This window comes from Carya illinoinensis, chromosome 13 (genome assembly GCF_018687715.1).
Source record: "Carya illinoinensis cultivar Pawnee chromosome 13, C.illinoinensisPawnee_v1, whole genome shotgun sequence".
Lineage (NCBI taxonomy): Eukaryota > Viridiplantae > Streptophyta > Magnoliopsida > Fagales > Juglandaceae > Carya > Carya illinoinensis.
This window is the reverse complement of record NC_056764.1, coordinates 10,391,357-10,447,498: the sequence shown is the minus strand read 5'-3', so window position 1 is coordinate 10,447,498 and position 56,142 is coordinate 10,391,357. Positions and strand designations below refer to the sequence as shown.

Sequence of the window (56,142 nt, the reverse complement as noted above, 5' to 3'; positions counted from 1 at the left end):
GCTTCCCAGTCTCAAGCTCTCAAACTATCCTTTGGGCACAAGACAACTTAGACGGCTATTGAATATTTTATGCACATTAAGAAGCTCACCGATGACCTTGCCTTTGCTGGTCAAACCTTACCATGTGATGATATCATCACATACCTTCTTGCGAGGTTGGGGTCCGAATATGATTCCTTGGTCACCACTATTGGTGCTCGTGATGCTTCCCTCACTCTCGAGGAGGTCTTTTTTATGTTGCTTACATGTGAGGCTTGGATTTAGCATCACTCTCTATCCATTTCTTTTGTTTCTCCTTCGGCTAATGTTGCCACAAAGCATCAAGGTTTTTCTGGTCATCGTGGACGTGGCAATCCATGAGGCAGGGGCTTGGCACTGCTCCTCTCCGAGGATTTGGACGTGGAATTCCTTCTTCCTGCAATCCTAATAATCTCTGGTGCCAATTGTGTGAGAAGCCGAACATACTGCCTTGAAATGCTTCAAGTGGTTTGATCCGAACTTTTTAACATCACCATGTGTAAATATATAATTACATGAAATTTGAAATCTTTGGTTCAACACATGCGTACTTTTGGATGTGCTTGTTGGCCTAATTTGTGACCTTTTAACAAACATAAAATTGATTTCCGCCTAAAACTTGTATTTTTATTGGCTATAGCCTCTCACATCAGAGCTACCGATGTCTGGAATCATCCATTGGAAAAATTTGTGTCATGCCATGTTATATTCGATGAATATTCTTTTCCTTATCAAGCATGTGACACATCATCCTCTTTTGCTTCACACACCACCTCATGACTTTACAGTGCACACAACCATGTACACTTCCTTTGCATGCAGGTGAACTAATATGTGATTGTGACACCGCATCACAAGATTCTAATCATCATTCACATACTCCTCTTGTCACGAACCGAGACCAATCAAGTGATGTCGCTCTAGCTCCGCATACTACTTCAGAATCAACAGATGTCCATGCTGCTCTCCAGTAGGTTCCTATTGGGCCACCCACACATACTGCACCTTCCTCTTCACCACGGTGCATGCTAACCCTATCACAAACTAATTCCTTAAAACCGAACTCCTTTCATGGGTATGATAAAGTATCCTCTCTTGAGGGTGCTTCTTGCGAAGTTTGGCTCTATCACTGAGCCCTCTTGCTTCACGGAGGCTTCAAAGGATGCTGTATGGAAGGAGGTAATGAATATGGAGTTCAATACCTTAATCTCAAACGATACGTGGGATCTTGTTCTTGCTCACAGCTCCTATAATCTTGTTGGCAATAAATGGGTATACTGAATTACACGTCGTGTGGATGGAAGCATAGAATGCTATAAAAGCCTGGCTAGTTGCCAAGGGCTATCATCAGCAAGAAGGTATCAATTTGATAGATACATTCAACCTCGTCATCAAGCTAAGTATAGTTCAACTTGTGCTGTAACTCATAAGTGGCACATTCGTTAGTTGGACATTCAAAATGCATTTCTCTATGACATTCTAAAGAAGGAAGTGTATATGCACCAATCTCAGGGTTTCATTCATTTGAATTTTCCATATCATGTGTGGCAACTCAAAAATAGCTTATATGGTCTTCGTCTAGCTCCCAAAGCTTGGTTTTCTCGCCTCTCTAAAAAATTACAATCTTATGGTTTTCAGGGATCAAAGGCAGATGCTTTTCTATATACTGTTTGTGATGGTGAGCTGCATTTGCTTGTCTCGATATATGTTGACGATATTACTGGTTCAGATTCTAGTGCTATTACTAGACTTATTAGTCGGTTGTCCCTTGATTTTCTTGTTAAGGATCTGGGCGCCTTATCTTTTTTTCTTGGAGTGGAAAGTATTCAGGATGGCAATGATCTTATTCTTATGCAAAGAAAATATATAGCTAATCTTTTCAGATTATTGATGAAAATTAATTGAAGTTCCTCTATGGGGATTAGCTCAAGTCTAAGGGTTTTGGTCTTAAGAGGCTCATCCCATATTTAAGGTTTAAGTTTTTTGTATAAACCATTTCTTAACGCAGAGTCATGTCTCATAAAATAAAAAAAATAAAAGTCGACAATTTATTTAGGTGCGGTTTGAATAGTTAATTGAGATGAAAATTAAAAGTTGAAAAAAATTTTGTTAGAATATTATTTTAAGATTTGAAAAAATTGAATTGTTTATTATATTTTGTATGAAAATTTGATAAAGTTGTAATAATAAAATGAGATGAAATATTTCTACTATCTAAATCAGGCATTAAAATATATAAAATAGATTGAGATAAATTTAAATTTTTATACGAAGTTAAAAAATTAGTGAATCTTATCAATGATTAGTTTGAAATGAATTGAGTTTGGTTCGATAACTAAACAAAACTTAAATATATAATTCTATGGAATTATGAATTAGAGTTTTGTTACTCATTTCACACTATATTTATTTTAATTTTTTATTATTCTTCAACTAATTAAATTTTATTATTTATTTATATACTATATATTTGATAAGAAAAAGAATAAAAAAAATAAAAAATTATATGTAGTGTGTTGAGATAATGAGTATAATTTTTTTTTTTTATAAATTTATGGTACAAAAGAAATTTTACATAATGATGTATAATGCATTTTATGTATTTGTTTTCCCTCAAATTATAAGAATTCGCTCCTCAAGCTGCTCAGTGCATTGTGTTGATTCCTGAAACCGATCATTGGCCATTTCGCCCCTCAAGCTTCTCGGTGCGTTGTGTTGATTCCTGAAGCTGATCATTGGCCATCGAGCTTCAGACAATCTTAAGAGTAATCTTATTCTTCGTATCAATCGAGCTTGTCCGGGCAACGTAATCAAGTATCTCAATAAATATAACTCGGAAGCGTCCCAGTTCAAACCGTTGCTGATTGATTTCACTTTCCGCCCAAACCCACTTGCTGCATACTCCTCCCGCTCTGATGTCCACCTGGTGTCAGGATCCGAGCCCCAACCCGAAGTCTCCCAAACGAGACCCGACTAGACCCGGGAAATCCCTAGCCCCCGAGCTGCCGTCCGATCCGCTGCTCAGACCCGGTTCTTACATCGACGCAACTGTCACCGGGCGTGACGGGACTGCTTCGATGCCTGGTATACGCCGCTCGTCCGATAGCTCGTCGCCTTCTTTAGCCTCGAAGACTTCTAACGGTGTGGACACGCCGTTTCCGGAGAGCACGGAATCTCCGGCGGGAGCTCAGCAGCGTCGGGGGACGGCGGCGGCACTGCCGGACTGGTTGCCGCCTGGTTGGTCAATCGAAGACAGAGTTCGGATCTCTGGTGCCTCAGCTGGAACGATAGATAGGGTAAAGTACATTTCAGTGCTCAAGTTATTATTCTAAAACTACCGAAATAAATATTTCTCATATTAATGTTTAATGTCTGCTAATACTTGTTTGGCTGCTGAGAAAACTAAAGAAGAAGAAAAAATGTTAAAAGATGTCCATTTTTAGCTTTGGTATCCGATAGACGAAGGTTTTTGGTCAATAAGACGGATAGTCGTATGAGCTAAAGTAGCATTATTTGCTTCTTTTTGCGACTTATAAGTTATTGAATGGGACAGGTTTCACGAATTAAGCTTATTTTGTCTTATCATTTTTGCCTTGTCTTTATAAGAGCCTAGACTTACTGTATTTCTCAACTCACCTCGACAAAGCATAAAATCCCGTCTGTTGGATTGTATAGTGCATGCTGTGCTAAAACATTCCATCTGTTATTATCTTTGTGCTTGGCTTGAGCATTCAAGTTATATGTTTGTTGAATTGGATTATATGATTTACATCAATCATCTACTTGTCATACTCAATTTGCCCAATTTTGGAGGTTTTTTATGTTAAAGAAGAGACACCAAACATTGGACACGAGTAGATTTAATAATTTACAGTTGTACTTAGAAGATCTCCTTCATATTTATGTTCAATGATGGAACTCTCCTCAACTCTTGAAAGAAAGTGATGGAAACAATTAAGAGCATACATGAGCTAGAGCAAGCCTTGTAGTTTTACTGCAATATACGTAGATGACTCTAAAATGGACAAAGATGAAGCTTGTAGATGCATAATCTTCTTTCTTAGAGACCAAGTCAGGTCTTGTTTTTTTCTAAAGAAGAAATCACCATTGCTTGATTTCACAACTCACGTTGGGCTTGAGCTAAGCTACAGTACCCTACAGGAGGAAGTAAGTATTAAACTACACCACTGTAATAGACTATACAAAACCTCCCTCTATACCAAAGAATAGAGGGTTATTTACACCTGACATTCAACAAACCGAATCTGTCCACCACCAAGCCACCCCTAGCCACTTGAGGAGCATCTTGAACATCCTGAAACGCCTGAAATATACCCCTTGCCCCATTTAGCCTAGTGATTAGCAATATAATTCACTTCCCTGTAGATATGCTTCCATTGAACCACTCAATCCTGACAACTTAAATGTATTTCCTTCAAAATATCAATCGTAGACCAATGAGCACACTCCTTCCACACACACAATCAACCACCAATTTGAGTCAGATTCATTCTCCGCCATATGAAAAATGCAGCTTCCACTTCTCAAGGCATCCGGAATGTGGTTCTTTGTTCAACTAACCTTATAAGAGAGTTTGGGAGTTAGAGGGGTGTAAATAATTCTGCTTCATTATGTCACACCTACGACATCCAAAAAAAAGGTTGCTTTGAAGTGAGTTTCTTATGTTTTGCATCGCATCTTGAATGAATTGTTTGCTGCAAGTGTAGGGTCTATTCCTAGTTTTGGTATGATTTCAGAAAATTCTGCTTAATTAATGACTATCAAATACTATAGGTAAAAAAGTACATTAATATCCTTTTTATGTGGACTCCTTAGAGTAGTCTTTTCCACTTGCTCTGTTTCCTCCATATATATGGCCTAAATTGTCTCTGTATTGTGTAGTGCTTTATAATATCCTTTTTATAGTGGACTCTCAAATAAGGCCTAAATCGCCTCTGTAATGTGCAGTACTTTCTTGATCCAGTTTCAGGCCATCGATTCCGATCAAAGAAAGAGGTTTTTTTCTTCTTAGAAACCGGAACCAAACGGAAAAGGGCGAAAGTAACGGAGAACTCTGATGCTGATACATTGGTGAGTCAAAAGCAGAACTGAACTTCATTGAAAGTTTTTGGAAATTATTCCCACTTACTCTACTAATGTATCCTGCATTTTCAAATATATTTTTCCATCTATGAAGGGTTCTGAGGGCCAGAAACCAAAGAAGTCTGGCACGAAGTCGAAGAGTTTTGCTTCAAAATTTGATTTTTTTAACGTGCCTGAGAAGGTCGAATGGGTTCTCATAGATACCTCCCAAGGATCCTGGGCTCCTTTTATTGGTGATGAAAAGGTGTCAGAATCTACTATGCAAGAGTGGTCCACTGCATTTACAGCCGTCGCCTCCAGAGACAATGATCAGAGAAAGTTTTAAGAGGCATTTCCAAACTCCCCATAGTTTCTTTGGGAGTGTGCTCTCTACTGACCCTTACAGGTCTTATTTTTTGCCCCCACATCTTTTCCTTACTTTAAGCTCTTTTAGGTGTTAATTTTAACGTCATTTTGATTTGGCAGCCTTCAATTGAATTGCCATTTGACATTTCTTGTTTTAGGTTGTTGAATGTTCTAATTATTTTTTGGTTGCTATTTTGGTTCTTGCTTCCGTTAGAATGTAACCTCATAAAGGAAAATGCTAAACCTATGGACGAAAAATGTAGACTCCTCTACGTGCTGATGTGACAGTGTTGTCAGCCCTTTATTTTTATTTAAAAAGAAATAAAATAAAAACAAGAACAGACTCATCAGAGACACCGAGGGGCAAAAATGGGATTACAAGTGTTCTTCCTTGAGTCTTCGCCCATCTCTCAGTATCCTAATCTCTTGCATTTTCTCTTCGATCACAGATAGAGTTCTTACTTTTTCGCCTCGTGCAACAAAGATGAGGGAAAAAATTGCAATTTTATTGCTGAAACATAATTACAAATCTGAATATTTCAATCTCTTGTTAACACTCCCCACCTTCTTGGACCCTGTAACTGTTCTAGATTCTTTTCCTTTCTGGAAAATCCCCCTCGACAACCCATGTAGAAAGCGGGTAACTCAAGGGATACAGGGATCTAGTCATTTTGTTAGGACTGAAAACCCTTCTCCTCCTATCCGCATTTTTGTAATATCGTTTTATCTAGTCAATTTGTTAGGACTGAGTTAATTTCCTTTCACCCAGAGGGCCAAATGTGTTCGTTCATGCTTTTGTAATCATTGTCTCCTGAATGGATTGCCATGGTCGGTCTTGTTAAAATAAACTGAAAAATTGGCCTGCATGAAAGCTCTAGCTGAAATGTTGAGACTTGGAACTTAAATGGGAGAAGAAAACGTACGCTGGTCACTTTGTGAAGCTCAAGCCAACATTTTGGGAATTAAAATGGGAGGTGGAAATGTCGGGAAGAGAAGAAATGTCACTTTGTGAAGCTCACTGGAAAGAAGCTCAAACTGGAGGCTAACTATTACTGCCACGTCAGCGTGTAACCCAGATTACGTTTTTCATGCATACGGATAGTAGGACTCCTTCAGAAATGATCTGACAGATCTGTGCACCGAAGGAATTCACAGACTTCACACAGAATTTTGCCCTTTTTTTATTTTATTTTATTTTTTATTTATTTTTTATTATTTTATTATTTCCCCCTTACTTTTCCGTAATTCACGTGCAGCGATGAATGTTTGGCATGGAGTCATAATCCATAATGCAAATTGTCCCATGCTTGGATGTGGCGAATGCATCTGTCAACCCCATGAGTCTTGTTTGGCTTTTTTCTTTCTTTTTTTAATCAATTAAAGTACATATCATGCTTTTACAAACAACGCGAGAGCCTAATTAAATGGTAGATTTATGTTTTTTAATAGATTGGTGATCTTTACACTTTGGGCTTAGGTTAACGTATTGTTCATTGTGCGGCCTTTTTTATTGCAGATGAGCAAACATGCCCCCATGCATCAGTTTGCAACGCTGCTGCAGATGTTGCCCTAGTTCTCAGTTGTATGGAACAAGCATATATATATGTATGTATGTATGTATGAGAAACATGTAACGTTAAGAAAATGGTTGATTTATCATTTGTTTAACCGTCATCTTTTTATTATCCTTGACATAATATCAAATGATTGGCAAATGAGTAAAGATAACAAATATTTTTCTAATCAACATCGAGACATAATAATCAAAGATGATACTTGAAGGAACATAAATGACACTTTCCCATAACATTAACGTATTCATCTTACTATAAGAGGGAGTGGCTTGAACTAACTGGAAAGTGGGATACAACAATCGGATCTTCAGATGGTTTTAATTTATTTTTGGATTTGCCTGACAGACGTTGGTCCACGCAGCCAGAAGCTCCGATGGGATGATCATCGGAGACTTGGTAGGACGAGAAACACATGAAGAAACTGAATAAGGCAGAGAAAAGAGCCATTGCGTTTCTCTTTTTATATGTTGTTGACTTGGAAGTTATTGATTTAGAGAACTACACCCTTGTGGGTATCTTTCGGAGAGAAGAAAGTTGGAATGGATGAAAAATAAATGGAAGAAACTCAATTTATGGACTTTTTAGAGTGATGGTAGAGATGGCAAACAGACAAAATGGCTTGACGACCAAGGAAAAATGCATGCGTGAGGGATCAAACTGCTTGGTGAGCAAGGATAGAAAGACCAATCAAACTACTTGCATGGTGATCGGTTCTCGCCACATTCACGGCTCTGTGGCTGTCTCCCTTGACTGCAGTCTGCAGCCCCGGAATAGGATATGTTTTATGTTATAATCAACAGCTTAATTGGGACTTATTACTTATGGATATTCGTTGAAATCATTATAAATGGCATAAACTTCTCCCATATTGTGAAATTCTAGTCACCACATTTCTATAATCAATCCATTTAATATATAAGAATTTTAAAGAATTTAAATAAGAGAACTACATTACAACTTTATAGAATTTAACTTCTATATAAAAGTTATATGAATTTATGAGTTTTTTTTTTTAAATAAATTAGATATTATAGTTAACATCATTGAAAAAGAAAGGAAAATTCTACACTCTTGTCCCACTTTCATCTCACTATAATGAGGTAGTATTGTCCATCAACTTTTGAATTTATTTACTTTTTAAAAAATAATTTAAGACTGATCAAAGGATAATAAAAGCCGACATTTTATACAGTGAGATAAAAAATGTAATTTGTAGCATTACTCAAAAACGAATCGGCATAAGTGATTTTGTTATAATATGTTTCAATTTATGACCAAGATCTTGTATACAGTTTGTGATGGTTACAATAATCAAATCTTTCTTTCATTTTTCCCTCTCTTTTTTGCAAGGCGATGTAATGAAAAATCAATTGCATATCAAGGCAATGTTGGTAAGATCTCATTTTAATCGGCACACACAAGACACCTGCTGTTTCTCACATTTAATTAAAGAGAAATGATATTTACGGTCTCAGAACATATAAGTCACGCGCACTTTTTTTGAAAAAATTGAGTAAATATGAAACATACGTTAAAAAATCAAAATTTTAATAATAAATCTCACTCTTTTTAAAAATAAACGTGCAATACTTACACACTTAAATATGTTACTCTTAATTAAATATATGGCATATGACTTCTCCTCTGACTTTTGAGTAAACTAAAAGAACTTCCTCGATATCTATTTTCATTGCAGTTTACACCTAGAATCAGACCTCATCGTTAGATTTAGGGCCATCATATACTTGTTCAAATATCATAGGCACGGGTTTTGCTATATAACCTTCCAACACTCCAACACTCCACTTTTTTTTTAATTTTTATTATTTTATTTTTTATTAAATATTTAATATATAAATAATGAATAAAATAATTAAATTAATTTAAAAAGAATAAATTCAAAAAAAAATATTAAAAAATTAAAAAAGAGTAGGATGTTTGGGTGTTGAGAAGTTGTGTAGATTTCTTCTATAGGCACACCATATATTTGGAAGTCAATACTGCCCATTTAAAACCATCGCCACCATTATTTTTAATTTTTTTGGACGGTTGGTTGGTCATTTGGACCCCAATATTGTTGACTTTACTGAATAATTAGAAGGGAATAAAAGAAGGTACGAATCATGCCCATGCCCAATGCAGTTAATAATTGAATATTTATGCAATTAATAAATAACTTATTCCACTCAAATTATTTATAACTTTCATGAGAAAAGTTTTAGGACAGAATTCAAGAAATCTAATTTCATATTCTTTTAAGAAGTACTAGATATATAAAGAGATTTTATAAAATTAAACTCATAAATTGACGTAATTTTATGTGATATATTATATTTATTTTATAATAAAAATAATTTTTTAATATATCATATTAAATCATATTAATTTATGAATTTATTATTATAAAATTTCTTTGTTAGTAAAGTCTTTCTCATACTTTTATTGTTAGCAAAGTTGGCATAAAAAAACACAAATTTTGAAAAAAAAAAAAGAAAAAAAAATTCAAATAGGTGCCATTTGCTTCGTCACTGATAATTTTGCAGAAATTAAGAGATTATTAATTCTGATGTATTAAAAAAAAACTATCTCATTTCATGTTATCTCATCTAATTATTATATAAAAATTATACTTATCATTCCCACAAATCATACATTATACATAATTTTTAATTTTTAATATTTTTTCTTAGCAAATAAGTGGTGTATGGATAATGAATAGAAAAATTCAATTAATTTAAAAAGAATGAAACAAAAAATTTAAAAAAAAAAAATAAGTATGGTGTGTATTTTTGGAATGATAAATAACAAAACTCATTATTATAACTTTCTGAAATTTTTTAAAAAAATAAAAAATATAATTTAAACTTTTACCAATTCTAAAATAAAAATAATATTAAAAGATAATATTTTTAAAAATATTTATTTAAATTTTAACTCATAATCAATCCCCACTCAATAATTCTAGAAATTCTAGAACGGGGATCGATGGGGTATTACATAATGTAACGGGATCGATGGGGGTATTACAGTAATGTTACATAGACAAGGAAGTAGATGGTAGTGGATGCCCTTCTATTACCCTTCACAAAACACAGTCGCCAAAACGCATCCATTTTAGTTGTTGGCTGTGGACTCTGGTTTTCTTCTGGTTCTCTCGTCTAGCTCTTCATCGCAAGAATGGTCAGGAAATTCTTCGTCGGAGGCAACTGGAAATGCGTACGTCTCTCCCCTTTTACCATTCATTATCCTTGTGCAATCTTTTTTGTTCGTTTTCTTTTTTATGAAAAGTGAGCGATCAGACCGTATTTCCGACCTCTCATATCGATCCATATGCAGTGCGTTTGGTTTTGGACCGTTTAATTGGTTTTCCTGATTTTGGATTTTAACCACTTCGATGAGATCTAAAGTTTATTAGACTCATACATCTATGTATCATAATCACCTTTGGGTTTGATTTTGGTGCAGAATGGGACAGGTGAGGAGGTGAAAAAGATTGTTACTACACTGAATGAAGCTGAAGTCCCTTCTGAAGATGTTGTGGGTGAGTTTTGTTTTGAGCTTCTCGATACCAGTTCTGAATTTCGATGTGTTTCTTATTGTGGTTCTTTCTTTTTCTTGCAGAGGTGGTTGTAAGCCCTCCGTTTGTGTTTCTTCCTTTGGTGAAAAGCTTATTGCGCTCTGATTTCCATGTCTCGGCACAGAACTGTTGGGTTCGCAAAGGTGGTGCTTTTACCGGAGAGGTTAGGTATGTGTAGATCTCATTTATCATCTCTGTTTTGACGCACTGATTGGCAGATTGCTATGTATAACTTTTTCATTTTGAATATCCATGTATGGCAAATGTTATGAGTGCAGTATTTTTTTTTGATAAAAACGAATATTGCATTCATTGAAATTGGGCGTTACAATCTGGACTTGCAATTCACATTACAAGCCAACTACAACTTTAAACGATCCCCAGTACACACAAGTGACTGGCATGGCCTAGCCCTTGCTGCAGTCTCTCCAGACTATTGTTTGACAGACAACACCACTCTGTCCAAAACAGAGTGTAAGCAGCCTCCTACCCGTTCAAAGAACGAGGTAGTATACACCCTACATACTAAAAGTCCTAGGGAGCAACTCTTTAGACCTAATGTCTAAGAGACTTGTAATTTTATCATACTAAAAGCATAAACCAAACAAAGATTAAGCTAAGAAACCAAAACAAAGAAATATAAAGCACCGGCAGAGGGCTGTATAGGAGTGTGGAATCCATGCAACGGTGGTCAACTCTGGAGAAAACAAATGCCCTGGTCCTAGAGAAGCCACGTGTGGCGGCAGAAACGTATCCCTGGCGGTGGCATTTGAACTTCATTAATCCTGCTTCAGACCGCGTGTGTGATCCACTCGTCACTGTGTTCGGCAAACTTCTTCTCCCTTCTGACAGATCAGCGCATTGGGAGGTCCTGTTAGACCCTCTAGAAAAGTTGCCCCGGGACAAGTCTCGACACACTCACTGACATGCCTAGTCGGCCCCCAGGGTGAGCCATCAGCATGCCATGGCCCATGCCATGGCAAGCCCACGGACCAGCCAGCGCCCATGGCCCATGCCATGGGCCATTTTTAGCACTGGCCAGCACCAGTCAAGCCGTGGGTCCCACATGGGCCCCACGGCCAGAATTTTACCAGCATTTTATTATTTTAATAAAATCATCTAGTGTTTATATATTTCATTATTTCCTTATTTTAGTACAACTAGGAATTAATTCATTTCTAGGATTTATTTCCTTGTTCAAGCACCATTAGGACTCTCCCCTTGTAAGCCTATATAAAGGTCACCCCAATCCCATTTTTCATTATCTTTTGACAAATTCCCTTTGTGGTTGGCTTATTTGTTCTTGAGATCTCCTTCGGTGCTTGGCACTTGGGCTATTTGGGTGCAACCCGTGTGAATCCCAAATAGAGATTCAACACCTTGACGTTTGTGGACGGGTGTTGCTTCATCTATCAATCTATGAGCAAGTTTGTTTCTCTTTTCCATTATTGAGTTTCAATCTTGTTATTTACTTGTTATTTGCATTACTCTTTTTGCACTTAACATTATATCACACGCCCCATATCATCCCAACACACTAGATCTACTTTGCCAAGTAGATCTAGCCTTGTTGGATTATTCCCTTCATATTTCCTTCACTTCCATATCATTCCATCACCATATTATCATCCATATACCTTTCATAATCCTAGATCTAAACCCCTTTCATCATAAAGCCCTAGATCTACAATAGATCTAGTGCCTCCATATTCCCTACCATAAACCCTAGCCTCCATAAGGATTTCCTATATTTTAGGAAACCTTAAACCCTAGCCTCACTTCCATAATTACCATAATACCACCCAAGAGGCGCCTACCATAGTCTAACCACACCATACCATACCATCATCATACCATACCATACCATACCATCATCATACCATACCATACCATCATCATCCAATACACCATACCATCCCACCAAGATCCGATTCACATATCACAAACACCCATCATCCATATTCACCAAATCTCATCACTCAAGTCTAGACTCAAGTAAGAAGGCGAGCAAGAAGGATAGGCTCATCGGTCATAGTTGGGTGAAGCGGATCTAGAGAACCATAGTGTTTAGGGACTAGACCGAGGTCCCTAACAGGTCCGCTGTGGTGCATGTGGATGCCGTCGAACTCCGGAAGCCAACAGATCGAAACATCTCCACCAAAATCGCTGGAACCAACCAGATGAAAACCACCGGAAAACCAATCAAAAAAAGGGAATAGGATGAGGAGAAAGAGGGGAAGGGGAAGGGGAAGGGGGAAGGGAAGGGAGGAGCTTTGGCTCCTTCCCCCTAGTTTGGCCACACTAGGGTTTGAGAGCTCTTTCTAGAGAGAAGGTAGAGAAATACTGAATCACTGTTTGAGTGTAGTGATTAATCGTTGTTGTTGTTTGTGTTATTGAATGAGCTAAATATAAATGAATTTCCCCTATTGGAGTTTAGTTTCCACGTTTCATTAATAAAGCTTGACTATAGATTATAGGTTTCTGTTTCATGCACCTGTCCAAAAGAGGAAAAAGAAAAATTATAGAAAGATGAAAAGATATAAGGGGGTGTCTTTTGTAAATGCGAGACTATTTTATTTAATGAGATTTCAGATTGGTTGATGAGTTTCTTGTATACTGCTTCTTCTTCCTTTTTTTTTTTTTTTTTTTTTTTTTTTTTTTTTTTTATGCCTTATGAAGTCAAATGTTTTCCTTTCAATCTTTTTGAGTGTTTACAATCAGCAGCTCTTCAGGTATGGTGCAATGCGACTGTTTTATTATGCAACTAATATGAAGTTGATGTCTCTTTTTACAGTGCAGAGATGCTTGTCAATTTGGGCATCCCCTGGGTCATCCTTGGTCATTCTGAAAGAAGAGCTCTTCTAAACGAGTCAAATGAGGTGAGCATTGCTGCATTTCCTTAGATGATGTTTTCTCATCTGTTAATTATATGGTATTTTGCTTGAGCAATTTTTCTCTGGTGTATCTCTTCTTAAATATTAAGCCAACATTGGTTAATTGTATCTGTTTACAATCTCTAATCCCTATGCTTGTCTTTGCAGTTTGTTGGAGATAAAGTTGCGTATGCACTCTCTCAAGGGTTAAAAGTGATTGCTTGTGTTGGGGAGACTCTTGAGCAGCGAGAGTCGGGATCCACAGTGGCTGTTGTTGCTGCACAAACAAAGGCAATTGCAGGTACCTGCTTGCTTTACTTGAACTTGAAAAGGGAAAAAGTTGCCTTTATTTTTTCTATTCTTTTTTTGGTTACTTTAAATTCTATTTACTTTGGTATAATAGACACTTCTTTAAAATGGTGCTACAGAAGTTCCTGCTGTACTAATTCACTCTTTTGAAATGTTGCTTGGGAACTTGCTGCTGAATTAGTTTTGTTTAAAGATGGTTATTTTTAAATGGTGTCTAGTATTTTATAGTTAAGAGGATATTCTCATTTACAGTTGCACAATATTCTACTCCTCTCTGTTCTCTATTCGTGATCTTATAGATGCATTACCTCGTTATTCTTCTCTTGCAGATAAGGTATCCAATTGGGAAAATGTTGTTTTGGCTTATGAGCCAGTTTGGGCAATTGGAACTGGGAAGGTTGCAACCCCTGTTCAGGCGCAGGAAGTAAGTATGGGTTTAAGAATGCTTCTTTTTAGGTATTCTTTAAATGTGAATTTTTACTTTACTGATTTGCACATGGGGTTTCTAACTGATGAACCTAGAACTCATTCATGTGCCATTCCTCCATGTTAGTTTATCTTAATGCTTGCGGGCAATTGATGCATGACTCGTAAGGCACTTTAATAGGTCCCCCCTTTTATTTAATCTAATGGTATGAGAAACTCTTTTTCTGACTATCTGATTGCCTTTATATATGATACACTTATGCTCTTATTCAAAAACATATTTTATAGAAAGAATAATGTCTATTATTCTGCTACATGAACCCTGAAATTGCACAAACAGAGATGGTAAATCATCTCAGAGAGCTGCTGTCTCTATAAGACTATATGTATCTAGCCAAGTGGTGTTCCCCTGCCCATCATTTTTTGCCCATTTTAAATTCAGTAGCACATTTTAGTGAATAAAGGCTATTTTTATGCACTCAAAAAGATGTTGCTTTCAATTTAATACACTTGCGGAAAACTCCTTGCCGAGGGCCTGTGCACCCCTGGGATTAGTCGGGACATTGTTTCTGGACACCCGGTACCAATAAAATAAAAATAAAAAATAAAAATAAAAATAAAAATAAAACATATGATGTTTACTTTTCATGGATTTTTTCTTCCAGGTTCACGTAGAATTGAGGAAATGGCTTCATAACAATGTGGGAGCTGATGTCGCTGCATCAACCAGGATCATCTACGGAGGTATTCTCACCTTGATAATATCAATATGCAACATGCAATCACTGTCTATAATATATATATTTCTTATAGGATATGCAAATTTATAAGCTGGCTTCATATAAATGAAAGTTACTGGCAGACCTCATTGGAGTATCAACCATGTTTAAGAAGCATATACATCCGTCTTTATTAGAGTGTCTGTGTAGAGAAGAAAGAGACAGCACTTTGAGTAATCTGGTTAAAGTGTTGGTCGTGTTCATATGTTTGTTGGCCGAAGTTTTTTGTTTGTTTCTACCTATCAAAAAAAAAAAAAAAAAGTTTTTTGTTTGTTTCTTGTAATCTTTTATGCTCTCCTAGTTTCACAGTAAAATTTCTGTGGGTGAATACATTGCTTCCCACACAACATACTATAATTAAGGATTGAATATACCTATAGTGACCAAGTAAGCCTTGAGCAAGTGGAATCAAGCCTCAGAGACTGAAGTACCTAAAATACCAGCACCTCTGGCCTGTTGCATCCTATATCGTATAATTCCATTTCCCTCTGTGTACTATTGATGTTAGTTCTAGCATCGAGCATGTTTTGCTAACTGGAGCAACCATATCAGTTCTTTTAGCTCGATATATCTGATCAGATATCAGACTGAGAACCACCCCTAGCTTGTGGGTTTAGTTCAATATAGGGTTGGCAATAAAATCAAGTTGAACGCAATTATGGTGTGGATGTTTTCCCTGTTTTTTACATGGTCTATATCATATAAGACGGCTGTTCTTTTTATTATTGTGAATCTACTGTATCACTGTAGCTAAAAGAAGGTGTTTCACTTGTTTTTCTTTTCTTTTTCTTTTTCTTTTTTTTGGTCGGTAAGGAAAGTAAAATACTGTGTACTCTGGACATCTTTTTTACCTTTCTAGCAATAACTCTCTGGATGTCTTGCATTCTTACGAAAACATTTGTACTGTAGGTTCTGTAAATGGAGCAAATTGCAAAGAATTGGCAACAAAGCCAGATGTGGATGGATTTTTGGTTGGTGGAGCTTCCCTTAAGGTGGTTATTTGTCTGTCATTCTTTAACTTCTTTTAATTTCTTGTCTAGAACTGGGTGAGCTGATTCTCCTTCACGGTTCTTTTTAACAGCCGGAGTTCATTGACATCATCAAGTCAGCCACAGTGAAGAAGAATCATTAGAATTCAGTACCACATGTTGGAATGGCTGCTCTTCTTGATTCCTCCTTCTTGTAGTAGTTGTGGTCTGTGTTTGGAGATTTTAACCAGCATGGTATAAAGAATAATGAGTCAAGAACTATCTTTTTTCCCCGTGAGTTGAGGCATGGATCTCACTTCTTATTTATTGTATGTTTTGAGTACTGGTTGAGATGAAACCTGATGGTGATGTTTGATTTTAGAAATAACAAGCATGCAGTCAATGTGGAAGACACTTGTACTATTTTCTGGGATTCACCTTTTGCAATAAATCTTCGAAAGTACAAAAAGACATGAAAGTCGCTAAAAAAAAAAAAAAAAAAAAAAAAAGAAAGAACGAAAAACAAAGAAGAAGAACCGATGGCTCACCCTAGTTTCATCGTACCCACTGACTACCAAATCATGTAAATGGGACAGGAGGATGTTCAAGGAGAATTTGCATCCCCAAACCATGCGTCTGACTAGTTTGCAAAAACATAAATGTGGCATACCTAAACTATTCGAGTGGTTGGGCGAAGGTTAGTTGCAATTCAATGAATTGCTAAAGGAATGACACCAATTGCCTGTAAAATACCGTTGGCATTATTGATAATTAATACTCTCTCTGGTGTGTGCTTTCCTTCATAATTAAGCAGCTCAATTAGTACTCTTTTCAAACTTTTTATGCTTCCTGACTTGAATGACAATGGCTGCTGCTTCTTTTCCCCACCCTTAAATGAGCCAGCCCTCCAGTATTAGATCAGATTCAAACTCTCGGAGTGATGCATTTCTTCCCATTAATATGCAATCTTTGTTTTGCTTTTGGATGTTTCAATTGAGGACTTTTTAATTGTTTTATCTAATTTAAAGAGAACTAAACACAATATTGAATGTTCAACGGCTCATGTAGTATTTACGTTATTAAAAAGTTGCATACTAAACGTTATAAGACTCGCATATATGTTTGTGGCAAAGCACGGCTTATCAGAATCCTTTAAAATTCATTATTTACCATATTTTATTTTATATTTTTTCATCTTTTAGTATATTTGTTGCAATATTTGAACAGATATTTCTAGGTGATTGGTTCTATTCTTTCTTAATCTATAGTCCCACTACCTGTTTGTCCTATATACATAAAGTAATACTATCTATATACACATTCACATCTCAATTTTATCCTACTGGTATACTTATTATCATTAGATAATAAAGAATTATCTAATAAATGATCATTCAATGAAAGTAAATGTGTTACATCTTATACAGTGTGTTGATGTCTTGTTTTGCGGCCCGAGCACCTCTATGGAGGCCCAAGAGTTTGGCACCTGCAAGGAGGGAGAATAGTAGGCTTCGGTGGAGTCTGAAAACTCTCTGATGCTAAAGTTAGTTAAGAGCTCTTTGAACTAAGGAGTATGTAGAAGGAAATAGAAAATTAGACTTTTTCCCGTAGGTGAGATTGAGATATTTATACCCGTCTTGGGCTCTGCTGTCGAGGGAGATCATGGAATGTCAGGTTGTGCCTGGGTCAGACCTGCCACCTCCCTGCCACTACAGCTTAGTGTTAGGCCAAGGTTGTGTCATCCCAGGGGTACGCCGTCGGGTGTCCGTGTCTCCTAACACACATTATATGTGGCGTGTCTTTGGCTGGATGCACCCCCAATTGAGCATGTTTAATCGCCAGTACTCTATATAGTTCCTGTTTGTGTACTCTTTTATTAGGCCTTGGTTTCCTACTGAGGCCTTGGGTAATTATTGCCTGTAATAGGCTTCTCGACCACCTTAGGGGTGGGCTGAGTCCCTTCCACCCTGGGCCCTAGTGCCTTCCGTCCTGCGGGCCTCGACCTTGGGCCGCCGTGGGTTTTCCAACGTACTTTGATTTGGGGTTATTGGGGGTTCTGAATTGGACCACTGGGCTTAAGCCCTTTTTCCCCTTACACAATGTGATAAAAATATAATGTATAAAATTTTCAATATATGTAACTCTCCAAGCGACGTAACTTTGTTACCTTAGACCAAAAAACAGTTTTCGCTTAGAAAGCACCTGTAAACAGGAAGGTCGTATATCCCAACATCATAGGAAACAATGGCCTTACCTAAAACATTTATAAAATATAAATATTATTTTGGGCAGATTAATGTAATCATGAGATTGGTAGCTCCTTTTGAAAATGCGAAACAATCATCCAATCTCTCCAACCCAAACAATTTCTTTCGACCGACAGCATATTCCCCAGTGAGAATTTCCACGAGAATTCCTTTTTCCTCTCACTTAGAATCCCCCACAATCCTCTTTTCTTTGGCTTTTAAGCCTTTTAGACCACCTTTCTTCGCGGTGGAAAAATGCAAGATTCACTGCTTCTATGCACCACCAAACTTTTTTAAGCTCTGTAATGTTGGTTTTACAGTGTTTTGTGTTTTTTTTTTTAACTGAGTCTGCATACATATCTACATATGCAACCTTCGTATATGTACAGTAAAAAATAGCGAGATCTCTTTTTTTCCGTAGATTTCATTTTTTTTTTCAAACGATAATTATAAAAATAAATATACATTATAATAAGATAAATCTTATGATAATTCTATTTATAGACCAAATATTTGTCTGTCTATTTCAATGTACTCTTAGTACTTGATACTGTAAGGGGGTTTCGATCCAATAAAGAATTTAATTCTTCATATATATATATAATTCCTTCGTATCAAATAATTATCTGATGATGATTTAAAGAAGGAAGAAATAACGAACCAGTGGAGATCCAAATTCCTCGACCATAGTTACTGAGATTTGATATGTGATTTGAAATCCCCCAATGAGAAAAGGACTTTGTTTCTATTTGTTAGTTGACACATGTGCCTTAAAAGAAGGGCAAGTCAATGCTTCCATGTGATGTACTACTGTTTATCATGCTTCCCCGCGTCACACGATCTAAATCAAGTCTTTTAACCTCCACCACTCAATGCTTTGCCTTCTTGCCCTATATGATTGTACTGAACAAACTTTAATGGACCATCGTTTAGACATTCCAATTTCTGTAGAATTAGTCATTTTTTCATCCTTAATACAAACCATATTCTCCCTTGTTTCAATAGTATTTTGGAAATTTATAAGTCTTAATTTATTTGCTCAAAATACAACTTATTGCCGGTCGTTGCAAGTAATATAACGGTCAAGTTAAATCTTAAACTTACACCACATATTAGCTAAAAGAAATAAAAAATTATATGTAATATGTAGCGTGTGAGATGATGAATAGATATTTTTTTCAAGAATACCTATAATGAGACGAATAGGTGAACTATCTATTTGTATGATGTAGGTAATTATAAATAACATTTCTGTTATTTCTTTAGGGGACATGCACCATATTGGCCAAAATAGTGCCTTATGTCGTGTATGAGATTAGTGGGTTTTGATCATGTATTGTCCTTCACTCATTCCATGATCTGGTAGGCCTCTATTGAAGGGCAATCTTTATCATTATTATTATTTGCACTCCTCATATGCATGCCACGTAACTCGAGGGATGCCAAACGGACTTATACCTCAAATCTATACATACACACACAGGAACATAGTATTCTTTGTTTCCGGGATGATGATGGCTTCATAGCAAACATTTTATCTGCTCGAAGCATTGACTGTGGCTTTATTCGACCAGAACATGATAAACTACTGAATACAATTGTAGCAGTGTCGTCCAGAGTTCAGACAGTACACCAACATTCTTTCAATCTAAGCTTACTTATATGGATTCATTTTTTTCAAAAATAGAAAAATGTATGGTATAATTACAAAAATAAGTTACATTATTTCATATGATACAATAAAAAATTTAGATAGTGAATTGAGATAAGATAAGATGAAAGTTAAAAATTAAATAAAATATTATTAAATTATTATTTTTATTTTAAAATTTAAAAAAGTTGAATTATTTATTATATTTTGTGTAAAAATTTGAAAAAAATATAAAAAATAAAATGAGATGATGAGTTTAGAGGCTTTCTCACTTCAAACAACTCTTAAATTTACTTTATAATAATATTTTCTTTATAATTTGACATATCATATTAAATCACGTTAATTTATAAATATATTTTTATAAAATTTATTTAAAATATTTCCCAATTAGTAATAGAGCAAAAAATGAATAAACTCTCGTCACCTAAGCACACGGCCTCGAGGCCAAGGTGCATCTAGAATCACTTGATTTCTTATACGTAATATACTATTAAACATAATTATTTAATTACATATAAAATGAGATATAAATATCCAACTTTGACCGATGCATCGTCACTCGCCAGATTATGTCATCAAATTTGTTTGTTAATCAAATTATTGTACGCTTAAAAGACACATGCGAATTTTTATTTCTTTTAAATTGAGATTAATGGAATTAATTATATGAGGCCTTAAAATTGTTTTTTTATTGGCCCGACAGGTGGATTTGACCGCACCCTTGCCAAGTAGTCAAGTGCTAGTAGCCGGGCATGGCTTAGCGGCTCAACCGGCTGGCTGGCTCTCTCTCTCTCTCTCTCTCACTATTGTGTGTATATATATATATTATATATAATGTCAAAAAAGGAGGGGATAACTCACACGGAAGCGCATGATTGATGTGGGAAACAGATGATAGGGTTGGACGGCGGTGATTAGATATGGTTTGGTTGAGATCAAGGGTGGGGATTGTTGATTGGGGGGGTCTCGGCTACGCAAGCTATACAGAAGATGGTACGTCATTTGAGGGTGGATGAAAAGTAGGATTTTGGACGTACATTACACATCCAGCTGTCTTTCTGTTAGGTAAAATGTCACGGGCGGTGATCTCAACAAGTGTGACAAAATCATGCAAGTTTTACGGTACTTTAAATTTCGGGAAATGTTACACAACTTCTCAATACTCTATACTTTATTTTTTTTTAAATTTTTTTAATATTTTTTTAAATTTATTCTTTTTAAATTAATTTAATTTTTTTATTCATTATTTATATATTAAATATTTAATAATAATAAAATAATAAAAATTAAAAAAAATATAAAGTGTAGAGTGTTGAGAGGTTGTGAAGATTTTTTTCTTAAATTTCAAGATTTGTCATCTTATTAATTATTTTTTATTACTTTTGATATATTATTTAATAATTAAAAAATTTGTATATTATTCTTCCCCTTTTTAGTATCACGTCAAGACTCAAAGAAATGTTAAGAGATAATTATTGAAAAATAAAAAAAATAATATATATTTTTTAAAATAATCAATTTTAAGGGATGAGAGTGTAGTTAGTTAATAATGTTATTATTTTTAAATCATCACTTATTTTTTGAAAAAGAAATTTAAAAATTGATAAATAATATTATCTTACTAAAATGGTATAAGAGTGTAGTCTATAAATTAAGTTTATGAGACTCACAAAATTATGTTTATAAAGTGATATTTAAATTATAAAATAAATTAAAAATATAATATAAAAAAATTAATATTACATATAATTACTTTTATATATTTTCTGTATATTTTATTGATATGATTAACTGTATTAATTTTTTTAATATATAATTCATCAAATTAATAGAATATTGTGTAAGTGCATATATAATTTTTAATTTAAAAAAGTATACCGTTCTATATGAATTTTAATATTGTTTTTGGGAAGATGAGTTTTAACTTTTAATTGAAGGTGGATGGAAGTAGCTGAGGTCCCTTTTGTTTCCAGGTAAGTTCTTTACTACTTTCAGGAGGTTAAGTCACGTTCTTTTAATAATAATAATAATATAATAATAAATAAAAGAATAGATGCAGATGCATAGAAGCATCGTCAAGGTGGAGAGAGTTTTTATCATCTTGCAGTATGCAGCCACGAAAGAGGCCTCTCAGTCAGTCATGGACTCATGGGTCCCTGAAAAGACTGTGCCCCGCGTCAGACGCTTCGCCATTATTAAGACAACTGCAGCCGCCGCAGGGACCACCCCCTTCTTTTATAGATCGACACTTGCAGAAGTTTCGTCTGATTGATATAGATACAGTCAAGTTGGCTGAGGGTTAGTTTGGTACTGATCATTTTGAAATTATTCTATTATTATTTATTATTATTTTATTAACAAATAACTTATATTTATCATTTTTCCAATAACAATATATATAGAGTAGTGCCACCTTTTGACTGCTGGACATGTCTATTAATATAAATTTTATATTTTATTTTATATTTTTTTATTTAAAAAAAAATATATTAATATACTAAAAATTATTTTCTTAAATATTAAATAAAAAATTAAATACTAGCTGTTAAAATAAGAAAATAAACTCATAAGACATACTAATATTTTTCTACAGAATAAATATAGAGCAAGATAAGAATGGCTTCTTCATGCATGGAAGTAGACTGGAAAAATTGCCACCATTTTCTGCAGTGCATTTCATAAGAATGAAAAATCATAAACACAATATTTTTTACTATATATTTCACAATTATGTTTTAAAATAAAAATATTATTATAAATATTCTTATAAAAATAATATTATTTTACAAAAATATCTTCATTTTACCTCACTTTACATTAATGTGTTATAAAAAGTATTATAAAGAGTGTTGTGTGCTATCGTTACTTCATAATTTACCAAACAGCATTCAACCAAGGCATGTTAGATTGGCTCATATAAATATGTAATCGACAGAATAAACAATTATATCATTTAAGATAAAAGATTCCCATCTCATTTGTTTATACTGGCACCGTGTCAGTCTCAGCCTAAGCTAAGAATACCATTATCCTTGTCTTTCATCAACCAATTGAAACCAAGCCGGGACTAGATTTGATTTCGGGATATACCATTGTATGTACAAGAACTCTTGTTGCATACTGTTGCAGACGAGCATCTTTTGATTATCTGTTCTTTTCTTTTATTTATTTTTTATTTTTTGTTATTGATGGACTCATGTGTAGCCACGCATCTTCATTCTAGTCGATTTCAACGGGAAGGAACTCGACCAGAAAAATAAGTATAAATCCATACAAAGAAGAAGTGGCTTTTCGGCTTTAGTAGGTTGGTCTGAAAGCAGGCTTCAGCCAAAGCGGGTATGGAAAGATGCATTTTTTTTTTTTTTTTAGCGAGTTGAGAATTAGAATCCAACGGCTGAGAGTAATAGCAGCTCTGAGCAGCCGTATCTGCTCTGACCTGGCTCTGTAAAGGGTGGGACCTTGACGACACACATATAGAGACAAGAGTATAAAAACTCACCTCTTTCTACCCCCAATCCCCCCTCCCTCTCTCTACGATAGCAGTCAAAGCGAAGAGCTTTGGCATTAACCTCGTCAACTTGTTCTCCTTGGGGAAAGCTCTCTCGGTGCTTCTCAGCTACCAGGATATTACTTAAGCCAAACTAAAAAACCCAACTATCTCTCTCTCTCTCTCTGTATGTAAAAGTCGAGGTCGGTTTTGCTAAGAAAGGTGGGCTTTCGAATTCTTGTGGTTCATGGGTTTTTGTTGTTATATATATTGAAAATTTTAATTTCATGGCGAATTAAAGTTATAATCCAAAGCAATCAATTGGAGAGAATTAGCTTTCTTTGGATTGGGCCTAATTTTATATTTTGGGGGGAAAAGTTTGGTTTTCACACTCAGATCTGCTTCGTTATGCTGTTCCAAGTATAGTTCTTTCCAAGTTTTGTGCTGCCGAGTGTCTAAATTTCTGTGATCTGTAGGAGGCAAAATCAAAACCGCAGTTGGGTTTCATGGGGATTTGCTTGAGCGCCCAAATTAAAGCTGAGAGCCAATGTAACACAGGTGCTCCGATATTTTCATTTCTTGTATAAATGATCCATATATTTGCGTATCCATTTCATTATATTGATGTAGCCGTGTAGTTTAAATTGATCGTGCAGAAATTTGTAGGTTTATTTTTCCAATTTTTTATTTGGGATGATATATGGGTTCCCTTTCTGTGTCTTCCTTAAAATTTAGATTTATGGTATAATTTCTTCAATTTCTTCTCCTAGAGCGCCGGGGGAATGGAGGAACCTCTGGTTAGGTGAGCTGGGTTTGTCCTGCATCTGGGAATTCTGTTTCACTTGGGGTTGTTTATTTGTTGGAAAACTTGCTTATTCGTCTTCCTGGGTAGGTGTAGTTTGTTGAGAACATCGGCCTCGTTTGTATAGTATGCTGACAAGTATCCGCCGAATCTGGATATCCGCAGTTCTCTTTTCATCTTGCTTTATTTGGCTTGCCAATCATTCTCCCGGAAAGCAAGGGAATAGTGATTTTAGGTTTTTGTGGATATTCTCCCTGAAAGTAAGGGAAAACTTACCACTCCCGTAATAACCTTTTTCTTGGGTTCCTGGCAACCAATTAGATGTGATGTCTTGGCTGAGATACCTGAACAAAAGGTGTTTTCTGTGCATATCTACTGGTTTTAGATTACACTTTTATTTGGTTTTTGTCTGAAAAATAATAAGGATGCTACCAAAATGCGCAAAATTGTAGTGCATTTTTAGTTGAGTCATATGTTTCTGGGTTTTTACATTTTCTTTTGTAATATCATCCTAGATGCTAGGAATTGAATTCAGTGGAATGTAGGAATTTTGTTGTGTAATGTGCTGGGAATTAATTCTTGTAGAGATTATGTATTTGCTTGTGCAGGGGCCAAATATGTTAGCACTGATGGGAATGATTTTAGCAGTACAAGTAGCAAGGTCTCATCGGTTTCAGTGTCTCAGACCCCTCGGAGCGAGGGTGAGATCTTGCAGTCAACCAATGTGAAGAGCTTTAGTTTTTCCGAACTCAAAATGTCCACCAGGAATTTCCGTCCTGATAGTGTGTTAGGAGAAGGTGGTTTTGGTTCGGTTTTTAAGGGATGGATTGATGAGCATACATTTGCTGCAAGCAAGCCTGGGACTGGCATGATTATAGCTGTGAAAAGGCTCAATCAAGAAAGTTTCCAAGGTCACAGGGAATGGTTGGTGAGTTGAGTCTTACCTTACCATTCTCTTTAGATATTGAGAATTGGCTCGTTATCATTACTGTTGTTTATATGGACAACTGGTTAAGCATTTAACTCAGATGGTGTAGGGCACATGAGAATTTATATGCTGGTGCCTTTGGATGTAAACTAGTGGTCTTATTGGATGGATCTTGCGTACTTGACATGCTGACTAGGGAATATTTTCAGTAATTCTTTTTATGCTTGTGGGTGTGACCTGCAAACATACCTTGTTTGAAGTGAAAATATTTATTGACTTTCGTGCTTTCTCTGATTCTATAGGCAGAAGTAAATTATCTTGGACAGCTTTATCATCCGCATCTGGTAAAATTGATAGGCTATTGCTTGGAGGATGAACACCGGCTGCTGGTGTATGAGTTTATGCCTCGAGGCAGCTTGGAAAATCATTTATTCAGGAGTGAGCACCTCTATCACATCTCTTAACTCCATTTAATTTAATCAATTTGATTGTGTTATGTAATAGACAGAACTAATAATTGTGGCTGCACCAGGGGGGTCTTATTTCCAACCTCTTTCTTGGAGCCTCCGTTTGAAGGTTGCTCTTGGTGCTGCAAAGGGGCTTGCCTTCCTTCATAGTGCTGAAACAAAAGTTATATATCGGGACTTCAAGACTTCTAATATTTTGCTTGATTCAGTATGTGACTTCTGTAGTAGAGCTTCTTTACTTCTATGATATTTTGTCTTTTGATGGACTCAGGAATTTTCTTTATCTTCTTGCCAGCTTTTCTTAAAGCTTCTTTTCTGATGTAATCGCAGAACTACAATGCAAAGCTTTCTGATTTTGGGTTGGCCAAGGATGGGCCGACTGGCGATAAAAGTCATGTCTCTACTAGGGTTATGGGGACCTATGGATATGCTGCTCCAGAATATCTGGCCACGGGTAATATTCATATGCATCCATGTTCTCATCGATTCAATTTCCCTGATTATTCTTTTCCTCACTGGCATTGTTTGTAGATCATTCAACTAAGAGTCCTTGCTATGTCCTTTTGTTGTTCACTCTACATGCTTGGCTCCTCAAATTATTGTTGATAAATTTATGCTCTTCTGATAATCGCTTCATTTTTTTCATCCCATTGGTAGGTCATCTTACTACCAGGAGTGATGTCTACAGCTTTGGGGTCGTATTACTTGAAATGTTGTCTGGCCGGAGAGCAGTTGATAAGAATCGGCCAGCTGGAGAGCACAATCTGGTGGAATGGGCTAAACCCTACCTGGCTAACAAAAGAAAGATGTTTCGAATCCTAGATAATCGTCTTGAAGGGCAATATACAATGGAGGGAGCATATAAGGCAGCAACCCTTGCATTGCGATGCCTATCCATGGAAGCCAAGTTCAGGCCAACCATGGATGAGGTTGTTACAGCATTGGAGCAGCTACAGGAAGCAAAGGACAATGGAGTCATTCAGAGCAATCCGAGTACTGGACCCAGGGTTCGAAGACGAAGTACTGGTGATACTCCACATGGAAGGAGCCCTGCTGCTTACCCTCGGCCCTCTGCCTCCCCTCTTTATGCATGACAATGCAATGGCAGAACATAACAAAAGCTGCTTCTGGTTCTACTAAAACTACGATGGCAAGGTGTTTTGGTGAGAATCTCATGATCTGGATCATATACATATATTGGTCTAATAACTGTACAGATCATATTTCATCTAATATAGTAGGCAGATCAACCTTCCGTTGATGGGAAAATCTTCTGTTGACAGTTTCCTGTGAACTTGTAACATGAATGCCACGATGTTATGTCTTACAAATATGTTTGTAACTTTGGAAACTGCTTGGAAAGTAGGGAAGCAATTGCTGTTGTATGGTAACTATGGGCACCTGTCCTTTTTTCTTTCAGCCTGGGGTCCTTTTTCTTTCAGCTTGGGGTGGTATATTTTCCATTTGTTTTACTATTTAGGTGGGTCTGTCTGTCCTAAGTTTGATGTAATATCTTGTTTGTGTTCTTATTCAAAGAAGGAAAAGAGAAGAATTTCAGCTGTTGATTTGAGATTTTGTCTCTGATCATGGAGAAGTTGTTATTTTATTCTGAGCAAACAACTCGAAATAACAAAGACAGAGCAAAGGCGATGAAAGAGAAATTATTAAGTGCAAAGTTATAGTCATGTAGATTGATGATGTCCAACTCCACCATGCTAAATCAGAAAAAGTATGTACAAATAAAGAGCAGAAGACTAGTGAGGCGCACGTGGATGCATATCCTTTTCTTTGCTTTCAGTCCATATAACTTTTTAGCTTTTGACTCTTTTGTGAAGGTAAAACGTGAAAAAGGAAAGAAAAAGAAAGTAAAGGTGGGGGAAGACTTTCCGGTCTCAGAAGGGTCCAAAGAACCACTTGTTTCCTCATGGGCGGGGGAATCTACTTTTGGAATGGCAGATACAGCCACCCCCGCCCAACTGGCTTCTGCTTCTCTCCCAGGACCAAGAGGGACTGCTGCTTATGCTTAAAGCTTGTCCAACATCCTGAACAACGATATCTTTACAGATTGTGCAAGGGTTAAAACCTGGCTATTTGGCAATTATTAAGGTTGTTCCATTGGTGATTTTTTCTCTTTTATGGAAAATACTTCAGCTGCAAAAATGTTACATAAAAGTAAACCCAAATACTGACCTAGATTGATGTGATATATTAGGTTGTAAAGTTAATTTTATTGTAAAATATATCTAATAGATCCTATAAAATTATATCAGTTTGTATATTAGTTTTTGTATAATCTTTTGTGTCTTTAGTAGTTTATTATTATTATTATTATGATACTTCCTAAGACTTTTATGTTTGCAAATATTCTGAACCGTTAACATAAGCTAAGAAGTACTGGGTGACACGGGTGTCTCAGAATACCAAAACTGGAGAAAATAAAAAAAAGGCTTGAAAATATACGCCCACACACACATATATAAAGCTAAATTCAGTTAGACTAAACTATTATTTCGTGATATCAATATTAGATTACATAATGAATTTCATCGATTTGTAAAATGCATAAAACTTGAATTTTAAATCTATGTATGACATGGTTTGGAATTTGGATTGCGACGAAGTGCGCCTAGATTGTTTGAACTTTTCTCCTTTTTTTTTTCTTCTTCTCCTTCTTCTTCTTCTCTCTCTCTCTCTCTCTCTCTCTCTCTCTCTCTCTCTCTCTCTCTATTTTAACATTGATTCAATATGGAAGATATCAAATAGCACTCTCAAAATTTTCTTATAATTTACATGTATTTTGAGACAACCTAAACAAGAATGCATCTATTGCAGGCCGGAAGGAAACACTATTAACACAGCCCGTCTATCTACATGCCATTCCAACATTTATTTTTATCAAAAAATGATATTTGTAGTTTTGAAGTGTTCAGTCTCCACCTACTTTTTTTTTTATAAAAAGTGGATATATCTAAGGTTCACATTAAAAAAATTACTAATGATAGCTCTTATTTTTTTCAAATTAAATACACGAAGACTAAATAGTCCAAAACTGTATATAGCATTCCCATTCTTATCGGTTATGGTCCAACACACCGGGCGCTGTCATTTCTATGAACCCCACATGTCCACCAAAAACCTCTTCAAGTTGTCTATATGATTGTTGAAGATATTTAGACTGAAAAATTATAAGAAATCTTAGTCTGTCATAATTAATGTTAGGACGAATTTGGTAGGGTTATGGAGTCGAAAAATTTGAAAGCCATTGACAAAGCCCAACCTCATACATCCACTTTAGGACTTCTACATCAAATTCAAATTATGCCTGTAAACCGGAAGGGGTGGTGTTCTTTGAAATTTGGAGTTCTGTTGCATTGCTTAGCACCTCCAAAATGAAAAATTAGGCCATTTCTTTCCACAGTCAAAATGCGTTTAGACAGCATATTCATTCATGCCAAATCTAAGGCAGAAACAGATGATGAAGAAAAATAACTTAGGCCCCGGCATATTCTGATATAATAAAAAAGGATGCTTCACAAATGCAGCTTTCCTTACAAGCAATATTTACAACTATAATCCAAGCAAGAGGGAAGAGAAAGCATAAACTCCATATGTTTCCAGGATTCGCAGACATATCTACATCTACTGTCCATCCCAGAATTGACGAGTAGAGGCTGACTACTTATCACCAAGTTCTTACCAATCCAGGTGTCCAATTTCTCCAATCTAATTTACTAAATGATTTGTTTTTCAAGTTGACCATTTCTCTAATGTCAAAAACCTTCTTCAGATAATTGTTCCCCTGCTTAGTGGTCACAGGCTGGGGCTCGGGCTCGGGCTCGGTCTCGATCTCCCCCGTGATTTCTTCCCTAAATTCTTCATTTCCATTGACAAGCTGAGGGAGATCTTCATCTCGAGATATCGTCTCACTAATGATGTTTCCCAGTATCTCAACCACCTCACTCATTTTAGGACGGCACTTTGGCTGCTTCATCAGACACTTGTTTGCCAGAGATGCAAGTTTCTGAGCTGATTTAATGCAATACTGTCCTTCAATTCGAGGGTCTACAATAAGGTGAAATTTCTTCGAGTCTGACACGTAGGGTCTTACCCATTCCAACAGTTTCTGCTCGCTTCGGGGAAGGTTTCTTTCCACTGCTCGTCTCCCCGTGATAAGCTCATAGACTACCACCCCAAAGCTCCAAACATCACTTTTAGCAGTAAGCCTGCCGGTCTGAACATACTCTGGAGCGGCATAACCTACTGTCCCTACAACCTTATAAAGAAAAATGGCAAGTAAGAATATGTTCAACATATCTGAGTTGATTATGTGCACAACAGTTACTTAAAGCCCACAATTCAAAGTAGTGGCAATCGGTAGATTCACATAAGCTCCAAACCTCACACAGAATCATCTTTTATAGATGGTGAAGAGTTCTGATAATCGTAAAAAGATAATCCATTGAATTTGCACCCAAAAACTTACTGTTGTTGAAACGTGGCTTAGTCCTTCACAAGGTCCCTGCCTAGCCAGTCCAAAGTCCGAGAGCTTGGCATTGAAATCCTCGTCTAGCAGAATGTTTGACGTTTTGAAATCTCGAAATATTAGCTGCATCAATTACGGAATATATCAAAATCACGTGGACCAGCATTAATGTGAAAAAGTAAATAGTCACCAGAAAATCAGGCTGCAGCCCTTTTTTTTTTTTCCTTTCAAAAAGTAAAAGATATGTGTATCATCATCCACCTTTTCATTTTTTCTGCAAATATAATGCAAATGTAAGGCAGGTAAATCTCAGTAAAAATAAGTAGCAAAAAAGCCATGATGATGAGTTTGTTCAAGCTTTTGCACTCAATTTATGCATTCTTGGTCTAGAATAAAGGGACATTCATGCAATTACTCGAGACAAAGAAATTTTGGGCAAAACTAGGGAAAGAGGTACAAGTAAACAAGAACCCTTGCTTGCTTTTACACACTTATAGATCATGATTGCAATGTTCCTAAGTGTCGAAGAATAATGTACCTGAAAATCCATTTCTTCATGAAGGTACGCCAAACCACGGGCTGCATCCTGAGCAATTTTTAACCTTGTAATCCATGGTAGAGGAGAAGGTACTCGAGCCAATAGATGGTCCTCCAAGCTTTTTTCACGCATAAGCTCATAGACAAGAAGTCTCTGAATCCCTCTCTCATCATCTTCTGCACAATATCCCACTAACTTGACGAGATTTGGGTGCTTGACCACACCCAGAAAGTTCACTTCATTAATCCATTCCTTATGCCCCTGAATACTTGAACACAAAAGAGCAAAGTACAATAAGATGACCTTAGTCCTTAGAGGATCAAATCTTGTTTACTACAGGTTTCCAGGGGCTTGTAATGATCCTCGGAGAAAATTTTCATTCTTAATTATCTCATTATTTCTAATAGCAAGCAGCACCGATACAAGGGTTTCTACTCTCAAAATACGACAAATCATACTGTTTCTTTGACAAACAAGCCAGATCATATCTTTAGGCGATAAGCAGCAATTCTTCAACTTTACAAAGTAAACCGTGAATGGTAGAAATCGGATTACCACCGCGCAGCAAGCATATCAATGTGGCTAATCCTATGTAGCTGAGGTAAAGCTTTGTTTTATCAGTTATATTCTTCTAAATTACGACTCGACCGTATACACAACTTTAGTGGCTAACACCCTCGTTTTGTATTACAACCATGGCATAACGACAAACCGAACTAACCCATCTAATAAAAATAAAGAATTAATATCCAAATTTTCCTCTTACAGGCATTCAAAATCATCATCAAAATCATCCATGAAAAATGTCTGCATACTCCATGCATAAGAAAGGAAGAGGGGGAGCATGCCTGGAGACCATTACGATTCAACTGCTTGATCGCAACCTCCATTTTCGAACCCGGAGCATCAGTCCCGTCGCCAGGAACCGTAACGACTCCTCTGTAAACGCACCCAAACCCTCCCTCCCCAATCAGCAACGCCCTGCTGAAGCTTCTGGTGGCGGATTTAAGCTCGGAGAAGGTGAACACGCGAAGATCGTTGGATCGCCGCTGAGTCAGGAAGTCGAGGAAGCCAGCCGAGTCGGAGAAGTCCCTGTGATCGGAGAGGTCGAACTCGGAGCGCCTGTTGTCGAGCGTGCTGGACGTTGAAGCGACGCTGAGAGAGCGGGCCCAAGATACCTTGGACGCGGCCCGGGAAACGACGCCATATACGCCGGAGTTGTCGTCGTCGCCGTCGTCACGCCTCTCTTCGCCGTTGGTGAAGTGGAAGCACTTCATGAGTTTTGGGTGAAATCCAGACGATGGTACTTTAGGAATCGCAGAGGGCGCTTATATCGAGAAAGAGTCAAAAGGTTACGAGGGGAAGAAGAGGGTCTGGTTTCGGATTGGTCAGCGGTGACGGATCAGACCACTTGCCATTCGAGAACGTGGTTGGATTCAGTATTTTTTTTTCTTTATTTTAAATAGAATTAGGCGGCTTTTGTTTTGCGTTAGTTGGGCATAACAAGACATATATATATATATATATATTTAAAAAAATTATTATTTAAATAGATTTACATAAATTTCATATTTTCTCTACAAGTTTATATACCCTAAGATCTTATAAATAATATTTAAAAATATAGATGTGAATTTTATTATATTAATGTTTAGGTTAACATTAAGAAAGTTGTTTTTTATAATAATAACAAATCTTGATGTATTAATTTTTCTCTATAGTTAATTATAAAAGAATCTCAGTTATATCTCTTGATTTATAAAAGAAAAAGATATGTTTTAGAATAAAAAGAATCTAAAAAGGGAAAGCCCAAAAATACCCCACATGTGATGTTGACAGGTTGTAATGGAATTCAGGGGGTCTGATACTGTTGAGGCTGGTCAGATCACGAGGGAACTGCAGACTGCAGCAGTGTCTGGTTGAAGTGTCCATATAAACATTAGAGAAAGCACACCATTGTGGGGCCCTCTCTCGTGTTAGTTGAGGGGCTTAAGAGGGATTTTCTTACTCTCTTCCTCCTCCGTAAACGGCCTGCAATTTTTTTTATTGCCCCAACGGCAACAGCTAATCTAATCTAGTACGATCGACACAACGTCAAATTAAACATAAACATTCAATGATTTGGACCGCCAAAACTGATGTTTTTTATTTAAATGAATGGGTTCCTCGAAGTTATACAAATACAAAAGAATTGTATAGGATTTATTCCGGATAAAATTTAGTTGAAAGGCTAATTCTTATTAATATGTATATTAATATAATATAATTAATTAAAAAATATATTTAATTAAAATAATATTAATTTAAAATTTGAATATAAAAGAATCAGTATAGGCAGATTAGTATTTAATTTTATTTGTACATAACAAAACTCTTTATTCTGTTATGTGATTTATTATGTGATGTGATTTTCTATTATCAGTTAAATTTATTTTACGATAATGAGGATTTTATAATCTGATCTATTATATTAAATCATGTCATTCTGTAAATTTAATTATATATATATTTTTGTGATTAAAATATTTCTTTGTAATAAATAGTGTTGTAATGAAATGTATTGAGTTAGAGCCTAATTAGAGCTGTTTGATGAGAAACTCCCTTTCAATATTTTCATACTGAGGTCCCCCAACCGTTAATTCATAGGATACATGGAGTTTGTTGATCTTAGGCAACAAATGGGCACCAACACTGGTCATTGATCATCTATCTATGCGATCATCTGCCGCTCGTAAACACGACACTATCTCATAATCATTTGCATTAAAACGGTGCGTGAAGGTGATGAGCAATTGTGGTGAGTAGAATACGACATATCTAACTACTCAAAATTGGTAAAATGTTGAGAAAGAGTGAATAATTAAGAGGGAAAAAAAAGGAAGAAAGAGAGCGGCGATCAAGGAATAGAATGATGGTAATGGATGAAGGATTCAAAGTTTAATTAAAAGAAGTAAAAACAGAAATGAGATGAGACAAGTAAGTAACAAATAATTATGGATTGAAAGAAATGAAAAGAAAAGAGCAACAAGAAACTATGGAATTACCATTCAAAGTTACCTCTCCCTCTACTCACCCATTCTCATCTCCTTAATTCTAATAACTTTCTCTCTTTCTTTTAATTCATTTTAGTAAAAATTCATCTTGCTCCTCAAAAATCATATCTAATTTTAATTTATATATAATGTGATACCTAAACTATTAAAGGTCATGCATTGCATTTTCTTCATGATTTTGGAGTGTTCTTTAATCTTAAATTTCAGTCTTGTATCTAAAAGTGTGTGCACATTTGAGTAACCAAGGTAGGCCTGTAAATTTGTAATTCACAATTGCACGTTACTAATGAAAGGGTTCAAAGCTTGAGATTCACGTACATTATTTGTAACTTCAATCATACTATTAATTAGAAGTTTCGGCGATTACAAGTTTTCTAACCAAAAGCATTTGCCGGTGGTTACAACTACATGCATTTATATCGATGAAAAACATGTATGTTAGCAAACATCATATACTCTTCCTTCTAATACAAGCAATTCCTCGTATTGGGTTTATCAACTTTATCTAAAAAATGTAGTGACCATTGATTAAAGCAGCTTCATGAATCTGAAAATGATGGATGCATGGCGCCATTGCCAACAACGAGTTTTCGGAAGCATTAATTCCCCCATCCAATATCCATGGTTGTACTAGTCCAATAACTTAATAATTACTAACACTTGTGTTTTTGTCATGTCTCGTTTATCTCGTAGTCTTGTAGACTATAATACAATGGCATGAAAGGAAGGCATTCTTAATTTGTCTTGGCGAGGCTGGTTAAGAACTTTCTGTGATAGAATTCTACCACATTAGTTAAATATAAAGAATTATTTCACAGCGGTGCCTGCAACGCTTCTTACAGCCACATGCAAGCAGAGAAACAACCTCTGGATGATATTGATGGTTACAATGGAATGATGATTAAGTTAAAGAGAAGTTAGAATCTCTTGATCAATCTATCTAATAATTTCGCAATACGTACATTTGGTTGTATTTATAGATGGTGAAATATTTTTTCTTATGAATATGATATTGGAGATGATAGTGTCCCGCGGGCATGGTTATCTTTGCGGCACCTGTTCTATAGGTGTCAACTTCTCTGGAGGTAAATCTCGTTGGGTAAGATTCCCTGCATGCCGCTATGCATTGCATTGTCATATGATCTCCAAACCATGTGTGTTACTTAGTTTTTGTTGTCTAGATGACTAATATAAGAGGGGAGTGAATTGAGTTGTATTTAAAAAAATAACAATTATAAATCAAATATACAATATAAAATATAAACAAAATATGAAACAACAATAAATATAAACAGTAAGGATAAAAGAGAAGCAAATTCAGTATGTTAATGAGGTTCGGCCCCACTGCCTACGTCCTCGCCTCAAGCTATCCCTTGAGGATTTCCAAATTCACTATTCAACCTATTTCAGGTGGAGATAGAAATCTATTACACCTTTGAACAACACCGCTACAAAGGATCCGTGTAGAACACCCTCTACACTTGCAATCACCTTACACATAGTGATTCAATTATTCCCTGTGCAGAATACTTTCTACACGCATAAGGGTTATACACACCCTTTTACTGATATAAGAGCTGATAGTGGGTAGGTTATCAGAAAACACTCCTCAATGAGTGAAATAAGAATAATACATCGCAAATTATATATCTCTCAAAATGAACAAGGATTAAGGCTCAATACTTAGAGAAGAGAGAATGAAAACTTTGAATGAATGTTATATGTTCTTGGTGTTGTAAATGTGAAGTTTTCAAATGATCTATTTATAGGCATATGAGACTTCATATTCAAATTTAAAAAGATTCACATGTCAAACACAACATCATTCACTTTTCAATAATTTCAAACCTAATCTTTTTATTTTTTACATATAAAAAAAGGAATACACTTTACTTTTCAAAAATTTCAAATCTAATCTTTTTACTTTTTGCATATGACAAAAGGAGCACACTTTACTTTTCAAAATTTTCAAACAAAATTATCTACCTTTTGCATAAGTCAAAAAGAGCATCAATCACTTTTGAAAAAATTTAAATAAAGTATGCACATGTGAAAGATGACAATCAATCATCTTTAATATTTTCAAAGTTCAAACATTTCAGCATGTCATGCACATTTGAAAGATGACAATCAATCATCTTTCAAAATTTTCAAATTTAATTTTTAAAATATTCATGCACATATGGAAAATATATTTTAATACTTTATGATAAAATATTAATTTTGAGCCTTGATTCTAATTTTAAATTTTTAAGAGATTTACAACATTACTCTATGATTTTAATGTGAACTTGTTTCCTTCTTGCTCATGCTTAGTTCCTTGATGTGCTTGACTCCATTGTGTAGATAACTTAAGTTTGAGACTTATTTATTCTTTGAATTTATTTGTTATTATCAAAATCTATGTATGGATATATAATTACACGAAACTTGAAACCTCGTTCGATAGTTTCAACCCTACCTCACCTTGTATCATGTGATCTTTAGGGGTGAAAAAAAACGGATGAACCGGTAAACCAGACGGAACTAGTGGGTTTGGTTTGGTGCCGGTTTCATTTTTCTCAAAACCAGTCAAAATCGGTTTGATTTCGATTTTCTTTTTTCTAATACCAGACTGGTTCATATATATATATTTTAATTTTTTATATTGTATAAAATATTTTTTATCTATTTTTTTATATTATATATAATTTTTATATATAATATATATAATTATATATAAAATAATTTTGTATTATATGATAATTAATTACTAATTAATATAATATTAAATTTTAAAATCCTATATCATTATATATAGTCTATTGTATTAATAGTTATATTAATACTATATTACTGTATGTTATAATATACTATAATATATCACTATAGTCTATAATTCAATTATAATATATATTATAATATACTACAATATATTATCACTATATTATTATATACTATAATATACCATATAATATATCGAAAAAATCGGAACGGAATTGGTAAAATCGAAAGTACCAGTTTATGGGTGTAACGGATACGGAATCGGTTCTTCAAATTTTAAACCGGAATATATCGGTTTGGTTCTTAAATATATCCAAAATCAGACTGAGTCGAACCGATTACATCCCTAATATTGACCTCCTCAAGAACGTCTCTTTAATCGCCCAATGGTCTTTCCTCACCTGTAATGCATACTACCGTACCTAACAATTAATATTTTGATTTTTTATAAATGAATTCTACTATAAATATATAACGTATTTACATGACAACATATAAATAATATAATTCATATGTAGAAGCAGTTGCCGACATATGTATAGTACTTAATAATGTCCTTCATGATTATGAGTATACGTCTTCTCTACTCAACTCGACGTACCCATCATTTCTAGTGATATCGCTGTTTAATTATAATCATGCATGTCGACATGACATGGTACTACTGCCTTTTCTCCAAGAGTGGGTAGAGAATATTGCATGTCACTTTCTATAAAATATATAGTATGGAATCGAGTGTACATGGGAAACACCATGCATGGCAAATTGGCAATCGATTCGAGACATATAAGCATGGGAATTAAAATCAAGTCAATTAATAAATACGTATGTACGTACATCTCTAGCTAGCTCCGATCTTGATCTTATATATGTTGATCGATATTCTTGTTTGAGTAAGTTGATCCATATATGGATGGTACATATATACAACATTGTGGGAGATCATCATGTCTAAGAATGTCTTAACATGTTAACAAAAGTACTTCAGAATTTTAAATGTATACCTCTTGTTAATACATTTTTCCGAAGGGGTTTGTCGGAACTCAACAATACAATTGAATGGTCAACAATGATGGCTTGGATGTTAGTAGGAACTTGGATGCTCATCCATAAAATAAACGATAAAAAAAGTACATAAACTATAAATAAAGAGAAATACACAGTAATTTATATGGTTTGACATAAAAGTCTATGTTCACGCATAGTTTGGGAGTGAAATTCACTATATTGGGTGACTTTATGGTTCTAGGGTGAAATCTATGGGCCTTCTATAGCTCTCAATACAATAAATTAGAAAATAAGGTTCTAGAGAGATTAAATAATATGCCTCCTTTATGAAGAGAGAGTCCCCAAGATGGTAGAGAAGTCTTTCCTTGTAGAGGTCTCATTCCTTCTCCAAAGTAGCTAATTCATACTTGCCTTATGTCACCTTTATCGGTCAACATTCCTTATCTTTTCTCTTCCTTTTATTTTTGGCAATAAGCTTCTATTAAGCTAGACCTTATTTCATTTGCTAAACTCTTTTTCCAATAAGAGAATTATATATTACGATGTGTGCTTCCATACAACTGACAAAACATTAATTAGTTTTATGTTTTGCAACTAATTAATAAAGGTAGAAATGAAAACATGGCCATGAAACTAGATATGTCTAAAGTCTATGATAAAGTCGAGTGGCCTTTTTTACAAGCTATGCTGAGAAGGTTGGGTTTTAGGGAGAAGATAATCTATTTGATCATGAAGTATGTGTCACCAATGAGTTATTCAGTCCTGGTTAATGGTAAGACATGAAAGAAAATTATACCTTCAAAGGTTATGAGATGAGGGGACCCTCTATCCCCTTACCTGATCATAATTTGTGTTGAAGGACTTAGCCAACTTCTAGTAAAATTATAGAAGAATGGTAATATAAGGGGGACTGCAGTGTTTAGGGGTGGAACTAGGATAAACCATATTTTATTTGTTGATGATTGTATGATATTCTGCAGAGCAGAGATGGAAGAGTGGAAAAAGATCTCTTCAATTCTTGGTGTGCATGACCGAGCCTCTGGGCAGACGCTTAATAAACAAAAGGCTTCCATCTTTTTTAGTTCCAACATAAGAGATAAGACACCAAATCTTCAATGAGGCTAGAGCAGTAGTGTGTAATAGTTATGAAAGGTATCTGGGCCTTCTTGTGGTTGTTGGACAATTGAAATATAATACCTTTAGAAGCATTAAGGAGAGGGTGTGGCAGAAGATCCAAAACTGGAAGAATAAATTCATTTCAAAACCTGGTAAAGAAATTCCTATTAAGTCAGTGTTACAAGCAATTACTAGATATTCAATGAGCGTTTTTAAATTACCTAAGAAGTTATGTGGAGATATTAAGGCAATGATTGCAAGGTTCTAGTGGAGTCAAAACCAAAAAGACAGAGGGATTTAGTGGAGGAGTTGGGCCAAAATAGGGACTACAAAGGCAAAGGGTGGTATGGGATACAGAGATATTGTGTTGTAATATGTGGCTCTATTGAGTGGAACATATGTACAGAGAAAGCAGGCTGATGTCGTAAGTGGAGTGGAGTGGAGCGAGGGGACTTTTGGGCTTGTAATTTATTATTTTATTGGCTGGGATGATTAATAGGTTGGGGGTGTGGGGGCAGGTAAATTACAAGGCTATTAGAGGCATTTTCTAATACCTCTATATGACTAGGGTTAATATAAATACATATGATATAACCCTAATTTGACATAGTGAAATTTAGCTGCTGCTCGCTTTTATGGATGTAGGCATACTATCACACAACGTTAAATCTAGGTGCTTTTCTTGCTTTCTCTCTCTTTTATTTTCCATACTATTCATCATAATTGCCACATATTGCACAACATATTGAGAGTTTTAATAAAGCTATATTAGCTAAGCAAGGGTAAAGAATGCTGCAAGAACCCCATTCACTTGCTGTTAGGATATACAAAGAAAATACTTAAAAAATGCCTAGTTTATTGATGCCAAACTTGGGAATTCCCCCTCGCTCATACGGATAAGCATTTGGTATGTAATGGGGTTACTGAAAGATGGGTTAGTATGGATAGTGAGAAGGGATAGAAAATAAAAATCTGGGGTCAAAAGTGGTTGCGAACACCTACCACATATAGGGTTCAATCACCAATAAGAGCTCTAAATAATGAATAAAAAGTGTGTGAGCTAATTGATGAGGGGAGGAAAATATGGAAAGAAGATTTAGTAAAGAAATCTTCAATGAGGAAGAGGCTCAGCAGATTTGTACTAATCCAATTAGTAGATTGGGAAATGAGGATAAACATATATGGGGTTGCACAAATAATGGTAGGTTTATAGTGAGAAGTGCCTACTATCTTGATTAACAAAAGAAAAAAGCAAGGGGGGCCTTTGATGTGTGGGTAGAAAATGCAAACCTTGTTAACAAATGGAAAATTGGTGAAGTGGAGTTTGTACAGATGTGGATAGAATTGTACAGAAGATTACCAAAAGCAAAATTAGAAGTGGCTATAGTGATAATAAGAAGAATATGGTCCAAAAGGAATGACTATATCTTTGAAAACAAATTTGCTAGCCTTGGCAAGATTGTACATATTGCTATAGCAGGTTTAGAAGAATTCCATCTGGCATGCATGGAGAGGGAAGGAAGGCAAAGCAAAGGAGATTGGAATGTGAGAAGATACCATTGGAGAAAACTAGAGGGCAGCATAAGCAAAGCTAATTTTGATGCAAAGATGCAAAAAATGGGAGTGGGAATTGTCGTCAGAGACCGCAATGGAGATGTCTTAGATTTGTTGTGTGCTCTAAGAAACTATGTCACCTCTCCCTTTCTGGCTTAATGATGTAATGCTCTATAGAAGGCTATGGAGATGTGTACTGAGTTGAGTTTTAGAGAAGTCATTTTTTATGGTGATGCAAAAGTAGCTATTGAGGCTGTTAAGTCTAAAGATGAGGATGACCGATCACGGATGGGGTAGATCATTAAGGATATCAAGCAACAAAAATTTTATGTGCAGTCATTTTTGTGGACTCCTTTGTGCACTCCAGTGATATGATTGGTTGTGTATTAAAAAAAAATAATCCAGCCAATCATATCAGTGGAGTGCGCAGGGAGTACACAAAAATGACTGTATGTAGCATTACTCAGCAAGCAAATAATAAGAACCAGAGCTCATTAGTCTGTGGCTTTTATGCATAGAGAGGGAAATGAAGTGGCTTACCAATTAGCAAAAATAGCTTTGTAGAATGAAGGAGAACTATATATACTGGATGGAGGATGGTCCTAGGAAAATACATGATCATTTGATTGTAAGTGACAAATGTTGTAATGAAATAAATTTCTTTTCTAAAAAAAAAAAGCTAATTAATTATATAGCCATCTCTATACACATAAACCACTTATTATATAGGATTTGCTATAGTTATAAACAAGTGAAAATATAAATATATTTTTTACGCTAACGATTATGATAGATTTTTACATCATAGTTCGTTTACTATATTTGAAATGTTATTATGTTCCTTAATTTAATTTATCACTCACTTTGTCTCTTCAATGTGGCACCATAATGTGGTGCTAAAAAAATAATTAAAATTGTAGAGGAAATATAGATCAGTTTAATCTTCATCTTTTTGTATTTTCGTACGCCATTGTGCTTTGAATATATATTTTTTAAATATTTTTAATAAGCATATATAGTAGATATTACTCTTTGTTTTATTGATATAAATGGCTTAGATATAATTTGTTTTCTTTTGTTGCCTTAACTCTTTTGAGGATTGACATGCCAAATATTTCCTGATCCCATCAATACAAAAAAATACGTCTTTTGCAGTGTCATGAATAGTCGCAAATAACCCCAAAAATCGTTGGGAATAATTATTCTCAACGTTTTTTGATGCGCCGGATGTTAGTTGCAATTATATACTCACTTATAAATTAATTTAGCGATAGACCAAAAATGCTACAAATATTCGAATATTTCTAGCATTTTTTACCGCTGTAAATATACAAAAATTCGCCACCATTATGCTTTTGATGTTGGCCATAAATTGTTGAGAAAAAAATTCTGCAGCATAGTAAAAATGTCAAAAATAACAATAAATTCACTGCAAATAAACTTGATTATTTGCAGTGCTATGTGAGAATGTTGCAGATTTTAGTATATTATTGGTAGCGTTTTAAAATTATGTTGCAAATAAGTTTATTAGCAACGTTTTATAACGCTGTAAATACTATGTGGGAACGCTGCAGATATTCGAATATTATTTGTAGCGTTTTAATATTACGTTGAAATAAGTTTATTAGCAGCGTTTGTAATGCTGTAAACACTATTGGTATGTATGCGAACATATTACTCCCAACAGGGAGTAAAACGCTGCAAATAATTTTTCAACATCAAATCTTTTTCCTAGCGACTGATGCAATGCCAATAATGACCTTTTTGTAGACATGCCCAGTACGTAAATGTTACAAACTTTTGGGTACCTAATTCAATCCAACTTAGACCACAACATGTATTTACAAACATTCTATTTAGAAGCATACTTGCCTTTTAACAACCATAACATTTTCAATATAATATAAATTCAATCATCCAATACAACATTGTTACAGTCTTTTAGTAATCAATACATTGGCTTGGTGCATTAATGGAAGGGAATTTTAAGTACTATAAGTCGGAGCTAGCTAATATCTCTTATAGGAAATACATATGTAAATTTTCTCTAAGGCAACTTCTCTCAATAAAGACACCCCCTGACAGTAGGTTCAGGGTGTTCATGGAAGTGGAGATCATGAAGCTTCAACACCTTAGCCGCTGGAACATCTACAGCACAGTTGCACCCATGCGTGCTATACAAAGGTTACGTACCCCTTCGATGGAGATGGTGCAAACAAAGATCCAGCTGGTAGGAACAAAATTAATTTGAATGTCATACTTCAACATTTTGGCTTATCCCAGCCTCTGCATATGATAAATATCTACTTGAAAATGTTTGGATCTTCTGACAGCATTACACTAATGTTTTCTATGTGGGTTACACACAGATCTACTTATCTGTATATAATATATATATAATCACTAATGTCAAATAAAACATGATTAACTACTTTGCATTTAAGATCTAATTAAAAACATCCAGACTCTATATATACACATTTCAAACTCATTAATAAAAGGCCAAACAGATTGAAGCCTCTTCTAACTGACAATAGAGTTTAGATATTAAGGCCTTTACTGTATAAGGTGATGGAGGATTGATTGAACAGGACATTGAGGCTTTTAAGATGCTGCATACAGGTCCTTTAAACAAGTAAAGGACTCTTCTCAGCAAGTTGAAAAAAAGATCCATATTTGCCCTACACCAAATGTGAAGATTAAAACATGACAAGCTGCATGGGCCTAAACTCCATTTCAGATACTCAACTACTTGACAAAAAAACTATGAGAATTGAACATGATGACTTCCAGTATGGGGTCTTGGTCCTTGGAGACTTAAACACTTGCCTTTATAACTATAACCACAGAGGACTTAGATAAAAAGAGTTTTATTAACAAGTTGTTATCAATACTCAACCTATGTCTATTTGCATGCACCTATGAGACTAGTGCTATTTATGCTTCTACATGTATGCAGAATGTCATCTTTTAGATTCAACCTCTAAAACAAAATACACTGTGTATATTTTAAATGTGCGTGAGATGAATGGCTAGGAAGGTAACCATCCATCAGTTCATGAAAAAAAAAGTCTAGCATGTGTATACACTAGACCCATCATGTTAACTAATCATGTCAATTATCAATATGATGAAGTTGTGTTCATCCTATCAAACAATGAAATTAGTAACAGGGCAAAGAAATGCAAAAAACAACCCATTTTAGATGCACAACTTCCTTTGGTTTCAGCATTGTAGGGGGGGTAAATAACCATCCCAATAAAATGCCCTATAACCTGAACTAGCATAAAACACCAAAACAGAGGTGTTTACTGTGCTAAGAGGAAAACCCAGAAATTCCTTGCGCAGGCACCAAATGGGTGGAGGCAATGAGTTAGTGGTCATTAATCGGGGGAAGAACACAAAAACTAATAAGAAGTGATTATGCAAATTAGAGGGACAAGAAAACATACATTCACAAAGAAACTATGAGCTAAAAATCAGCCTCGGTCGACAGCAAAATGAAGCCCAAATCCATGGTGAACAACCTAATAACAGGGCTTTGTGCCTTAATGCTCAGTGAAGGGGGCTCACTACTCAGAATTGAAGTGCAAAACAGAGGAATATACACGAATTGGGGGGAGAAGGGGTGGGAAATGGGACTCTGAAAACTGAAAGAGAGCTACGTGAACGCGTGTGCCTTGTGAATCCTTCAACCCGAAAGTTCTGTTCGCACCAAAACAGAGGTGAAACTCGAGATTTGCAGGTGGAGGTAGGGAGAAAAGGTTTTGTCGAAGAAGCTTGCGGTTAGGGACTTGTTTGAACATGGGGGAAGAAAAGTACTGTTGGGGGAAAAATGTTGGGGCGGGGGGTGGGGGGAAATAAAAACATATTTGGTACTTTGGCGTCCACTTTCATCCCGACGTAGCTCCCAACGCCGTAACAAGTCCATACACATTTGCAGCGCCATCAATTGCCGTTATTAATTGAAAAATCATTGTAACAATTAATTTAAGTGAACTCAATTTGGAAAGGAGATGTATGTGTTAACATATTTGAAGTGATGTGAAAAACATTGCAAATAATAACCATTTGCAGCATGTTTATTTGCAGCAGTTCAAATAGCGCTGGGTTAAATGTATTTTCTTGTAGTGTGTGTATTCAACAATTTCGTGATGAGTACTCTTTAACGAATTATACATCAATTTAGGGAATTAGAACGATGCAAGTTCACTTCTTCCGTTTAATTGTGAATTTATGATATTTTTATTTTTATTTTTTGTAAATCTAAGTTATCTTGATGATTTGATTGATAAATGCTTCATCCACATCCGCATAAGAATCTTATTATGTAGAAGAATTGTTATCAAACCGAGTTGCACGCCAACAGAATTCAACTCCACGCAACCAAACCCAACAAATTACTTATTTATTGGTATGACAAGGCCTTCCTATTTCAGATGAAAAAAGAAAGAAAGAAAAGGAAATAGAAAGTCATTCTCACGAGAATTGAGAGAATGTTTGGCTCCAACCTTTGTTGACCTTTCACCTCAGTTTTCTTTGTCTTTTACACATCAGCAACATCCACGGTGTTGAGCAACGTTAGGTAAAGTCTTGTATAGATAAAGTATATATAATTTTTTTAAAAATAAAGGATGATTTTAATAATAAAAAATATTTTTTTAAAATGAAATCTCCTATTTTATAAAAAATTATATGAAGTTTATCTATTTAAAATTTATACAAATCATTTCTCATCTTCTATACTTATTTGTTTTCATGTTATTATAACTAGTATTACCACTACAAGGTGAGTTGTAAAAAATAATAAAATGATTACATTAATTAATATAGTTACTTAATCATATATATATATATATATATATTTATATCTATATATATATAGTGTGATATTAACAGCTATCTAAGAGAAATATTTTATCTATAAAAAGGAATTATAAAAAATTATCTTATAAATTAATGTGGTTTGATGTGGTAATTAGTATACTATATTATAACTTTTTTATTATAAAATAAATTTATAATATCTCATTAAATCATATTAACTTATGATTTTTTTCCATCTCTCTATAAACCTAGCATTTCTCATTTATTGATGTATTTGTCAAATAAAAAGAAGTCATTGAGAATGTTTAATTCAGTGATTATTTTGATCACTCTCGTAAAACTTTTCACCTCATTTTATCTCATTATTACAATTTTTTCAAATTCACACATAAAATAAAATAAACAATTCAACTTTTTCAAATCTCAAAATAAAAATAATATTAAAAAATATATTTTAATAATATTTTATTCAATTGTCAACTTTTATCTCAACTCATCTCATCTCATTTGCGAAAAAAAAGATGCCGGCAAACGTTAATTGCATTCAACAATTTTATCTCCTACTATTTGCACCTTATAAAAAGTCTTACTATTATATGAAAAATATTGAGACGAAATATCAACAACCAAGATGCATAACCTAATGTATCGTGTATTTGGTAATAAAATATATGACTATAATTGTATCTACAATTGTGTTTCACTTTCTTCCTTCAATCTATATATAATTCCCTCTTATTATTCATATATCGCCTATATTAAGTAAGCTCAAAGAATGGCTTGAGTGAAAGCTAGAGTACTGGCACAAGGCAACTTGAAAGCAATGGGAAGGGAGGTTTGAAAACCTGTCCTTCCCAACCTTCTGAGAGCCTTCCTGACTGGCATTTCAACTGGGCTTGTTCGCTTGATGGGTCCTTATCACTGCTAGTTAGGTACACGACACTTGGATAATCTTTTGCAAATGGTCTTTTTCTGCTTTCTTCTTCCTCCTCCTCGGTGTTCTTTCCAAACTATGAACATGTTTTTCACTAGATTTCTCGTTGCTCAAGTTAGCATTCTCACTTATATATCTCCATGTGTTGTCACCAAAATCCTTCCCCAATTGATAGAACGTCTTGCTATTGACACTTGAAAAAGTAACTTTTAAGGTCTCATCGTGTTGTTTTGTTGAATCACTTGAGCCATGATACATTTTTGGTCCTTATTTTTTTGGTAACAAGAGAAATCCACATCTAATTTTGCATTTGGTCCAAGAATATGCTTGACAAAGATCATACGATACATGTGTAGAGTCATATCCCTAACTAGTGGTTCATAGGGGTGATAGTTTGCATTTGTGAGTAGAACTGTATATCCAGGTTCCGGACCAAGTATCCGTGTGATACTCCTTATTTACGAGTATTTTATTTAATTAATTATTTCATTTATTAAGATTATGCACTTTATTGTTTTAAATTTTAGATGAATTACGTGGTATTATTTAAAAATTTTTAACTGTGAAATTTAATTTAAAGTGTTTTCTTGTTATTAAATATTGTTCATTATTTAAATTGCTCTTTATTATTATTTTATTTTTGAATTTTATTATTTTATTTTATTTAGTTTCTGAGTTTAAATTATTTTATTTAACTTGCTATTTTGAAAATTTTTTCGTTAGATCAGTTTTGACACCCAAGTTGAAAGGACTGGATCTCATTTCTTTTCCTTCATTTTCCTTTTTCCTCTCTGTTTCTTCTCTTATTTTCTTTTTTTCCTTCTTTCTTTTTTAACTCCTTCATTTCTTTCCCCCCGCTCTCCTGCGTGCGACGTCCCTCCCTTCTTTCCAGTTTGTTTTTTTTCCTCCCCACCAGTGCGCCATCGTTCGTCATCACAGCCCCTCCCATCCTCCTCTCCACCGGCCGACAACCACTCCCTTTCAATTTCAGCTCACCTAGTGCTGCCGTTCTCCCCCATGCACGTCTTCAAGCCGCGGCTTCTTTGAGGTCCCGCGCCACCGTGCCTCCATCATTCACCGCCATCTTTTTACCACATCACCGGTGACCCTCCAGCTACCTAACCCACCCATCCTCATTCCCGATCCGTCCCCTTTGAAGCCTCTCTATCTCCATTTCTGATTTGTCCATTTTTGCCTCCAATCGCCGCTCACGACACCACTCACGGCCAACAACCACCACCATTTGCTTCACTAATCCCTAAAGTTTTCCACAGCTAGCCCAAGTCTTTGTTTGTCCCCATTCAAAATTTGGCATTTCGAGATTCACAGGTTGTTTCGAAAGATATTGTTTAGTCATTGTGCCACCACCTTTAGTACCACATTGATCCTTCAAAAATTATATTTCTTCACTATAAGTAATTTTTCAAAGATTTTTTTTGAGATTTAAATATATTTTTACACTAACATATTTTCTGTAGTCTAGTTAGTTGTGTTGAACCTTGGGTCTGAAGAGTATGGAGGTTGGGTCGAATTGGAGGACATGATTGTTTGTGGAATTGGATTGTGTTTGGATATTTTATATGTCGTGTTGGTGTCATGACATTCATCATATGTTCATACATGCTCATGTGTTGTAAATGAAAATTGGGTTTTCATGTGAAAATGGATTTTGAGTATGTTTGTAGTGAATGAATGGAAATAAATGAAAGAGAGGGAAAAAGGAACTATAGGGATGGTGGTAAGCAGGGACGATGGTAGAGTCCTGCCTGTGATTTCCGCCTACAATACAAGCTATAGGGATGGTGGTAAGCAGGGATAGGGGTAAGCCCCACCTGTGATTTCCACCTACGGTGCACAGTATAAAGATAGTGATAAGCAGGGACGGTGGTAGTGTCCCGTCTGTGATTCCTGCCTACAGTGATTGATAAATAAGTATGTTGGGTTATTTTATGGGAAAATGACAGTTTATGATTGAGCCATTTTTTGAGAAAATAACGGATGATTTTTAATGGCGTGTTTTGGGTCAAATGAAATTTTTGGCGTGCGTTGGAATAATGATCATTTTCAAGAAAAATGATGGTTTTTGGTATTACTGTTCATCCGGGTTCCGACCCGAAAACTTGGGTATACCCAAACCAGAACCCGGATTCGGAACCTGGAACTCGGGTAAACCCAAACTGGAACCCGGACCGGATCTACCGGGTCATACATGGACCGAAACCCGGATGAATCTGGGTTTTGAAAACCCGGATTCCGGGTTCCGGATTCAACCTTTTTTTTTTTTAATAAAAGCCTAAATGTATTTCCTATATTTTTAGTAGCCCTGATTTTTGGTTGAAACACTTACGAAGTGTGAAACAAGAGTAGTGAAACTTTAATTTTTAGTATCTCTGATTTTTTTTTTTTAAAGGAAGATATACAGGAGTAGAGGGTTGAAACATATCATCTACTCCTGTATCAAAGTTTCACTTAATTTGCCTTAAAATAAAAATGCATGTAAAACCAAAAAATATTTTCAATATTTATCTATGCAAGTATGCATGCATCAGAATACAATCCACTACATATTATATTATTTATTTTTTATTCATTACATTACGAAATACTAAATTACAATATATGAATTACAAAATCAATAAATCTGAAAGTAAGCACAATGATATCAACCCATATCACAAATTAAGATAAAGGAATGTGCATCTCATTGTTCCCCGCCTCTTGGGCTCCACTATTACATATATCTGGAAGCAAAAAGGAAATTAAAAGAATATTAGTATCATAAAAGGGAGGCAAAGAGCATCCATAACAAGTTAACAACTCCTAAGCTCTCTACAGTGTGGTCAGAAGCAATTTTTCCTCTATTTTAGAAGCTCCTCAACCATGTAGAGCCATTTTTCCTCTAATAAAGTCAATTTAAGTCTTAAATTCAAGCTTTGGGTCAGATGCTCACCAGTGGCCAAGAGAAACTCGAGGGGATGGAAATCTATGGATCGAATATGTCTTTCATGGAACTTAAAATAATGTAATAGCTTTCCTTTGTACCCGATGTCTCGGTGGCTGAGCAATTCAAGCGAAATGATGAGGCAAGTGATCCAGTTTCTAGTCCTTTAATCCACGCCCTTCCACAAGAGGCTTTTTCTTTGTACCCGCTGCAGAGAAAATAGAATTTAGCAATCTAGTTCGATCAAATTATCTAAGAAAAGTCAGCCTTGCTATGCTTCAGCTAAACATTAAAATTGAATAAAGAGCCTCCTTTAACACCATAAATCAAGCAGTTGACAATTACTTGATACCACAAAACAACCAAAAATTCAAGACGCCAACACTAGAGACAATAGCAAGATATCAATCCCGTGAAGAGGATAGCTTGAACAAAAATTGCAAAATAGGTTAGCTGCATGGCAGCCAGAGGGGGCGTCATTCACATAAAAGAATGTACGCTGTTTTCAAGGACCCTATTGTGCCAGGGATCATTTTCATCCTTATCATTATGTGATGAATGTTGTTCAGGAAAATCTTTCAGATTGAGTTCTATTTGTTAAGGGTAAAAAGTATCCACAACTGAGAGAATCACACTAACTGTATAATCCAGCATCAATTTCTATTTCCATCCGAGGAAAGTTTTGTCTTCTAGCGATGGATAGGATAAACAAAAGCCACATGAAGTCCAACCATTCAAATAGATCAAGTGAAATTCTAAGCAACATCAAATTACATAATTAAAATCCATAGGATTGCTCTACACCTACAAGGAAAACTTATGAATAGGTAGATTAACATATCTCGCCAATCAGCGATTTTCTACAAGAATGATTTTAAGTCAAAAACAGGCTAAACAGGAATTACTCCAACTTCCAGACCAAAAAAAACTCTTAAAAGACCTTTCTCTTTCATTTTAAGACAACTTAGCTGCAACTGATTTAGCCCAGAGGACCAAGATCGACATCAAGAAAAAATGGGTAAACATTGAAAAATAATATTATTTCCCGTACCCACAACTTTTTTTTTTTTTTTGCCCTTTTTGCCTTTATTTTCTTTTACTCGACGTTTCATTTTCACCATAGCAACCAAACAGAGACCACGGAAAACAACAGATCAAGGTACAATAAAATAATGAATCAACACCAAAGAAAGGGATCAAGAGCAAAAAGTAATAATTTTAAAAACGAAAACATATTTAAAAAAAAAAACCCCAAAATCAACTTAGCTGCCAACGAAAGCACTTCCACCGTTCGGTTAGCTGCCAACGAAAGCACTCCCAAAATCAACTTAGACGCGCGATCAACTTCAGGTTCCGGACAAAACAAAAGCGCTAGCGCTTGAAGGGATGAGAGAGAGAGAGAGAGAGAGAGAGAGAGAGAGAGAGAGAGATCTGAATCAGGGGGCAGCGCTAAGTAGAACAGAAGTAGGGTTTTTTTTTTTTTAGTTTATAAAACCCGGGTTCCGGGTTTAAAATCCGGTTGTTTAAATCTGGATTTCGGCCCAAATTTGACCCGGGCTGAAAACCGGAACGAGAATCTATCGGATTCCGGTCCAATCCGGCCCGGATGAACAGCCCTAGTTTTTAGTCTCATGCATGTTTCAACATGTGCATGCATATATGTTGGTTGCATTAATGTATTTTTATCTCTTGGGTTGTTTGGTGGGTTACGTTTTGTGTTTCATAATTTCATGTGGTATTCTTTCCTAGGAATCGTAGATTTTGATGCAGATGAGAACGTCTAGCTTGAGGTTTTGGCTCTGCCGGTGGAGTGACCTGGGGTCACTTTTCGTGTCTTGGGATTGTTTTCCACTTTTGATAATGTATTTTGGTCTTATTATATTTTTACTGAATAACTGTATAATCTTTTTAAATAGTTTTATTTTGGTGAATCTGTATTTAAAATTCTGGTACTTAGATGACTATCTTTTAATTATCTACTGTGACTTTTATTGTACACTTTTTGCATGTACACACACTCAACACTTGTCTTTTGGGGTGTATGACTCATGTTATCATCATCCCAATATCATGATTCCTTTTTTTTTTTTGTACGTGGGAGTCAGAGGCGACACAATTTGGGTATACCAGGGCCAGAACGTGGATGAAACTCGATTTTTAGAATTTGGGTGAATCGGATTTTAGAACCCGAGAGTCGGGTTTCAGACCTACTTGGATTTTTTTTGTTTTTTACAAAAACCAATATGTTATTAATTTTTTGTAAGAAAAAAAGGTAATGTTGAAAGGCATAATGTTTATTTTTAATCTAAAAGCCTGTATTTCAAGAAGTCATGTTAAAAAGCATAATACTAATGCATTGAACATTTTCCATAATAATAAAAATGTATCAAAATTGAAAACTAAATTTTATGTAAAAAATAACTAAATTTAGAAACTAATTACCATTTTAACTAAATGCATGCAAAATAAAATATATACAATATTCATAATGTAAAATGCATGCAACACACAATGCAATTCACTATATATTATATTATTTTGTATCTATACATTACATTATAAAATACAAAAATTACAAAATTACAATATATGAATTATACAATCAGTAGAATGGCATTCCATCTCTTCCATCATCAACTTTTATTCTAGTATTCCAACTCAGTGGCTCTTTGGGGTTAGTTCTCAAATGTTGGGGCTAGTTCTCAATGGCAATCTCATTGAATTGAGATTGGCAATTCAAATGTGAATCATGAGCAAGCATCTGCACAAGAGAATGATTAATATCAAACACAATCTATCAGCCAAACCATCTAATAAAGCAATTCAAAACCAAAAAAAGTGCTTACTACCTCAAAGTCCCAGAAGTGAACATTTCTATAACAAAGTTGATATTCCTATTTGCAGTATCAACCTATGAAGTGTAAAATTTCATAATGTTATGGTGCTTCGGTGTCTTAAGGAGATGAATCTCGCAATAGAGTCTTTCAAGATTTTCAGGGCTTTGCAGGAAATCATAAAGCTTGACCTGGTTCCAAGCAACTTCAATGCCTTCATACTCATCAAATGCCCTCTAACTGCAATGATGAAACACCAAAAACTAACAAATATATGAAATGCCCATTCACAACAACTATCAGAAAGGCCCAAAAGAGCTCAAATTTTGAAGAAACCTGAGATGGGTATGCAACAAGTCAACAACTATCTAGAGCTATACATGTTACGGACACGAGGGTGCATGCTTTATACACCTCTGCAAAGCAAACAAACAAACCCATGGATCCATATTCCATAAAAAATATATATACTCCCCAAAGATTCTATAAATCCAGATCTAACCTATAAAAATATTTTTTAAAAATTCTATAAATCCAAATCCAACCCACAAAAATATTCCTCAAAGATTCTTTCATTCAAACATTCTCATCAAAATAGACCCAAATTAATCAACAAAGTAATAAAAGGAAAATAACCCTAAAAAAGTGCTTCAGATTTGAACTTAAACATATGCTAGCACATATTTGAGTCATTTGACCCTAAAATTACCGCTTTGCCAAGCTTCTTAGTTAGGACCATTGGCTTCCGCTTCAATCCCCTCTGAAATCTGTAACACGACAACCAATACACATAAATCAAACAAATTTTCAGCCTTAATACAAAGGACCCATGAAAAGCTCAGAACCATATCCTTAAATCCTTTGTGAAAACTATAAAATATACCTTCTACATCTAGATCTACAACATCCTTCAACATTCACAATATGCATCCAAATTTATAGATCTCCACGAATTGTATACTAGATCTCCACAAGTCAAAAGCTACAAAACCCAAAAAGAAAAAACATTCACAATTACAAGTCAAAAGCTACAGAACCCAAAAAGAAAAAATATTCATAATTTGTCACTACTTAAAGAGGAGGGCGGGCTCGTGAAGTTCTCAAAATCACGAGAAACAAGGGAAGAGGTAGGACAAGAAGAATATGGAGACTCGATCCAAAAGAGCAAGAGAAATGATGAGCCTAGACGGGGTCAAAGTATACATGCAGCCAAGGCTAAAACCATAAAAAAATAAAAAAATAAAAGAAAGAGTCCAAGTCGTTTACTACCTTTCACGAAATGGCCATCTCAAGCATCCCCATTACATGGAAGTCACCCATTCACCAGATCAACCTTTTCAATTAAGAGGTACCCATTACTTATATGGGTAGTCTAAAACATTTCCACACCTATTGCCTTTCTAAAGAAGATCTGAAGTTTTTACGGTGAGAACATAAATTGGAATGGTTATGTTACATGCCGTGTGGGTTGTTTTTGGACTAGTTTCGCGTGAGAGAGAGACAGAGAGGTTTGAGTAGAGAGACTCAAAGGTTTGGGCTAGAGAGAGAGAGAACGGCGAAAACCCTAGATAGGATAATTGTATCATATGACACATGGGATTGGGGTGGGGAAGGTTAAAAGTTCAAACTTATGGTTTTATAAAGATATATAAATTCGGGTACCAGACTTTCAATCAGAAACCCAAATTTTTATAATTAGACCTGGACTGTGTAGATCTGAATTATGTAATGTAGAACTCGTAACCGGAACCTGGATAACTGGATTTCGAATTGAACTGAGACAAAACCCGACCTAAATGAAGAATCCTATTTGTGAGCCAGGTTTCACTCATGTCAATTTATTGATGTTATAACTGAAGATAAGTGCTTAATCTATAGAGAGATTAAAAAAATTTACAAATTGACCTATTTTGACATAGAACATTAGATTGTAAAATTATTTTTATTATAAAATATAAATTAAGAAATTATATATCACATTACTTGACGTTAGTTTGTACTTTTTTTTTTAATTTTATAAAGTCTCTTTATAGATCCAATATTACTCGAATATGACCCATTTAATTAAATAAGTCAAATTGGTCGAATCTGACATGAACTATTTAGATAATAAGTATTATGATATAAGTTATATTGGTTGTAACTTTAATAAGTTAATATACTACTTTTCATTGTTCCTTTATGTGGTAAGTATGTCAATACATTTATCTGTTGCTTTTTAATTTACTAATGTGTTCTCTTATGTGTTTTGAATGGATGATGAGCAAGTGGCACAATCTGGACCCTTGAAGCTGTTAATACTGAGCTACTTGATCACGTGGGAAGCCCGTGCCTTCTTCTGAAGGATCATGTGCTGAGCTGCTAGATTGCTACACGTGTTGGCATTTGTTGTAACATATATATATTCATAACCATACGTTGTAGACCCTAATCGATTCATTCATTTGTACATAGTAGCTATTTTGAGATGCAGAGTGAGAGAGAGAAAAGAGAGAGGTGATATTACAGTTTCGTGGGTTTTCTTGTAGAGAGAAGAAATCTGTGCAATTTCTTGTAGTTTCTGTAAGGGTTTTGTAACTCTAAGTGTATTGAGATTTCTCTGTGAAGCATTGTTCATCAATAAAGATCTATGAGGCCCATCCCTATCGTGAACATAGACCATTAGGGTCGAACCACATATATCGGTGTGTTTTTTCCTAATTGCTTTCATATTCATTATTGTTTATATTTGGTTCTTGTGATTTCTTTGATAACTGTTCATTATCTTGTTGATCTGTGTATCATACTGTTCAATATCGTGCTGTATATTGGTAATCTGGTCATATCTTGGTATATTGTTGTTTCTATGATTTTGGTTGATATCAAACTAAGATTATTGTGATTCTTGCATTTTTGTTTGGGTCTAAACAAAGAGTTTTTATTTCAAGCAAACAGAAAAGGTTTTATAAAGTAAAACAGAGATTTTTTTAAATCATAATAACATTAAAGATTTATAACTATAAAATTTGAGTATTTTATAACAATTGGTATCAAGAACCTAGGTTCATGGGGACCATGAGGCTTGATATAGAGAAGTTTACTGGGAATAATAATTTTAGCTTATGGAGAATAAAAATGAGGGCACTACTAGTCCAACATGGACTACAGGATGCCCTTCTTGGTGAAAAACTAAAGGGCTCTTCCTCGAAAGAGGAAGGAAAAGGGATTGTCCATAAGGACATTCTCCAGAAGGCCTATAATGCCCTAATCCTCTCTCTTGGAGATAAAGTCCTGAGAGAGGTGGCTAGTAAGGACACGGCTGCAGGCATATGGCTAAAATTAGAAAAGTTATATATGACAAAATCCCTAGCAAATAGACTACACAAGAAAACTAAACTGTATACTTTCAAGATAAAAACTGGGACTCCAATAGGACAGCACCTTGACGAGTTCAACAAAATTATACTAGACCTAGCCAACATAGACATTAAGGTGGAAGATGAGGATCATGCCATCCTCTTGACGAGCTCTTTGGACTCATCATACCTAAGCCTTAAAGAAACCATGATATATGGTAGAGATTCTTTGACACTAGATGAAATACAATCTGTACTCCATACTAGGGAACTACAAAACAAAGGAGATACCAAACAGAATCATGGGGAAGGTTTGTCTGTTAGAGGTAGAACAAAGAAAAGAGAGAAGAAGGGTAAGAATGAAAACAAGAAGTCAAGGTCTAAGTTAAAAGGGAAACAGTTTAAATGTTTCCACTATCATAAGGAATGGCACTTTGAGAAAGATTACCCTGATATGAAAAATAACACTAGGAATAAGACTAAAGAGGCAGGTGATGCTTCTGTGGTTTTAGAAGGGTACAAGAGTGCTGAGTTACTTACAGTGAGTGAGGTTGATTCAAAAACAGAGTGAATAATGGACTATGGTTGCTCTTTTCATATGTGTCCAATTAGAGATTGGTTTGAGACATTCTCTGATGTAAATGGGGGACATGTAATTCTAAGAAAAAATAAGTCCTGCGAAGTCATGGGAATAGGGTCAGTTAGACTTAAATTGCATGATGGAATTGAAAAAGTTTTGAAAGAGGTCATGTTTATACCTGAATTAAAGAGAAATCTAATTTCTCTTGGTATGCTTGATTCATTAGGTTACACCTTCAAATTTGAGGCAGGGCTTCTTAGAGTTACCAAAGGTTCCTTAGTTATCATGAAATGGATAATTAAAAATGGATTGTATACACTACATGAAAAAACAGTAGTTGGGGAAGCATCCCCAACTCAAAATATAGTTGAATAGAGCTGTGTTATGGCATAGGAGGCTTGGGCATGTAAGTCAATAGGCTCTTCTAGAATTACAAAAACAAGGGCTGTTGAGTGACCAAAATCTAGGGAATTTACCTTTCTGTGAACATTGTATCGATGGAAAGGCAAAGAGGGTTAGTTTTAAGTCAACAACTCACAACACAAAACAAACCCTAGATTATGTTCATTCTAACCTAACGGGACCTGCAAGAGTGAACTCACATAGTGGAGGAAGTTATT

General features: G+C 35.2%; 4 protein-coding genes across 6 annotated transcripts; 3 read left to right on the top strand and 1 right to left on the bottom strand.

The window, feature by feature from the left end:
• The first annotated feature begins 2,630 nt into the window (after positions 1–2,630).
• On the top strand, positions 2,631–7,134 carry LOC122291719 (methyl-CpG-binding domain-containing protein 5-like). 2 transcript variants are annotated; one of them, XR_006236744.1, is made up of 4 exons: positions 2,631–3,314; positions 4,987–5,109; positions 5,216–5,506; positions 6,983–7,134. XR_006236744.1 is itself a non-coding variant. In XM_043099635.1 (3 exons), exons 1-3 carry the CDS (start codon positions 2,934–2,936, stop codon positions 5,444–5,446), a joined length of 735 nt encoding a protein of 244 aa, XP_042955569.1. In that variant the 5' UTR covers positions 2,632–2,933; the 3' UTR covers positions 5,447–5,822. The 2 variants fall into 2 exon arrangements, 1 of the variants encoding a protein (XP_042955569.1); XM_043099635.1 differs by lacking the exon at positions 6,983–7,134 and having other exon boundaries at positions 2,632–3,314; positions 5,216–5,822.
• A 2,959-nt stretch (positions 7,135–10,093) lies between these two features.
• LOC122291576 (triosephosphate isomerase, cytosolic) lies at positions 10,094–16,395 on the top strand. The gene is made up of 9 exons (XM_043099362.1): positions 10,094–10,256; positions 10,506–10,581; positions 10,662–10,785; positions 13,412–13,496; positions 13,659–13,791; positions 14,129–14,223; positions 14,891–14,969; positions 15,914–15,996; positions 16,086–16,395. Exons 1-9 carry the CDS (start codon positions 10,218–10,220, stop codon positions 16,134–16,136), a joined length of 765 nt encoding a protein of 254 aa, XP_042955296.1. The 5' UTR covers positions 10,094–10,217; the 3' UTR covers positions 16,137–16,395.
• Positions 16,396–23,379: 6,984 nt separating this feature from the next.
• Positions 23,380–27,126, top strand: LOC122291575 (probable serine/threonine-protein kinase PBL9). Its single transcript, XM_043099361.1, has 7 exons — positions 23,380–23,581; positions 23,836–23,917; positions 24,770–25,089; positions 25,392–25,527; positions 25,622–25,764; positions 25,887–26,010; positions 26,214–27,126. Exons 2-7 carry the CDS (start codon positions 23,866–23,868, stop codon positions 26,648–26,650), a joined length of 1,212 nt encoding a protein of 403 aa, XP_042955295.1. The 5' UTR covers positions 23,380–23,581; positions 23,836–23,865; the 3' UTR covers positions 26,651–27,126.
• A 1,906-nt stretch (positions 27,127–29,032) lies between these two features.
• Positions 29,033–32,043, bottom strand: LOC122292760 (serine/threonine-protein kinase PCRK1). 2 transcript variants are annotated; one of them, XM_043101249.1, is made up of 4 exons: positions 31,426–32,043; positions 30,578–30,838; positions 30,040–30,162; positions 29,033–29,829 (listed from the first exon to the last, which is right to left on the bottom strand). In XM_043101249.1, the coding sequence occupies exons 1-4, from the start codon at positions 31,852–31,854 to the stop codon at positions 29,239–29,241; spliced, it is 1,404 nt and encodes a 467-aa protein (XP_042957183.1). In that variant the 5' UTR covers positions 31,855–32,043; the 3' UTR covers positions 29,033–29,238. The 2 variants fall into 2 exon arrangements, with proteins under 2 accessions (XP_042957183.1, XP_042957184.1); XM_043101250.1 differs by having other exon boundaries at positions 30,578–30,845; positions 31,344–31,481.
• Between the last annotated feature and the right edge of the window lie 24,099 nt (positions 32,044–56,142).

Excerpts from the sequence above, each read along its gene's own strand:
- LOC122291719 (XM_043099635.1), top strand. The coding sequence starts at position 2,934 with ATGTCCACCTGGTGTCAGGATCCGAGCCCCAACCCGAAGTCTCCCAAA. Across the intron at positions 3,315-4,986 it reads CAGCTGGAACGATAGATAGG|TACTTTCTTGATCCAGTTTC; the intron begins GTAAAGTACATT and ends TGTAATGTGCAG. Across the intron at positions 5,110-5,215 it reads ACTCTGATGCTGATACATTG|GGTTCTGAGGGCCAGAAACC; the intron begins GTGAGTCAAAAG and ends CCATCTATGAAG.
- LOC122291576 (XM_043099362.1), top strand. The coding sequence starts at position 10,218 with ATGGTCAGGAAATTCTTCGTCGGAGGCAACTGGAAATGC. Across the intron at positions 10,582-10,661 it reads CCCTTCTGAAGATGTTGTGG|AGGTGGTTGTAAGCCCTCCG; the intron begins GTGAGTTTTGTT and ends TTTTTCTTGCAG. Across the intron at positions 14,970-15,913 it reads AACCAGGATCATCTACGGAG|GTTCTGTAAATGGAGCAAAT; the intron begins GTATTCTCACCT and ends TTTGTACTGTAG.
- LOC122291575 (XM_043099361.1), top strand. The coding sequence starts at position 23,866 with ATGGGGATTTGCTTGAGCGCCCAAATTAAAGCTGAGAGCCAATGTAAC. Across the intron at positions 25,090-25,391 it reads AAGGTCACAGGGAATGGTTG|GCAGAAGTAAATTATCTTGG; the intron begins GTGAGTTGAGTC and ends CTGATTCTATAG. Across the intron at positions 25,528-25,621 it reads GGAAAATCATTTATTCAGGA|GGGGGTCTTATTTCCAACCT; the intron begins GTGAGCACCTCT and ends TGGCTGCACCAG.
- LOC122292760 (XM_043101249.1), bottom strand. The coding sequence starts at position 31,854 with ATGAAGTGCTTCCACTTCACCAACGGCGAAGAGAGGCGTGACGACGGC. Across the intron at positions 30,839-31,425 it reads TGAATCGTAATGGTCTCCAG|GGGCATAAGGAATGGATTAA; the intron begins GCATGCTCCCCC and ends TCAAGTATTCAG. Across the intron at positions 30,163-30,577 it reads ATGAAGAAATGGATTTTCAG|CTAATATTTCGAGATTTCAA; the intron begins GTACATTATTCT and ends TAATTGATGCAG.